Here is a 72,089-nt window from a genome sequence, read left to right as displayed (position 1 = left end):
GCCCAAAATACTCACCTGATACTCCACTAAAACTTATACTGGAGTATCAGGATGATACCGCACTTTCAATGGATTATCAGGATGATTCTTCTTTGTCAGCAGAATATCATGGCAGATACTCCTCTGTCAGTGGAGTACAGTCCTGATACTCCTTTCCCACTGGAGTATCTCTTTTAATTTTTTTAGAATTTTTTTTTAAAAAAATAAAAAATAAAATTTTAAATTTTTAGATGATACTCCAGTGATAAAGAAGTATCTCACATGTTACTCCACTGACAAAGGAGTATATGATTCGATACTCCACTAACAAAGAAGTATCAGGCCACTAAAAATAGAGTATCTGGTGGGTATTTTGGACATCTTAAAATCCTGGTGGGTATTTTGGGCGATTGTTATTTAAAAATTGTTATTTCGGTTTTTTACCCTATATTTAACTAGGTTTAACTAGTAAATAATTTGAAATAACTCGTAATAAGTAAATAGAATAAAGTAAAATGAATTATTTTTGAATTATATCTATTTATATATAGTTGATAAATTTATTTAATGACATTATATTTGAATTTTCCCTTGGTTTGCATTACCAGAGATTTCCGGGGATACTCGAGGGGTACAGTGATGCAAGTTGGATAGCTAAGAAATCTGGTTTCAATGGAGTGACCAGATATGTGTTTACCCTTGCACATGGAGCAGTGTGCTTGAAGTCTTTTAGACATACTTTGATTACTAAGTCTTCTTTTGAGGCTGAGTTGGGTGAACTTAATGCCATGGGGACGGAGGCTAAATGGTTACATAGACTGATGTCAATGTCACCTGTAGTAAGCTAACCATTTCCTTCCATTTTTGTTCATTGTGATAGCCGTACAACTATCGACAAGATCAGAAGTGTGAAATATAATGCTAAAACAAAGAGACACATTCAAGTTAGACTTAAGTCTATAAGGGGTCTTGTGTCTGATAGGATTATTGCTATAGAGTTCATAGGAACTCAGGATAATATAGCTGATCCTTTGACTAAGGGGATTGAGCATGCTGTAATATCTGGGATATATCTTGTAATTATTTTTGCTAATAAATAATTATTCTATGTGTTCAGTATTTATTCTGTGAATTAATTGTTAAGTGTTAAATGTGTTTGGATATTTAAAAATAATATTAATTGAGTATTTTAATTTTTATATATCTAAAATAAAATATAGATAATTGTCATGTCTTTCTAATTATTTTTATGTTGATTTATGAATTTATAGGAATTATATGGATTTTATAAAATCTTTTTCCGAGTATTTAAAAACTATTTTATACAAACGGGAACCAACCGACGTCATCCGTTGTTACGTGTTTATAACCCGAAACTCTTTCGAGAACTCCTTCCTAACCCAATTGCAATATTCCGAGCATTTTCCATGTTTCGAATTTTTCGATCCGGCGTATGGTTTGTCCTGCGCGGGTCCCGGCGCAACATTTTCGATACATTATTCGTTTCGGTAAATCGATAAAACTCATATTTTCGATAAACGAGAGCTTTTTATTAAACTATCATAATTATCACCTCGTAATACGTGTAACCAGGCGCTGAGACCAAGACCGCGGTACAAATTGTACTGATTTGGATAATTATCCCGAAAATAAGTACCGTTTGGATCAGTTTTTATAAATAAACGTACCATTTCATATCCGGAATGATCCAATGGTAAACTAATTTTTCGTAATTATAAATAGCCTTTTATCATATTTTATTCCGTATCAAAATCATTTGCAGTCAGTTAAATATATAATTTTCCAGAGAAAAACCCTAAATACATAAAACCTTCTGAGAATCAAACTACAATTTCAAGGTGTTACTGAAATCAGTTGGGAAAGTTGGAGTAACCAAATCGAAGGTCTCAAGGAGTACTATTAGATTCTGTGTTCCACATCACTGCAGAAATCAAGGTTTATTTTCTAAAAATATATTTATTTTCGAATTATTTTTATTAAAAATATGATTTTTTTTGTTCGGATGATTGTTTGAATGATTTGATGATTGCATGTTGTAGAGCTTGTTTTCCTGATAATTTTCATATGTCATACGTCTGATTTGGAGTTCAATAACATGCTCAAAATTGAGTTTAATTCTCGAATTTTGAAATTAGGGTTTATAACCCGTACGAATGTTTTCAATTGAAATTTGGGCCTTTTTGATTTAGGGGTTATTAGCTGTTGATTTATAGTGGGTTGTGTTCCTTATGAAATTTGCAATCGATTGGTATATAGCTCGTTAATAGAGGATGTCTGAATCGAAGGGAGTTGTATTTTGAAGTTTTTGTCGTTTCGCCGGAATCCGGCAATGTTCTTGGCCATTTTCCGGCCAGAACATGGATGATTGATATGTTTTGATTGCAAAAATATATTCTCGATGTTGTGTAGATGTGATCTTGAGCTGATGGTGAGGTGAGGGTACCGGAATCGTGTTCTCCGGCCACCCCTGTATTTTCCGGCGACTAGAACTGTAAAATTACAGTTTGGTACCTGGACTTTTGGGGACGATGAAGTTTGGTCCCTGAAGTTTCCAGAACTTGCAAATTTAAGATTCCTGTTTTAAAAATATTCAAAAATCATATTTCCTATTTATTTTTATTATAAAATTTATTTTTAATTTCTGAAAATTCCAAAAATTATTATTTCAATTCCAAAAATTATTTTTATTTTAGAAATAAATCTGAATTAGTTAGTTAATTAATTACAGTTAATTTTTAATTGATTAATTGGTCAATTAATTCAAAAATTAATTGATTATTTGATTTAATTAATTATTAATTGATTTTAATTAATTATTTAATTAGATTTAATTATTTAAAAATGATTTAAAAATTCCGAAAAATAGTTTCGAGCTTTAAAATATTATTTTAAAATATTTTCAAGGCTCGATAATTATTATAAAATTGTTTTGAAGCCAGATTTGGCCAACCGAACCATTTTATTTACTCCGAAATTGATTCAACGATCCGTTTTAGTTCCGAAAAATGTTTTAAAAATCATTTTAAATACCCGAAAGCCTATTTATGACCTGAGAGTTCTTTATAAATGGTATATCATTGATTATGTGATGTATTATGTGTTATATGTGACTTGTTGGTTGGTTGTCGATCTAAATATTCGATGTTTATTTGTTTATAGTATAGCTTTCAATCCGTTAATCGGATTTAGGTGAAACGAAGGGTAGATAGAAGTACGTTTCGAATAGAATCGTGTTGAATATTGATAGATACTTAGGATATGTGAGCAGAAGAGGCAAGGCGTAGGAAAGGGAAACAGGTAGTCGAGGAGTAAGACGGTCGTGATTGAAAGCCAGTGTAGTATAGTAAGCTAGTACCAGGCAAGTGTTCTGAACTTTCTCAAGATATATTATAGTTCATTGATAGATCTATTTTATATTGCAAGTACTTTGATGCACTGAACCCAAAACCCTGATTCCAGTTATTGATCTTGAGTCGTAAACCTGATTCTTTCTAGACCAATGATTATTGTCCACCCAAATACGAACCAAAAATATCTGATACTACTCCACAAATGCATACAAACTAAATATCAAATACTGAACCAGATTGCTTACACATTCCAGCCATTGTATCTTATGCTTTGACATACCAAATCCTTGAAACCCTGAAATATTGATTCATTTGTTATCCAATTCTTTTATTTCCTACCATCCAAGCTTTGAAAATGCCATATTGATCCTTATGTAGATTGAAACCATTTCATTATTGAACGTCTAATGTTTTTAATGATTCTGTTTATTGTTTATCACTGCTTATTCTGTTATTATGCTAGAATTGGATTGTTTTTATAAAATTGTGGACCAGATTCGTGGTCAGACCATATAATGGTCAAAGTTAGGCCAATGTGTGCCTTGGATCCAGTAGTTAGAGCAGTGTTGTGTGCTTTGCTCGGGGTTAGTGCGTGACTGATCAGCAGCCTAACCTTGGTTTTTAAAATGAAAACATAATATCCAATTCTAAATCATAATTCATTGTTCACTTGATATCATAACCCTTTTCACTTGATGATCATTATTCTCAGTTTTTTCATTGGGACTTGCTGAGCTAGTTAGCTCATTTGTGTGATATTATTTATGTTCTTTTCCAGTTAAGAAGGAACCAGTTGGTAGCGAGGATCCCCAGTCCACCGCGAGAGCTAGGGGTTCAGGTTGATCGAGTTGAGCTAGTTAGTTTCTTTTGGGATAATTTAAGTTTGTAAAAGTTTATAATAATGTTTAATACTCAGTTCTGAGTTTGGATAGTTGGGATTTGATCGGTTTGTAATATAATAGTGTGTTTGGCTTGTGTGCATACTATAACCTGTTGCGGTCCGTGGTAGTTGGTAAGTAGGGTCACTGCATATTATTATTATCTTTATTATTGTTATAAGCAGGTTATAAATAAGGTGTGTGTGTGTGTGGACCCCAAACTTCTGACCCGGGTTTGGAGGGTGCCACAGGTTTGGTATCAGAGCTACAGGTTATAAGTCACTGACATAAGCATAGGTTGACGGGAATGGGTAGAGGGTTAGGATTAGAAGTAAGGAATAGAAAGATAGAACGTCGAGAGGTTGAGTGCTACGGTATAACAGGTATTAGTATAATTTGCGTCGTGATTCGAGATTCTTATATTGCGATATGATTTCAGATAGCAGCGATGGCCGACTCTTTCATTGCCATACCAGCTGATCACTCAGAGCCTTCAGTTGGAAGACCATCTTCAGATCCACGTCCTGTTGTTCCACCAGTGTTGGCTATTCTACCTCCACCTGTGTTGCAGCCCGTACCATTGTAGGCTATTCCACCCCCAGGCATGAGGCCATCTATCAGAGGACCCCCACCTGCTGATTCAGGCTTTACTGGTCATTCAGTTACAGTAGTACCTTTCCAGTTCTCTCCCTATCTTGTCCCATATCATCAGTTTGAGGCTTGCCTTATGGAGCAGCGATTCCTACAGGGTCAGATTCAGGAGTTATTGCATATCATGTATATCAGAGAGATTGGGAGTGGTGAGATGCGACTTAGAGAGAGGCTCTAGGCGTTTCGTAGAATAGCTGCGGTGAGGATTGCTGAGGCTACACATGATGACATCACTCCTGATTTCCTAGTGGAGTGGGCTAAGTGGGTTCTGGAGGAGCTTGAGGAGATTGGAGGTCCAGACTTGCCATGAGTCCGAGATTCAGAGATGGAGATGCTGATCAGAGTTTTTATTATTGTGTAGTATGTACAGTAGTGTGTAGTGTGTATCAGTAGACTTTTGAGTTGTATTTATAGACTAGCTATGCTGACTAGTGAGTAGGTTGTTGTACCCTTTTGCTTTTACTTCTGAAGCGTCTTTACGCCTGTACTACCCAAAAATTTTGATCTATATATATCAGTACCTTTTCCTTTCCAGCATTGTCATTTACTTTACTGCACTTGTTTTACTTTACCTTATTTATTGCACCAGTTATACCCCTGTGATACCATGTACCCTGTTCCCTTAACTGTTTACATTCTGTAAAGAAGCATGCAATTTACTTAGTTCAACTGTTACAACTATTTTCAAAAAGAGATATTTTTGGTTAACAAAACTTTTCTTTTATGCAAAGGATTTGATTTAAAAGCTAAATAAGTTGTTTGATTCTTTACAGAAAATGCCTCCCAGAAGAAATACACGCACCAACACCCAGAATGAAGAAACCAACAACAACAATAATAACCAAGATGATACAAACCAGAATGTGAACCCAGGACCTATAGACCCAACAATAGCCCAGATTCTCCAAATCTTGGCCCAACAAACAGTTCACCTGGCACAACAACAACAAACACAGACCAACCCCCATGTAACTTTTAAAACTTTTCAGGCGATAAACCCACCAGAATTCAAGGGTTCCTTAGAGCCGATTGAAGCAAATATTTGGTTAAAGGAGATAGAGAATGCATTTGCCTTAGTAAAGGTGAAGGAGGATCAGAAGGTTGAGTTTGCAAGTTATTATTTGAAGAATGAGGCCACCTATTGGTGGGAGATGGTGAAGGCATTAGAAGGTACATATGTTATTACTTGGGAGAGGTTTAAGGAATTGTTTTTAGAAAAGTATTTTCCCTAGTTTGTTCAGGATCAGATGGAGTTGAAGTTTTTAGAGTTAAAGCAAGGAAATATATCGGTGGCAGATTATAAAAGTAAGTTTGAAGAATTGTCAAGGTATGTGCCGTCATATGTGGATACCGGCAGGAAGAAAGCTAGGAGATTCCAGCAAGGTTTAAAGCCATGGATCAGAGGGAAGGTAGCCATTTTTGAATTGGATACCTATGCAAGAGTTGTACAGAAAGCCATGATCGCAGAGACGGAGAGTGAGATGTCATAGAAGGAGAAAGAATGTAAGAAAAGGAAATTTGAGGGAAGTGAAGGTCAGTCACAACCAGGGAAGTTTCCAAATTCTAAGAAGGGCAAGTTTCAGCCAGGGAGAAATTTTAATTTCAAGAGACAAAATGCAGGCGACGAAAACCAGGACAACCGTCCAGTTAATGTGAATCAGCCGAATCAGTTGAGGTTAATCTTTCCAGATTGCCAGGTATGTGGAAAGAAGCATGGAGGAGTTTGTAATAAGTTGAATGTAGTTTGTTTTAAGTGTAACCAGAAAGGGCACTATTCAAGGGAGTGCCGAAATCAGCCAGCAAGAGAACCAACAAACAAGGATCAGCCTATCCGGAATCCAGCAGTTAAGGTTCCAGCTATTGGATTTACGTGCTTTAAATTGGAAAGCCAGGACATATGGCCAGGGATTGCAAGACACCAGTCCAAGTCCGTAATGCATTGAGGATCATGGGATCTACCCCAGCAGTGAATGAGACTCCAAGGGCTAGAGTTTTTGACATGTCTGTGAAGGATGCTATCCAGGATACTGATGTTGTGGCAGTTACGCTTAATGTGAATTCTTTATGCGCTAAAGTGTTAATAGATTCGGGAGCAACTCGATCGTTTGTTTCACAAGATTTTGTCAGCAAGTTAAATTGTCCAGTTGAGTATTTAAATGAAATAATGACTGTGGAATTAGCAAATCAAGAACGAGTATCTATTAACCAAGTTTGCGGGAATTGTGAGATTGAGATTTCTGGTAGTAAGTTTTGTGTAGATTTCATACCATTTAAGTTAGGAGAATTTGGCGTTATCTTAGGAATGGATTGGTTATCTAAGATTAATGCCCAGATAGATTGTCGAAATAAGAAAGTAATGGTGAAGATGCCAGATGAAAGGATAGTAACGTTCAAGGGCCAGAAGCAGGTAAATAAATTCTTAATGATGATTCAAGCCAAGAAGTTACTACGGCAAGGATGCAAACATTTTGTTGCATATGTGATTGATAGAAGTCAGGAGCCAGCGAAACTTGAAGATATTCCAGTCGTCAATGAATTTCCAGACGTGTTTCCTGATGAGTTACCAGGACTTCTTCCAGACAGAGAAATTGAATTTGCAATCGACTTAGCACCTGGAACAGAACCGGTACCCAAGGCCCCGTACAGAATGGCGCCCATTGAGATGAAGGAGCTAGCGAAGTAATTGCAAGAGTTATTAGAAAAAGGAGTAATCAGACCCAGTATCTCCCTGTGGGGTGCACCTGTACTATTTGTCAAAAAGAAGGATGGAAGCATGAGACTGTGCATCAACTATAGGGAGCTCAACAAGCTTACAATCAAGAACAAATATCCGTTACCCAGAATTAACGATCTGTTTGACCAATTAAAGGGAGCCAAGTACTTCTCCAAGATTGATTTAAGATCAGGATATCATCAACTGAAGATCAAGCCAGAAGATATACCAAAGATAACTTTCAGAACAAGGTATGTATATTATGAATTTTTAGTGATGTCTTTTGGGTTGACCAATGCCCCGGCAGTGTTTATGGACTTGATGAATAGAATTTTCAAAGAATACTTGGACAAGTTCGTTATTGTATTTATAGATGATATTTTGATTTATTCAAAGGTGGAAGAGGATCATGCGGAACATTTGAGAACAACTCTGGAGATTTTAAAGAAAAAGAAGTTATATGCTAAATTCTTGAAGTGTGAGTTTTGGTTACAGGAGGTTTAATTCTTAGGACACATAGTCAGTAATAAAGGGATCAAAGTGGACCCAACAAAGATTGAGGCAATTACAAACTGGGAAAGACCGAGAACGCCCACAGAGGTAATAAGTTTCTTGGGATTAGCGGGATATTATCGCCGATTCGTTCAAAATTTCTCAAGGATTGCAACACCATTGACAAAGCTTACACGGGAGAATGAAAAGTTTACATGGAACAATAAATGCGAAGAAAGTTATCAAGAATTGAAGTGAAGATTAATCACGGCACCTATTTTGTCGCTTCCAGACAATCAAGGGAATTTCGTAATCTATAGTGACGCTTCTCATAAAGGACTCGGATGTGTTCTGATGCAGCACGATAAGGTGATTGCAAATGCGTCGAGGTAATTGAAACCATACGAACAAAAATATCTAACTCATGATTTGGAGCTAGCAGCCATACTTTTCGCTTTGAAGATTTGGAAACATTATCTATATGGAGAAAAGTGCGAGATTTACACGGATCATAAAAGCTTGAAGTACATATTCACACAGAAGGAGCTTAATATGAGGAAAAGGAGATGGTTAGAATTAATCAAGGATTACGACAACTCGATTAATTATCATCCCGGTAAAGTGAATGTTGTAGCAGACGCGTTGAATCGGAAGGAAAAGTTAAATGTGTTATCAGTACCCGAAGAAATATATAAGGAATTTCAGAGATTGGAATTGGAAATTAGAGTTTGCAAACGTGATGACGCAAAAGTGTATAGTATGACTTTCCAGCCGGAGTTGTTAGAAAAGATAAAGAAGTGTCAGGAAGATGTAATGGATCAAGATATAAATCGTTTAGTAGGTGAAGAATTGTGCATGCAAAAGGACGATCAAGGTATTCTTAGGTTTTCTTCTAGAATTTGGATTCCATCAGTGAGAGAGCTGAAGAATGAAATTTTACAGGAAGCTCATAATTCGAGGTATTCAATCCATCCAGGGAGTACCAAAATGTACAGAGATTTAAAAGAAAATTATTGGTGGCCAGACATGAAGAGGGAAATTTTGGAATGGGTTAGCAGATACATGTCAGAGAGTTAAAGCAGAGCATCAAAGACAAAGTAGGTTGCTACAGCCATTGGAAATTCCAGAGTGGAAGTGGGAACATATCGCCATAGATTTCATAGCTGGATTACCAAGGACAAGGGCTAATCATGATGCCATTTGGGTTATAGTGGATAGACATACCAAGTCAGCTCATTTTCTGCCTATCAATGAAAGATTTTCGCTCGACAAGTTAGTCCATATGTACCTGAAGGAAATTATAGTTCGTCATGGAGTTCCTGTGTCTATTGTATCTGATCGAGCTCCAAGATTTAATTCAAGATTTTGGAAGAGTTTTCAAGAATGTTTGGGAACGAGACTGAATATGAGTACGTCTTACCACCCACAGATGGACGACCAAAGTGAAAGAATGATCCAGACAATCGAGGACATGTTACGTGTTTGTGCTATTGATTTCAAAGGAAGTTGGGACGATCAGCAGCCTAACCTTGGTTTTTAAAATGAAAATATAATATCCAATTCTAAATCATAATTCATTGTTCACTTGATATCATAACACTTTTCACTTGATGATCATTATTCTCAGTTTTGTCATTGGGACTTGCTGAGCTAGTTAGGTCATTTGTGCGATATTGTTTATGTTCTTTTCCAGTTAAGAGGGAACCAGTTGGTAGCGAGGATCCCCAGTCCAGCGCGAGAGCTAGGGGTTCAGGTTGATCGAGTTGAGCTAGTAGGTTTCTTTTGGGATAATTTAAGTTTGTAAAAGTTTGTAATAATGTTTAATACCCAGTTCCGAGTTTGGATAGTTGGGATTTGAACAGTTTGTAATATAATAGTGTGTTTGGCTTGTATGCATACTGTAACCTGTTGCGGTCCGTGGTAGTTGGTTAGTAGGGTCACTGCGTATTATTATTATCTTTATTATTGTTATAAGCAGGTAATAAATAATGTGTGTGTGTGTGTCTAGACCCCAAACTTCTGACCCGGGTTTGGAGGGCGCCACACATGCGGTGGTCCTTAAGTCGAGGTTGGGGATGAGACTGATAACCCATCATGGTTCATCTATAGCGGGAACCCAATACACCTGAGAGGAGATCCCTCGAAGTGTATTCAATGTGGTAATAACAAGTTGTAAGGATGAATCGGTAGTACCTTACTATATATAGATTGATACTTCGTATCTAAGTCTATGCCCTGGAAACCTCAAAAGGTACTGAAACTGCTAGTATAGCAAGAGTTTTTAGAACTCTGAATGGGGTCAAGTAGTAAGACGAGATGTTAGCAGTACATCTTTGGAGATGCCCAGCTAAGAAAATGTTATTGTGAGGTCGCAATTAGAGAAAAGGGTTATTCCTCGAAGCATTCAACGAACAGGATAGATACACGACCATAACGTCTCAAAGCCGTAGATCTGATCATAGCCTTTGACTTGTCGTCGTCTATGAAGTGTGATTAAAATACACGGATAAAGATTCAAGGTGAAATATTCTATCTATATCCGGTAGCCATCAAAGTAGAGGACTTAGGAGGGTTCAAATCCGGAAGGGTAACGACTCTGAAAAACAAGTCATGATAAATTAGATATATATTTATGTCTGAATTTGTGAGGGATTGTTAGAAAATGGAACCAACTTGAGATACAACAGAGATTTATGGGCGTGAATATAAATTCATGGCCATGAATTTTTCTGGGCTATAGCAGAAATTCATGGGCATGAATATAGATTCATGGACATGAATTTTTTCTTGGTTTTTTTAACAATGACTCATAGTTGGAAGTTTGTTCCTTTCTTAGATGACTCAAACTTTCATATTTGGATCTAAGACATTTTCTTAGTGGAATCCATAAATAAATGGAGTTGTAATGGCTAGCTTGAAATGGGTTTGTGGTTGATTAAGTTATAAAAACTTGAGTACCACATTGATATGGTAAAAGAGTCTTGGTGGCTTTATATTGTATAACATGCAAGTGTAGTGCACAACTACTAAGGCATGTGGGTATACATTGGTGTAGTATGGGCCTCGCACGCACACACGCGCGCCGCCGCCACCTCGCCTCGCCACACCACGACACGACTCGAGTCGGGTCAATGGGTGATTTGGGCGAATTTATTCGGCGTCTCGCGTACGAATTTACTATTGTTTTAATGAAATAAATAGTGACTTAATACAATATATTATTATAAATATTATGTGTTAGAATTTGTTAGTGGGCCTAGAATTTATGGGCCTGGGCTTGGTAAATAAGGTCTGCCTAACTGTTACAATTCTAAATAATATTCATATTAAAATATGTTTTAAGAAAAAATATTTATGTTAATTAAAACTGATCAGTTATGTATTTTTTTTGGATTAAAAAGAAGAAAAACATTTTTGATGAAAAGAGGGATATACATCTGGAAAACCATAGCAGCCTCCTCATCTCCCTTCTCTCTCTCTAGAAAATATACATACATACATACATAGGTTTTCCGGGCGACTGACGTCTGATCACCGTTGAACATCGTGCTGCTATGAGATCGGTAATTTGTTGCTGTTTTATCCTGGGAGGGTTATTGCAGGCTCTAGATACAGTAAGTGAGGGCAATAAAATTTTCTAGAACAGCCTCTTGCTCTTGAGGGATTGGTGACACAGCTGTGCTAAAAGCTTCATTACGATAAGCTTTCTTCCTCGTCTTGTTTTATTTAACAGTTTCTGATTATTTTATGTTTTCATCCTTCATGGCTTGTTTTCGTTATTGGTGATTTGCCTTGTTCTTGTTATTCGTTATATAACTACCTCGTTGTGTTAATTTAGTCGTTGTACTATTGTTTTTAACTATTAAAAGGGGATTTAACATGTTTTCAAGATCCATATATACAAACAATTCAACCAGAGCACTTTCAGTGTTTCCATATATAGTTGATCAAAACCCACAAATAATTGAATAAAATGTACTATTGTATATGCATTTAATACCTGAGTTTCGGTGCTGTGATTTAGGGCTTAATTAGAAAAATCGTGCTTCCACTGAAGTTTTTCATTCCACTGGAAAAAATTTGAAACTATTTTGTATGGTTAAAGAAAGGAACGTGACAAATGCTGGTGTTGTGTCTTCCCTACAAGCTTCCACGTCAACGGGATCGGGGTGCTGCTTCAAAATAAATATTACCCGGTCAAGCCTTTTTGTTATGGAGTATATTGAAGAAAAAATTGACCAAAATACCTTTTAGATCTCCTTTTGAAGCATTGTGAAAAAAGGTGCCATACCCACTAGATATTCCACTAATACTGGAGTATTAGGATGATACTCCTTTGTCAGAGTATCATGGAAGATATTTCTCTGTCAGTGGAGTATCAGTCCTGATACTCCTTTTCCAGTGGAATATAATTTTTAATTTTTTTAAAAAATATTTTAAAAAAATAGAAATAAAAATTTAAAATTTTAGATGATACTCCATTCACAAACGAGTATCTCACATGTTACTCCACTGACAAAGGAGTATATGGGTCGATACTTCACTGACAAACGAGTATCACGATACCTGATACTCCACTAAAAATGGAGTATCAAGTTGGTTATTTAGGTTTTTCACCCTATATTTAACTAGGTTTAACTAGTAAATAAAATGAAATAACTCTTAATAAGTAAATAGAATAAAATAAAATAAATAATATTTGAATTTTATCTATTTATATATAGATGAGAAATTTATTTAATAAAATTATATTTGAATTAATTTTGCCTTATTACTTCAGAATGTGGTCAAAATTTATTTTTTAATTAATTAAGGTCAGCAAATTTTGACTTCCCTTGAAAAATTACTTTTTACATGTTTATTTTTAATAAAATATATATTAATAAGAATTATTTATATTTTGTACAATTTTTAAAAAAATAAATTATATGATATATATAAAATTAATTAAAATTTGATTAGTTTGAAACTTGTCTAAGGAGAATAAGTATTTTGAAATACGACGGTGTATTAAAAAATAATTTATATTTTTTGTTGTTAAATACGTTAAAATAAATAAGTGATTGTGAACCTAGTTGAAAAGCAAACTAGAATTCTTATATAAAATATGTTAGTTTGATTTTTATATTAACTAGATTAAAACTGATGCAGACTTTATATAATTAAATATATTTTTTTGTAAGAAAATAATTTGAATTAAATGTTTAAATTTGTTCACTTAAATTTTTAAATAGTATGATTTAATGATATATGTATTAATACATGTATGTGTTAATAATTTCATTAATTAGAGATATTTTAAAAAGATTATATAAACTAAATAAAGGATGTAGTTTTATTCATATTTTTATTTGTGTTCACAAAAATATTAAAGTTTAATTAAAAGTAAGGTTTAGTTAAGATTAATAATATGCAAATTATGATTACTATTATATTAATTTTATTTTATTGGGGATCAAAAGTTTAAATTAATGTGTTTTAACTAAGTCCCCCGATTACATTATTGTGTTTTAATCAAAGCTAAGTAATTATTTTAAATTTCAATTAAAATTTTTTAAATCATGATTAATAGGATAATTTGTTTTAATCCCGATTAATATTATATATGGTGTTTTAGTTGGTCGAATTATATTTTAATTTTTTTCAGTTTGGATCAATTATTCAATATTTTTTAACAGGGATGAATAGATTATGTTATTTTGTTTAAACTCAGCTCAATGTAACATATCAAAAATATTTATTATTTTTGTGTTAGACCGATACATATTCATATTAACCAAATGCAATTAATTATATTTTTTTAAATTTTATTATATCCGAGATCAATAGTATACTTTTATTTTAATTTGAATGAAAAGTGCAAATTATTTTATTTTATCTTGCAGGGTAATTATTTTTAGATTATATATGTGTAAAAATTTATTATATCTAATAGATATTAATATCTATTTTATAATTTAAATAAAAATTAACTAAGTTGGTTGGTACAATAAAAATTGTTCAAGAAATAAATTAAATAAAAATTATAATTGGAGAGTAAGTTGACTTCAATATCAATAATATAATATAGAGCTTAATATAAATTAAAATTAAAATTGTTTATAAAAGATGACTTGAACATTAATTAAACTAATATAGAGTTCAATATGAATTAGAATTTAAATTAATAGAGGAAAATGTTAATATCTATTTTATAGTTTAACTAAATATTAACTAAATAGGTTGTTATAATAAAAGTTGTTTTAGAATTTAATTTAATAAAGAATATATTTGGAATGTAACTTGACTTCAATATCAATAAAATAATATAGAGCTTAATATTAACTAGAATTTAAATTGTTTATAAAAGTTGATATAAATATCAATTATAATAATATAAAATTCAATATGAACGAAAATTTTAATCGATAGAGAAAGTTAACATTAATATCAATTAGAATTAAAATTGACCGACCACCAACCAACCAAGTTTTTAATGTTTTGTTTATTATAATATAGTATAGATATGTATTTTGTCTTAGAGGACAAATGCAAATTAAAAAAATCTTAAATTATTTTATCGAGGTTAATGTTATTTTAAATTTTATTATTGATTATCTTAGATTTTTAAAATTTAAATCGTTTAAAATTTTAAGAGATTTATAAATTTCATAAAACATAGTATATTTAGTAAACTTATGTGTAAATTAAAGAAAATAAGTCTTTATTGTTATATTAGTTACGTGCAAAAAAATTCAAAATTTATAATATTAATACTTACTAGCTTGGAACCTCTACGATGCACGAATTATTTCTAATAACATATATTTTTGAATTTAATTTGAAGTGAATTTTTTAAGATTTAATTTATTTATTTTAAATTTTAAATATAAATGATTTGATAATAGTCATAAATATATATACATGTGTATAAGTTAGTGAATTATTTTTGTCAAAGTTATTGATAATATTAAAATAAGTAGTATTTTTAAAAAAATAATATTAATGAACAAAATGTATAGTTTTATTGATATTTATTGAGATTTAGAGGGGTTTCTAGAAAATATAATTATGTTTGAATTAAAAGATAAATTTTATTTAAGATCAATATTATACTGATAATTTTAGTTTGATTATTTTAGTCCATATCAATTATATACCTTATTTTTTATTAGCCTAAGATCATTATACCGACCAAATTCAACTAATGTTATTACGATTTATTTTATTTTGATCTTTTTAAAACCGAATCAATAATAAAACTTTTATGTTAGCCCGAATAAAAATACATATTACTGAGTTTTAGCTCATATGTTTTTTCCAGGAAGTTTTAGTTGATCTAACTTTTTATATTTTAATTTTGGTTTATCCTGAATCAATTATATATATTTTGTTACCACATGTCAATAATATATATTAATTTGTGTTAGTTTAATGTTATTACTCTGACTAACAAATAATCTCTAAATTTATTTTAATAAAATAGTATGAATATTATAGAATTTAGAAAAAACTTTAATTATTTTTCGGCTATTAGGGGCCGATCAGTGATCCCACTCATGTTTAAGCTTACATTATATTTTGACAACTAATCAAGTAGATTTTAATTTTATTTAAACACCGATCGAGATTATTTTTAATTTAATTTTTTTAATTTTAAGTCTAAAGTAATAAGACTTTTAAAGAAAATTAAAATAATGAAGGTCCAGATTAGTGTTTATTTCCTATTTTACGTCCAAATAATAAAATTTAATAAAATAGAATTTGGGTGCTTTGGTCCTTTATAACCTCTTGTTAGTGTATTGTTTTTGGATAATAGGTTTAGTGTATTGTTTTTCGATAATTGGTTTTTCGTATGTTGTATAGTGTGAAAGTACAGTATATACACTTGCCCCCTAATTAGTTTAATAAAAGAATTATAAATCGACTACTAACCGTTTTAATATTATATTATTTAATAAGGGTATGTAAGTAATTTCAGTAAATACTCACCGATTAATTATCAAACTTTTAATATTCGGTCAACTATAAAATAGTATAAATAAATTCATAAGTGCTGGTATTTTTGAATCAGAGAGTCCAAGAAGAAGAAGATGAAGGGGGAGACCGCACATGTGAGGTAATTGAGTTTGAGTGAGAAACTCTCAAGTGTGTTGATTAGAATTTGGTTTTTATTTATTTGTTAATTTAAAATATTTAATAATGTAATTATTAGATTATTAAAAAATGAAATCTTAAAAATAAGAAAGATTAAACCAAACTACCAACATTACTCTACCATTTTATTGTTTCCTTTACCTAAAGTGGTGTAAAGGTGATAATTGAGAAAAAAACTAATATCATGAGTTGAACAAATAGAACCTAACATTTTTTACCAAAAGACTCTTGATAAAAATCAAATGAGAGATTTTAAAGTTTTCATTTTATGGTAAGAGTTTAATCTTACTTAGCAATCATTTTTTACTTTCATAGTAAACTTTCTCCAAGATATTTCACAAGGACTACTGGATTTTTCTACTCTCTCCCTCTTAAAAAAAACTCCATAGGTGCAGTGAGTTTCAAATAGTTACAACTTACAAGTTTAAACGGCTTTGCTGAGTTCAATATCAAAGCCAGTCTAGAACAACGAAAACTTCTTCATGTCGCTTAAGATGGGTTAAGGTAAGAGACTGCAGGTTTAGTAACGAGAATGGGTCTCCTTTGCTTAATTCAAAGTAGAAATGTGAGAAAGGGAGCAACAACGAGTCAGAGTTGCAACCTGAATTTTGCTTCAAGTTTTCAGTTTTATTGTTAGGGTGCCGGTCCAATTCGCCTATCAGGGAGAGCTTATATAACACACTCTCCCCAACTATTAGATGTGTATTTTTAAGAGCATTTTCGAGGATGGGACCTTTTTTTCCACGTAAAGGAGATTTCCGATCCACCGAAAATTATTACGGATTGACAAAAAAATCCTACAACATGTGTAACTCCTTAGTTTTGATGATCACAACACAGCAAGCCATCATGTTGTTATTTGAGAATGTTTGCAGGATATAACAGCTTAATGTCATTGCTGTTTAAGTATCATGACAGCAAGCTATCATAAGACAATAATCTATTTCAGCAAACTATGATCAACTATGTCAGAATAACAGCAAGCCAAGATGCACAGTCCAGATTTAACAAGGAAGTCGAATTTCATGGAGATTTTATAAGATCTTCATATATATCAGTTGTAAGGACTTCTCTAATATAATATACGTGCATGATATATATAGAGCTCTTTTATAAAATGTTTTTAATCATTCAAATTGATTTCCTAAAGAATAGGAGTTTGTTTCTCTTTCAAACTCTTTCTTTTATCTTCTGATTAAAATATTTTATCCTCTACTAAATAGAAGAGATATTTTCTGAACGTTGGACTTCTGTGTTTCTCTTCAATCTAACGTACACATGAACGTTGGAAAACCATCCCAACGATCTTACACGGTAGAATTGGATTCTAGCCGTTGTAATTTGTTGAGGCTGTTTTCAAATGTTAATGTATTGTTATATATATATTGGTTTCTTGCAGTTTTTATGAATGAGAAAAATTTGCAAGCAAGAACACATACAACTCCTGATCTTTATTGTTTCTAAAATACTCTCGAGCTCTAATTATATACACGTGTTTTATCTTAGAGAGAGTTTATAGTTTGAGTTGTAATCTTTATCACTGATTTGTATTGTTCAAATTGTATTGATTAGTTGCTGGATAAGTTGGCTAGGGAAACAAGGGTTTAGTGGTACTTGCTAGAGGAGTTTGTACTACGGGGTAGTATAGTACTTAAAGAGCAGGTTCTTAAACAGGGTTTCAGCAAGCCATTATCAGCAGCTGGGATAAAAGGGAGATATATTGTTGTATCTTGTAGTTGTAACCTTCATTGATCAATAATATATTCTCTTACCAAGTTGGTAAGGGACCAGGACGTAGACCATAGGGGCTTAGGGGTCGAACCTGGCTAAAATTCTTGTGTGTTCTATTTACTTTCCTGCACATTATTTTCTGCATTGCATTTAGTCATATCAGCTTACTATCATTGTCAAATTATAGTTCTATTAGTAAAATCTCAGTAAGCTATTTTCGGGTAAAATTTAAAAGTAATCCTAGTTAGCCATAATCACCTATTCACCCCCCTCTAGGTGTAATTTCAGTTGGTATCAGAGCTTTGGTATACTAATCTTTCTGTAACAGGAATAGTATTCGATCGAAATGGCTGACAAATATCCCGAAGGAACCTCAGATTACCGAACACCTCTCTTGCTTGGTACAGAAAACTATAACTGGTGGAAAGGTCGCATGGAAGTGTATCTATCCAGGGAGCCACTAGCTTTGAGAGTTGTTCAGAAGGGTCCTTTTGAGTTTAAGGACAAAGAAGGCAAAGTGAAAGACGTTGATAATCTCACAGAGGCTGAACTAATCAAACATATCCCAGAAGAGGAAATCAACATGAAGATACTTAGTGCTGTGCCATTTATCTATGAACCAAAGGTAACAGCTCTAGAATCCTCTCCAACTATAGATACTATGGATCAATTGGCTGTTTTTGCAGAATTGGAACAATTTGAAAGCAAAATCAAGGAAAGCCAATCAAGTTCTATGCAAGCTCCAGTTGCTCAAATGAAGCAATTAGCTCTTCACACTAATGATAGCTTACTGGAATCTGAAGATGAGTCAGACGAAGAACTAGCTTTAATATCCAGGAAGATCAGAAAAATGATCGAGAAGAAGAACAAGCTGAAAAGAGATAAAGGCAGATTTTCTAACAACAAGAAGCCCAACAAGGATTCTAAAGATCAGACATGCTTTGAATGTGGAAAGCCAGGCCATTATAAGCGGGACTGCTACAAATTGAATTCAAAACATCAAACTGTCTTCAAGGATAAGAAGAAAGCTAAAGCTCTAATGACTTGGAGTGATGATGACTCGGTTTCCAGTGATGATTCAAGTGGAGACATGGTCAATCTTGCCCTAGTTGGACTTGATGATGATTCTGTTCGAGGAAATTCAGAAAGTGGATACCTAAAAAGTGATTCAGAAGAAGATCAGAGTGAGGTAAACTCTTGTAAATATAATTTATCTTCTGAAAATATTGTTTTGGAACCACTAACCATGCAGGAATGTAAGAATGTATCTATGGGTGAATCTTATTCTCTTAAAGCTGAAAATAGCAAGCTAAAAGAGAAGAATAATTATCTCAAGACTATGGTTCAAGATTTGATGAGCAAAGTAGATACTTGGATTGACAAGAAGGTACCTACACAAGCTGACAAAGAGGCTGAAATCAAGGATCTTCAAGCTAAAGTTAGTCATGTGGAAAACTTCAACAAAATTCTCCTCAAAAGAAACAAGACTCAATTAATGGAGATCACAGAGTTAAAGAAGGAGATTGAAGCAAGGGATGAATATTTGGAGCTGTTCAAACTCAGAGAATCAATAGATGCAACACCTTCAAATCAAGCAGAAGAACCATCTCAGCAAGCTGAAATCATAAGTCAGCAAGCTGAAAAGATTGATCTGCTAACAAAGGAAGTTGAGGATCTGAAAAAGGGCATGTGATCATTTGTTCAAGGAGAAGAAAGTCTCAAATCTATGATGAACAAGACAAATATTCCATTGGTCAGAGAAGGAATTGGAATGAATGCAAACAAGAAGGACAAAGCTCTAAGATATGAAGGAAAACATGGCATACCCTATGATTATGCTATGCCTTGGAAGATATGCAACAGATGTGGAAAGAAAGGGCATCTTGAAAAACATTGCAAAGTTCAGAATGGACAAAAATCATACCATGGAGGAAACAAACAGAAAACAGCTTACCATGATCAGAATGGCAGAACAAAGACAGCTTACCATCATCAGGCTGGCAGAGTTAAATCACCTAGATTTATCCAAAAATGGATAAAGAAATCTGATTTACATGTTCTATATGTTTTATCTGCTAACTATGTCGGACCCAACAAAATTTGGGTACCAAAAGGTTGAGTTGTTTTATTTGTTTTGTAGATGTGTCTTGCCGCTCTAGTCAAATCAACTCAATGGATTTTAGATAGCGGATGTACTAGACATATGAGTGGAGACAAAGCACAATTCTTGAGTCTTCAGATGAAAAAGGGTGGAAGAGTGACTATTGGTGATAGCAAAACTCTTCAAATCCTTGGAAAAGGTAAAATAGGTAATAAACACATTTCAATTGATAAAGTTCAATATGTTAAAGGCCTTAAATATAATCTGCTTAGCATAAGTCAGTTATATGATGAGGGTCATATTGTTAACTTTGGTATTGATAAGTGTATTATTACTATTGGTACTAACAAACTCCCCCTAGTTGCTAGAAGGGAAGGAAATATATATATTTTGGACTTTGAGTTGCAGAAAATAGCTTGCTGTCTTGCTGCAATAGACACTAATCCTTATGTTTGGCATAGAAGATTGGGTCATGCTCACATGGACTTACTTAACAAGCTTTCAAAGAAGAAGCTAGTCAGAGGTTTACCCAAAATCAAGTATGTCAAGACTGAGGTGTGTTCGGCATGCCAATTAGGCAAGCAAATTAGAAGTACTCACAAAGCAAAGAAAATGGTATCTACTTCTAAACCCTTAGAACTTTTACATTTAGACTTATTTGGTCCAGAAGCTTATAAAAGTATAGGAGGTAAGCAATATGGTTTTGTAATTGTTGATGATTATTCTCGTTTTATATGGGTATTGTTTCTTAGAACTAAAGATGCTGCTTTTAATGAGTTTGAGAAACTAATTAAATTACTTGAGAATAAGCTCAATACAAAGCTTGTAGGAATAAGGAGTGATCGAGGTGGTGAATTCCAAAAAAACTTTGTTACTTATTGTAAAGAAAGAGGAATATCACATAAATTCTCGGCTCCAAGGACTCCACAATAAAATGGTGTGGTGGAACGCAAGAATAGGTCACTGCAAGAGACATCAAGGACTTTGTTGTAAGAAAGCAAGTTACCTAGAAGTTTTTGGGCAGAAGTAGTCAACACAGCATACTATGTTCTGAATAGAGTACTGATAAGACCTATTTTGGACAAGACTCCATATGAATTGCTCAAGAAAAAGAGGCCCAACATCAGTTACTTCAGAATCTTTGGCTCAAAGTGTTTTGTGCTCAAGATAATTGGTAATGATGGTAAATTTGATGCTAAATTTTATGAAGCTATTTTTCTTGGTTATTCTATGAATAGTAAAACCTATAGAGTTTATAATTTGTCTAAGCATATTGTTGAGGAATCTATAGATGTTACTTTTCAAGAACCTAACAATGATCTTCCAAGAGATGAGGAAGATGATGCAGGTGAAGCTGGACAACGGCAAGCTGAAACAGAGAAGGCTACTCCAAAACAGCAAGCTGAAACAGAGACTGATTTTGGAAAACAGCAAGCTGAAATTGAAACTGCCTCAGGAAATCAGCAAGCAGAACCTTCTACTCCAGTTGATGATGCAATTGTAAAGATGGCAAAGATGACTCTTGATGGTCCTAGAGGAAATAGAGCAAAGGATAAAATGCCAATCTATGATGGTGAAGACTTAGTTCCTCCATCTAAGATAAGGAAGACTTCACATGAAGATAATGCAAAGCATTCATTGCCAAAAGCTACACGGACAGTGAAGAATCACCCTCCAGAACAGGTTATTGGTGATATTTCTGATGGTCTCAAGACAAGAAAAGGCACTACAAACTTTTGTGCTTATGATGCATTTTTAGCTCAAGAGGAACCCAAAAATGTCAAAGAAGCACTTGAAGATGAAAATTGGATCACGGCTATGCAAGAAGAACTCAATCAATTCGAACGATGTGATGTTTGGGAACTGGTCAAGCCACCAAAGGATGCTTCAATCATTGGTACAAAATGGATTTTCAAGAATAAAGTGGATGAATTTGGTACTGTTACTCAAAATAAAGCAAGGCTCGTAGCACAAGGGTACAACCAAAAAGAAGGCATTGACTTTGATCAAACTTATGCTCCAGTAGCTAGATTGGAATCAATTAGGATGCTTCTTGCTTATGCATGCTACAAGAAGATCAAGCTACATCAAATGGACGTCAAAAGTGCTTTTCTTAATGGATTTCTGGAAGAGGAAGTTTATGTCAAGCAACCCCCTGGTTTTGAACATGGACAACATCCGGACTATGTCTACAAGCTTAAGAAGGCATTATATGGCTTAAAGCAAGCACCAAGGGCTTGGTACAAGAGGCTTAGTAAGTTTTTGATCAAAAATGGCTTCATTCGAGGTAAAATTGATCCTACTTTATTTACTAAGCAAAATGGCAATGATATTTTGATTGTCCAGATATATGTAGATGATATAATCTTTGGATCCACTAATGATTCTATGTGTGAGTTGTTTTCTAAGTATATGAGCAGTGAATTTGACATGAGCATGATGGGTGAGCTCAATTATTTCTTGGGGCTCCAAATTAAACAATCTAAAGATGGAATTTATATGCATCAATCAAAATATGTCAAGAATTTGCTGACCAGATTTGGTTTTGACAATGTCAAGCCGAAATCTACTCCAATGAATCAAAATAGCAAGCTGACATCGGATGAAAAAGGTAAAGATGTTGATATCAAGAAGTATAGAGGTATGATTGGTAGTCTTTTATATCTTACTGCTTCTCGGCCAGATATTATGTATAGTGTATGTGTTTGTGCTCGTTTTCAAGCTAAACCTAAGGAATCACACTTAAATGCAGTTAAAAGAATATTTCGATATTTAAGTGGGACTATTAATCTTGGGTTATTTTATCCTATTACAAGCACATTTGATCTTGTGGGGTATAGTGATGCTGACTATGCAGGTTGTCAAACTGATAGAAAGAGTACAAGTGGTGTTTGTACATATTTATGACAAAGTCTCGTATCTTGGCAAAGTAAGAAATAAACTTCAGTTGCATTATCCACAGCAAAAGGTGAGTATTTGGCAGCTGGTAGCTGTTGCTCTCAAATTTTATGGATGATTCAGACTCTACGAGATTTTGGAATCAAGTGTGGCAAAGTTCCAATCTATTGTGACAACACTAGCACCATCAACATATCAAAGAATCCAGTTAATCACTCAAGAACAAAGCATATTGAAGTTCGTCATCATTTCTTGAGAGATAATGCTGCCAAAGGTAATATTGAATTAGTTTTTGTACCTACTGAATATCAATTGGCAGATATCTTTACAAAACCCCTTGGCGAAGCAAGATTTTCTACCATTCGAAGGGAACTTGGCATGTGCAGTGTATAATGGCAAGCTATCTTTGGAAATTTGGTAATGTTAGCTTACTATCATTTTTCATGTTAGCTTACTATGATTGGTTATTTAAATGATATTTTTGTGATTAATTTTGTTTTATATGTCACTATCTGTTAATTATGTTTAAATATTTGCATGATTTGCTGATTTAATTATTAAATGATAAAAATGCTAAATGTGGTGTTTTAGATAGATTTAAACTGTTTTAATGATAAGTGTTAGATTTTAGGATATGTATAATTTGTTTTTAATTTTTTATCCTAAACTCTCCCCTAAATATCATTAAAAGAGCACGGGTTAGGGTTTTATTTCACCGCGACTCCACTTTCTCTATCTATCACCGCTTCGATCATTCAAGATCACCAGTTCAGTTCCACTCAACATGGTTCATGCTACTAGAAATTCTGGTATTCTGGGCAAGCGTACTTCCTCGAAGATGGATACTGCAGTGGTCGATTTGGGTCACGAGAGCGATGAAGAAGTCTCTCACACCCCTGATTCGAAGAAACTCAAGCAATCTTTGGCATTTGATTCTCCTGATCTCCAACAACGATTCACTGAAAATGCTTTGGATGTTCGTTCTATTATACCTGGTATCCCGATTGTTGGTAAGCTTTTTCAAAACTCCGGAGCCTTACTTTTGTTTCAGAATTTGGGTATGGATTCTTTTATCATCGAAATGCCTAAGGTCTACTATCCTGATTTAATTCATGAATTTTATGCAAATTTTATTGAAGATAAGTATGGGAACTGTATTACCACTGTGCATGACAAGAAAATTAGGCTTAATCCTCCCATTTTAAGTTCTATTATCAAGTTTGAGAATCCCTCTGAGATTGATATTTTTACTGGAAAAGGATATGTGTCATTCCCTGATTTCTCTGTGATGGATCAGTTTAAGTTGTTATTAGGATCTGTTGATAATATTGAAGAAAACCCTCAGCCCCCTTCCACTACTCAAGTATCTCCTATGGCACATTTGTTGTTTAAAATCTGTAGGGCTAATGTTTGTCCTAGGGGTGGGAATAAATCAACCTTTAGTTGTCAAGATGTTACTCTGGTTTCTATGCTTCTAGCTGGAAGGGCTTTTGATCTATCAAATCTGGTTTTAAAGAATATGATTGCTGCTGTTAATCATAAAAAGATTGGACTTCCTTATGGTTTAATGCTTACCAAGGTATTTGAATTCTTTAAGATTGAACTTAAGAGTGCTGTTAAGGTGAGTGTTAAAGAAGTTTTGGATGCTAAAGTGTTAGCTCAGTCAAATTTACAAATTGACAATGGAGAGTTAGTTAGGATTTTGCCTACCATTGTTCCTGAGTCTAATGCTGTAGCTGAGCCTTCATCTTTTACTTCAACTGTTGAGATGATGCAGCTGCTTAAAGGTATTCAAGATGATAATACCTTGTTGTTTGGTCATGTTGCTGCCACATCTGAGCAAATCAACCAGCTCAAGACAGAGGTTAAGGGTTTAAAGGATATTTTGCTAAACTTCATGTCTGTTCAGAAACATTCAGCTTCTCAGTCAAATGCAGATTTAGACACTGGCTTGGATGATCTTGTGGATGCTGCTGAAGACTTGGAACAATAGGAGAAGCAAGATGAGTTTCTTTCACCAAAAGAGGATGCAGCTGTCAATTCTGCTCAGGAAGACTAATCTGTTTTTGATGATATAAGGGGGAGAACTTAGGAGAATTTAATTTCTTTTAAGTACTTAGTCTCTGAAGAACTTGATTTAGTTTCTGAACTTGATTTAGTTTTTGTTGAAGTATCTGTGTTTTTTAAGACTTGTTGCATCTGGTACTTGATTTGATTTTTATCTGTTTATTTGGTGTGGTAAAACTTGTTGATGGATGTTTTGGTTTAAGACTTGGTTATGCTGATGCTTCTAATATTTGAAATATGTTTAATTGTTCTTACATTTAGAAGCTTATTATGCTAATTGTGATATCTTTAGTTTTATTTTATATTTTGAGATATGCATAGATTTAGGGGGAGTTTTTATAATTCTCCTAAATATGTGTAATCATCAAAAAGGGGGAGATTGTAACTCCTTAGTTTTGATGATCACAACACAGCAAGCCATCATGTTGTTATTTGAGAATGTTTGCAGGATATAACAGCTTAATGTCATTACTGTTTAAGTATCATGATAGCAAGCTATCATAAGACAATAATCTATTTTAGCAAGCTATGATCAACTATGTAAGAATAACAGCAAGCCAATATGCACATTCCAGATTCAACAAGGAAGTCGAATTTCATGGAGATTTTATAGGATCTTCATATATATCAGTTGTAAGGACTTCTCTAATATAATATACGTGCATGATATATATAGAGCTCTTTTATAAAATGTTTTTAATCATTCAAATTGATTTCCTAAAGAATAGGAGTTTGTTTCTCTTTCAAACTCTTTCTTTTATCTTCTGATTAAAACGTTTTATCCTCTACTAAATATAAGAGATATTTTCTGAACGTTGGACTTCTGTGTTTCTCTTCAATCTAACGTACACTTAAACGTTGGAAAACCATCCCAATGATCTTACACGGTAGAATTGGATTCTAGCCGTTGTAATTTGTTGAGGCTGTTTTCAAATGTTAATGTATTGTTATATATATATTGGTTTCTTGCAGTTTTTATGACAGAGAAAAATTTGCAAGCAAGAACACATACAACTCCTGATCTTTATTATTTCTAAAATACTCTCGAGCTCTAATTATATACACGTGTTTTATCTTAGAGAGAGTTTATAGTTTGAGTTGTAATCTTTATCACTGATTTGTATTGTTCAAATTGTATTGATTAGTTGCTGGATAAGTTGGCTAGGGAAACAAGGGTTTAGTGGTACTTGCTAGAGGAGTTTGTACTACGGGGTAGTATAGTACTTAGAGATCAGGTTCATAAACAGGGTTTCAGCAAGCCATTATCAGCAGCTGGGATAAAGGGAGATATATCGTTGTATCTTGTAGTTGTAACCTTCATTGATCAATAATATATTCTCTTACCAAGTTGGTAAGGGACCAGGACGTAGACCATAGGGGCTTAGGGGTCGAACCTGGCTAAAATTCTTGTGTGTTCTATTTACTTTCCTGCACATTATTTTCTGCATTGCATTTAGTCATATCAGCTTACTATCATTGTCAAATTATAGTTCTGTTGGTAAAATCTCAGTAAGCTATTTTCGGGTAAAATTTAAAAGTAATCCTAGTTAGCCATAATCACCTATTCACCCCCCTCTAGGTATAATTTCAACATGGACCCTTAAAATATAGATACCACGACATGGAGTAGCGTGTTAGATAAAGTAAAAACAAATATAACAGAAGAGTTTTAACATAGAGTAATACTAGGTGTAGAGAATTTTGTACAAAAAATTTGTACATAATGACATGACAATTGATGTGGGGTTTTTTAATTGGTTTAGTTGATGTAAATACAGGATGCCCATTCCAATTAAAACACACCACATGTTATTATGTACAAAACTTTGTACACAATTATGTACACCAAGCATTTTCCTTTAAGATAAGCCAAAATACAGCTCTTCTCCACAACATACACAACATACATTTATTTGAAGTTTACAAGCTTCAAACAATTGCTTCCAAGACATGTCTGCCCTGCCACTAGACCAGCTATTACATCCACTGGATCTGTGCAGATTTAGATGCTCTAGGGATCTGCTCCACCTCTTGTGAAATCCTGAACACATCTGTAGGATCCTTCATTGTGAGTGTCTTAAGCTTAATCCTTTTAAGCGACGGGGACGACACAAGCAAAAGTTCTATCAACTGAAACTCCGTGAGGGAACCAACCAAGTCAAATATCATAATGGTTTCAAGTCGGCTTAGAATCATGGGGTCTGATAACACCATGAAGTCTGATAAGTCTACTCCATCATCGCTATGTACTCCATGAAGCTATATAAAATGTTTTTTTGTTGACAGGTATATAAAATGTTAATACTGAAGTTATTCAGTTAGTTCTGAATGAATAAATATATATCCTTTCTTGCAGTAGAAAAGATACTGTAAATATCTATAGAGGGAAAGTGGCTATGTATCTATGAGAAAGGGAACTTTCAAATTTTTAGGAGTGAAAACACAAAATCAAGGGGAACAAAATATTTCCAAATTTAGACCGTGTAAACCTACTTTATGATGTATATTACCAAAGGGATAGATACCAAAATATCAAGCATTTCTTTTCTTTTTTTTGATAAAAAAAAAAAGAATTGAGATGCCTACTATCATACATTTGGAAGGAAAACAGATGTTCACCATAATATTTAGTAATATTTAGTAATACTTCCAATGTGTTGTGAAGGATCTATGAGGGCCTTGCATGTGAGCATATTCCTTTCATAAATTCTCCTTATTTTATAACTAAACAACTGCACACTAATGCATACCAGTGTTCTAAAAAGCAAACTCAGCAGCTTCCTAAGCAGATGCTTATACGGAATCGGACCATAAAGGGTTTTCATTTTGAAACGCCGATTACATACTGTAATCAAGAGAGGGTTATCATTTAATGCATTATTAAGCATTTTTAAAAATTATGCGTCATATTCAGCCCATCAAGCAGTCAAAGAGATGTCAACTTGCTGAATATTTAATTTTAACATATTATATTTATTTTAATACAACTATAAGAATATATACATTTGAAAATAATTTGTCAGTTAGGTAGGGACAATCAATCTGTAGTGACAAATTTTATTAAGAACATTTATGTTTTGATTCCTGTTATTTTATTATAAAATAATTTTAAGTTTACATATAGTAATAGACAATAAATAATTAATTTAAATATATATTGCTAATTTGCTTAAAACTCCATTTCAGTGTCCACTTAACCCGTAGAAGGTACTCCATTTCAGTGTCCACTTAACCACTAGAAGGCCCAACTATTCAGAACCGGAGACTGTCCATAAACCGAACTCTGATATCATGTAATAACCAACTCCTCTCAAAATCTTAACGTGCCACATGAAGATCCCAACAGGATTTTATGATATTCAACAAACTAAAAAAGCAGTCAAGCACTCAAAGCACTCAAGGGAAGTGTGTTTTTCTCTTTACTGCACCTCCATTTTCATACATATATCTCTTTACTTTGAGGGGAATTCTTTTCCGGTTAGGTAATTACAAGAACTTTGGATTCTTATACACATATTTCCTAGGAATATCTTCTAAATTAATCCTTGTGGGGGGTGGAGGGCTGGGGGTGGGTTTAGGGTGTTCTTTCTTTTCGCTTCTTTAGGCCTGTTGGGCTATATCTTCTTTCAGATTATATCGGTCCTATATATTCTGAATACTGTTAGGTTACGGGTCCAACACTCGGTTTTCTAATTTTAGTATTTTAGGTTTATGTGCAAAATTAAAGCATACCTATAGTTATAGATATAAGGCATTTATATTGAATACAATTCATTCCGTTCTTACATATGTTGTTTCTAAATAATAGAGAAAAAAACATCTAGTGTATGCTTTACAAATTATACTTGAATAGAGATATATTCCATGTCTCTCTTTAAATTATGAGTTCTGGAGTCCCCAGCAGAAACCTTAAAAAGTATGTAAAATTTTATTATAACAAGATTGCGGAAAAATTTCTCACCAGATCGATTTTAAGAAGTTGCAGATTAGGTGAACTTCTGACCAGACAAAGAACATGTTGACTCTGATCCAATTCATACAATTCAATACAGTGCAGGTACAGATATTTCAAGTTCTCCATAGTTCTTGAAAGCCTCATGAAAGTAGCTGCACCTGGTTTCAGAATCTACATACAAAAACAAATATATCTAAGTACATGGAAAAATAAATTAAACTGTGAGACATTTAGTTGGATCAGCTAATTATAGTAGTTAATAACAATTAAATTTAGTTGGATCAACTAATCATAGTAGTTAATAACAATTAAGTTAAAGATTACCTTGAGAAAGAAGCCATCAAGAAAAAGAGAACTGAGTCTAGGCATATTGTGGACTAGCTTATCCAAAGTTATCACCTGCTTACCGCTACTTGGCAATTCATTCATCCCAAGCTCAAGAACTTGCAATTTTTGGATGCATTCAAACCATTGGTAATAAATTGCTTCACAGTCAACGATTCTCAATGAAGTGAGCTTATTTTCACAGTTAAACTGGCATCCCAAATGTTCAATCCCAGTGCAAACTTCCATATCCAATTCCTTCAGTTGAGTGCCTAATGACATGTCAGCATATATTCCGACATACTTAAGTTCAACACTAATCAGGTTACAAAATCCTCCAAATCCAAAGGGTGGATTTAGTTCGCAGTTCACGAGGGTCAAATGAGTTAATTGCGAACAGGAAAAGAAATGAGAAGGCACAATGAAGGGGTTATAGAGTGATTCATTAAGAAGCTTCAGTTTCCTAACACCACTGTCTGATATGTTTCTAATCCATATAGCCATATCTAGAGTTTGATGAATAGGCAGGTTTTCAGGAATGAAAAGAAGGAAATCCAAAACTGGGCCTCTATGAGCTGAAAATATATCAGTAATTGTTCGTGAAAGTTCAAATAATTGAGTATGTTCATCTAACTCAGAAAACTTCTCAAAAACCAATTCTGAGATTAAATTTTCATCCAAATGTATCCGGGGGTGCATTCGCCACACATCCCTCCATGTTTTAGAGATAACACTTGTCCTTGCCGCATCATCAGTCGGTAAGCCTTCTAGGATTGAGTCCATTAAGCTTGTGGGCAAGCTGCTGATCCTATCAACTGCTGCGCCTCCATATTCAAATTGCCTAGTTTTCGCATCACTAGCCATGAGTCTGAACTCGAAAATAGGCAGGGACACAAAAATTTAAAAGGATGTTACAGACTAGTAGTAATTAAATTGCTCGCAGTACAAAGTCACGACATCTAAAATCATAAAATTTTGCTACATATATCTAAACATACAAACGAATGAATAAAACATACATCAATAAATAGAAATCATATATGGATTTGATACGTGAGTTTCGGTGATAGACTTGTAGTAGCTATGATTTAGGGCTTAATCAGAAAAGTCGTGCTTTGATCTTAATTTGTGATGTCGCTACATGAATTTTGAAACTATTTTCCTCGTCAAAGAAACTGACGCGACAAATGCTGGAGACTAAATCTAGTAATTTATCAATTTAGTAGTTTAACATGTATATAACACTATTTATTTTTATTTTTAATAACTAAAATATGGAATAACCGTTGAAATAAAATATAATTCATTCCGATTATTATACTATATTGTATAGATAGTATAGATTATTATAGTCAAGTATAGCTCATGACATATAGTTTTCGAGTTGGATCAAATTACAAATTTGTTCTAATTGTTCTAATTCCACGTTGCAGCAGTCATCTACTTTATCGTCTAACTTAAAATTAGTTGGCAATTACCACGGACTATAGGATGATGGCTACGTGAGAATGGTTTAAGGTTCATGAGTGATTTAATTTTATAACATAGTTTCCTTGTGGTTGTAACTAAAGTAAGGAAAATAACATAAGAAGTTGATTTTAATAAATTAATTAAATTAGGTATTTACTCAAGGATAATTAAGTAAATTTAACAAGTACCGACCGACCGACTACAAACTTTTAATGTTTCGTCTATTATAATATAGTATAGATTAGATACATATTTAATATATTTATAATTGAATTTTAAAACCTCTTGTTTCAAATTTATTTTGATATTTTGATATTTTTCACTACTACAGATTTTAACTTGCATAGCGTTTAATTTTGAGGTTACATAGCGCTTTCAAGTGCTATGTAAGTCAATGCTATGCAAGTTCAATACACTTGCATACATTACTTACATAACGGTTTCAAAAGTGTTATGTGTAAAACCCCTTCTTTAAAATAAAATGGAGATATTAATTAAAATCCAAAAACCTGCAAACAGAGCACTAATATATTTCTAATAATAATTTTATAGTCTAAAATCTCCAAAATAATATTAAATCTCCAAAATGTCTAAACCAATAATATAAATGTAGAAATCTATAATTAAATAATTAAGTCTAGATAATGATAAAGTCCGAAATCCAAATCAATAAATGCGGTAACTCTCCATCACACGGTCCCAGATCCCCCTATAATTATTTATTCTAATTCTAATTTTTTAATTCAAATTTAATTACTATTATTATTATTATTATTAAAATTCACATATATTACATATATACCCCTTAAAAGGATTCCGTCCCCAGAATCAAGCGAAACTAAATACTCATACCTGAATCGAATAAATGCGGATATTCCTCACAAATAGATTCTTTAAAGTCCCATGTAGCCTCTCTCCGAATGATTTTTCCACAAAACTTTCAAAAACGGAATGATATTTTTCCTCAAAACTCGCTCCTCTCAAGCTAAGATAGCCTCAGCTTCTTCCTCACAGGAAAGGTCCTCTCTAATCTTATGCAATGGATACTGAACTACGTGTAATGGATGATATTTATAGCCCCTAAAAATAGACACATGAAACACACATTATGCACCTGAGGTAGTTGTGGCGGCAATGCAACTCTATAAGACACATCCCCCACTTTCTCCATAACATGAAAAGGTCCAACATACCTTGGACTAAGATTCCCCTTTATACCAAAGCGCTTCACACCCTTACAAGGCGATAACTTCAAAACACATGATCACCTGGCTTAAATCCACCAAACTTTTGATGTTGATCAGCATAACTCTTTTGACGAGGTCGAGTTTCCTTCAAACTTTCATTAACTTTCTCCACCTTCTCATTAGTAATTCTAACCAACTCTGGCCCTTCAATGACTCTTTCACCAATCTCATCCTAACAAGATGGTGCCCTACACCTCCTAACATACAAAGCCTTTAATGGTGGCATACCAATACTCGCGTGCCAACTGTTATTATACGCAAACTCAACAAGATAAAAATACTTATCCCCGTCACCTGTCCACTCTAAAGAACATTCCCTTAACATATCTTCCAACGTCTGGATCTTCCTTTTTGACTGTCTATCGGTGTGCGGATGATAAACTGTACTAAAATTAAGCCTCTTACCCCAAGCATGTTGGAATCCCTTCCAAAAATGCGATATGAATCTCGTATCCCTATCAGAAACCAACCTGGATAATATATATATATATATACATATATATATATATATCAACATACATTTGACCCCCTATAACTATCATGGATCGATCTCATGTTATGGCATGAAATAAGAATAAAAAACATAACAATTATTATAACCCAACTTAAATTCTCAACACAACTCTGATAATAAGCATACTACAACCAAACATCTAGTTAAGTTTTACAACTAGTTCAGTTTTAACACACACACTACTACATAATTTACACCTGGCTCATATCGCCTCGTCCGCCTCCTATCTATAAATAAAAGATTACTCGTCTAAACCTTATTGTCAAACTATACGATAACAAATAACTCACAAAACAAATAAAGATGACAATTAGGACTCAACTATGCACATAAATCACATAGCACATAAGTCAAATCATCACACAGGTTCGTAAAATATTTTTAAAATCGAAATGAGATCAATATTCGTATTTTTGAAAATTATGTAATCCCTCTTTCAAAATAATTTGGATCTAAAATTAAAAATATCAAAAGCTGACTTGTTTCCGAAAAATTGAGATTTTAAATTTTTTTTGTCGAAAATAGATCATTTTTTTATTTTTAGAAACATTCATTTCATTTAAAATGAATAAACAGTTCAATTAATATTTAATTAAAGAGTATAATCAAATTAATTTTCAAAATAATTGATAATTAAAATAATTAATTATTAATCATGTTTTTAAATAATTATTTAAGAAAAATCAAAATTTAAAATAATTTTTCTTAATTTTTGGAAATTAATTAATGGTAAATCAAATTATTATTTAAAGAACATGATTAATCACTAAAAAATTTAATCGATTAAAATGAATAAATAAATAAATAAATTCTAGATTTTGGAAAATAAAATAAATCAAATTTATTTATTAAATAAATCAATTTATTAATTAATCAATTTATTTAAATAAATAAAAAGATTTTAAAATTTGTTTTTAAAATAAAACTCAGAATCATGTTTTTAAGAAAATAATTATATATTTTCGGATCAAAACCGTGTCAAAACCCGGGTTAGAATTCGGGTTAACGGGTCACCGGACCATGAAGAACACGTCGAAATTAATGGAGTTGTCAGTGAGCTTTTCATTATCCGACGAGCTCGATTGCTGCCCAAATCATCACGGGTTCGACCAATTTTGTCTCCGTTTTCGTTCACCAAAAATGCCGCAACACCGATTCAGCCTCAACGAGAACTACCAACCTGAACCACGTCATTTCTGGTGAAACAACAGAATGAAGCCAGCGACCTTTACCGAGTTCTGGCGATGTCAACCCAAAATAGACATAAAACTTCAATTAAACTATATCAACCGATCCATGCAATTGATACACAATCTAAAATCCGGTTTAAATCAACCAAAACACAAAAACCAAGTCAGAAAAACCAAGGACCGCAAAAGCGGCTCCGGATTTTCGGTGGCCTCAAATCGGAAAATAGACATAATACATATTCAGTAAACAGTTTGGGCGAAACGTATCACCGATCAACATTTTTTAACAGTTGGAGTTGGAAGGTAGTATAATTTGGGGATTTTTCCTCTTTTCACATGTTCTGATTGAAGAATAAAATTAAAAGAATTTGAAGAAAAAATAAAAGAATTCGAAGACAGGATCGTTAATTAAGATATCCCCGTCTCAATTCACAATTATTATTTAAAAAATTGTATCTTTATATGTATATTAAATAGATTAGTAAAATATATATTTTTTATAAAATATCATGGTTCTGAATTTTTAATCTATTTCACAAATCATAATTTTTTATATCAAAGAAAATTTTATTGTCAAATGTATCTTTTATATTTTAATATAAATAAATGTAATTCACACTGTTATTTAAAAAATGATGAAAATTTAAAACACAGATTACATAATATGATTTACCAAATTAAATTTTTAAAAAAGTGTATTAAAAATATTTAATTTTTATATTTGATTGTTAAAATATGTTGTAGTTTAAAATAATAATAAAAATTTTATTGTTAAACAATTTTTAATTATATAATTCCATTTTATCATATTTACGAATTCATAATTATATTAGAGTTTCAATTTAGATCTTATGAAATTGAAAATTCATGTTATATATCCACAACCGCCACTGTACAAATTATATAAAGTAATAAGGTAGAAAATTGATAATGATTGTTTTCATTAGAATAAAATTAGAATAAATAAAGTATAAATAAATTAGAATGAATTACTATGTATTTATTAGTGTAAAATACTAAAGTAGCTTGTTATTTATGCAAAGCTAGGGTTATTTTTATCTTTTTTTTTTCAAAATTATTTATATTAGATTTTTTACTATTTTTTATAATATTAGTTTAAAACTCGGGACTTTAGAATTTGTTAGTAGAATTGACATGAACACTAACTAAAAAAGAATTTAGCTGGAAATATAATAAATTATAATGCTAAATAAAAATATAAAAGCAAAGAACAAAACAATCTTTCATGTCTGAAAGTTAAGCTACTTCATATGGTAATTGGCGTTCCAACTATCTCTCTGTCTATATGACAGTTTTTCTTTCTGTCAATGACTATATGAGAGTTTTTTAAACACCCATTATTTTTAGTATGTTCATCAACATAAAATCAATGTCTTCATCATTAAATTACTAAAACCTACGTGGGTATTTATGGCACGTTCTGAAGCATGGTTAGAAGATATGTATGCAAATCTGGTAATCGAAGAAGAAGAGGAGGATGAAATAGTGGTGGCCAATACTGAGGTGGTTGAACATAAACCAACATATATGCTGGTGGTGAAGTTTATAACAGAGAAAAATATCAACTTTCTAGATCTGCAGAATTTAATGGCGTTATTGTCGCGACCCAAAGAAGGAATGGAAGTGTATGAGATGGGAGATCGGAAATACTCGTTCATATTCTATCATAAACTAGATGTGGCAAAGGTTATGGAAGAAGAGCCTTAGTCTTTTTAAACAATCGATGCTTGTGCTTCATCAAGTGGAAATGGGGGAAGATCTAACTATGGTTCAGATGTAAGATATGGAAATGTGGATACAAATACATGATATGCCAAGGGGATTTATCTCCAAGAATATTTTAAAAAACATAGGTGTATATAGTAACGGGAAAGTATGTTAGATCAGGAACATTTGAAAAAGGTTGGAAACCATATATAAGAATTCAGGTTGCAGTGAACGTATAGAAAGGCCACTAAAACGAAGGTTGAAGATAAAGTGAGAAGGAAACAACTGGAGTTGGCTTAATTTTAAATACGAAAAACTTGGCACATTTTGCTTTGTTTGCTATGTCATAGGACATTCTTGAAAGGGAGTGTGATGTTGTTTATGCATATCCTGAGAAGATGATAGACAAGGCATATGGAAATTGGTTAAGTGGTGCGAAAAATAATATAGGATCGTAGTGGATTCGAAATGCAGGTGGTGGAAAGGATGCATGAGGTGCCCAGAAGCAGTAAGGGAAAGCATCAAGCGCCCATGGTGGAAATCAGGGAGATGCGAGATTCATGGTGGATGTTGATGGTAGGATTCACGAGATTGGCGAGGAGGTTGGAGAGATCCTAGTCAAATCACTTGATTTGAGGGAACAAAAGATATGGGATTAAATTAAATTAAATGGACAATAAGTAATAGAAGATATCAACTAGGGATACAAGGAATTTAATGTTGAGAATTTAGTGATTGACCCCAAAAAAGGGGATTGACAATGGGAAACATGGAGAAAATAACGGGCCAGATATATTAAAAATAGATGAGAATCAACAGAAAGATGTGTCAAAAAACTTGCTGATGGCGGGTACTAGGGTCCATGACCGCCAAATATTATGAGTATCTTAGCATGGAACTGTCGTGGGCTGGCCAACGCATGAACAGTTAGACTTCTGTTGGATATAAATCAACAGTATAGGCCCAATATTATTTTTCTTAAAAAGGGGATTAAATATTATGAGTATCTTAGCATGGAACTGTCATGGGCTGGCCAACCCATGAACAGTTAGACTTCTGTTGGATATAAATCAACAGTATAGGCCCAATATTATTTTTCTTAGGCTCTGTTTGGGAGTGCTGTTGAAAACTGCTGTGAGAAAGTGCTGGCGAAAAAAGTGTTGTTAGGAAAATCAGATGACTCTTTGGTAATATTTTTAAATTTATGCATATTTTGAGATATAATATATAAACTAGCATAATAACCCATGCGAGGCACGGGTCATTTTCTAGACCATTTTTATACATCATGTAATTATAATATTTGTAGAGCAACTCCAACAATATCCAACTCCAACAATATCTGTATATAGGCTCTTGATTCAAATTTTGAAGAAATAGAGATAAAATTTCTCTCCAACAAGCTCCATGTCCCCCTCTATAATATTATAACATTAGGAGTTTCGAATGCTTCCTCACTTTTAGAAGTGAATATCCCCTCAACTATTATTATATTATATTTTTCTTACCCGTTATTTTATATTTAATGAATGAATATAAACAGGGTAGTAAGTGTACGTTTAAAATGAAACGATTAAACTTAATTTGTAGAATGTCGGTAGTATGTTTACAAATAAAAAGCTACAAATTAACATATATGTTGAATACAGAGTTGACAAAAATCTTGAATTTTATTTAAATAAACTATATATGTTGCTATATATTATTACCGAGTTAACTACTAACTTACAATCAATTTGCTCAATTTAAAAAGATAACAAATACATAATTGAAGTCAGAATGATTTGCAATCATAATATACAATAATGCAAAATTTACATTATTGTTAATATTAAAGTTGATTTTAATGAGAAATATTAGTTTTTGAAATTCAACGAATGTATATATGGGAAAATGTTAACTTTTTATTTACAGTACTGTTAACAAAATAAGATTAAGTTATATATATGTAAGTATGTTAGCATGTAAATTATTGTATATTACATCTCTTAGTAAATTATGATGGCTTCAATTATTTATATGCTAAATATCTGATTTTTATACATGTATAATCATTATTAACATCTAGTGAGATAATTGATTACTTAAATAACATGCATTTATAATTATTCAAAAATTAAAATTATGTAAGAAATAGATTCTTATAATTTATATATGGTATTCACATTATCACGGATAAACAATCCATATCTATTTTTTACGCAACCGGGTATCAATCATGGTTGTAACATAAAAATAAATTATTTATTTTTAAGACTTATTATTCATATTCATGATTTTTAAGAATTTGAATGAAAAATTATATTTATATCGGTATTTAAACCATTTTTAAGTTTCTTTCATTACGACTCTAATATTTCTTAATATAATAATTTGATAACATTTTATACTATTCTTCTAAAACTAAAAAATTTCAGTTCGATAAAGTTTTATAAGTATCAGTTGAACTGGTTAATTGCTTCAAATTATTGAACAATATATGTTTTTTTCCTTAAATAATATAAAATGAATTGAATCAAATGCTACAATATAGTATAGATATAACTTTTATTTGAATAATTCAAAATATTAAAATAATTTAAAATATTAAAATAATTTAAAATATTTGTACAATATTATCTTGATCAATGAATATTGTTGATCTAAAAGAATTCTTTTTAAAAAGTTAGTTTTTTAAGTGAAAAATAAAAAATAAACCAATTTAATATATAATTGTAGTTTTAACAAATCTAGTGAGATCTCATTTCAAATTTCAATTTTTTTTAAAATTGGGATAAATCCCAAAAGTAATAATGTGTTACAAGTGAAGTTAGTAATTTTAATATAAATAATCAATTGACTTGATCCTATAAAGACCTCAAACACATCAATTTATATTAACATAAGATATTAAAAAATTTCACATTATTGGTAAGATATTCTCACCGAAGTTGTAATTTAATTTTACTAAACGTAGAATGTGACGATATTTTTCGGCCGGGTCATGTAATCAAATTTTGAGTATTTTTTGAACTATGATCCACGTTCTAAAATGCATTGACTCATTATCATTCGAACTTATCTAAATATGTAATACCAATATAGATTATTTATATATAAGCGATTCTATATTCAATATTTTTTAAAAAATTATATATGTACATTTTAATTACTTTTTATAATAAAAAATACGTTAAAAATATATGAGATATATTTCCAAACTAAAAAATGATTAATAAATAAGATAATAATCCATTTATGCATTATACCTAATATTATATCTGTAATTTTAATTCTTTAAAATTAACTGTATAAATATTCAACTAACTATCCTTTTTTTTATGGAATTCAAGTAAATATCTTTAAAGTTAAATAAAATATTCATTTAGCACACTTACATATTATGTGTATGATAAAAAGCACATGTGACAATATGGTGTAATGGTAAGAGGTTGTATAGTTGAATGAAATAACATGAGTTTGATTCCCACCAACCACATCTTTTATATAGATATTAAAAACATGGGTAATTTAGTCTTTTCAATGAGACTTGTTAATCTTATGAAATTATACTCTTGTTCTCCTATTATATATAGAAGAGAAATAATATTTTTTAGAAGGTTTGATGGTGAAACTGATAGTTACTACCTGCAAAAGCTCAAAACAGCTTTTTCCAAAAGTATGGGAGGACATGCTTTTGCTAATAGGAGCTTTTAGACCAAAATCGTTTTTCCAGACAGCAGCTTTTAGAATTTACCAAATAATTTTCTGACAGATTTTCAGCAAAAAGTTGTTGTAACTTTCTGCAACAACAATACCAAACGGAGCTTTAGTGAGACTCTGGTTAAAAGCAATAACGTAGAGAAAGTTAGTAAGAAATTAAGTTTTTCATGGTGTTTTGCTATGGGTGAAAAACCAAAATACCCACCATTTGGGGAGATTTGCCCAAAATACCCACCGGCGGGAAAAGTGCCCAAAATACCCACTGAATACGCATTACCATCATGGGTATTCAAATTTTTTTGAAAAATAAAAAGAATACGCATGTGAGACATGCGTATTCACCGTATTCTTTGTATTATTTTAAAAAAATTGAATACGCATCTTTAACATGCGTATTCAGTGGGTATTTTGGGCACTTTTCCCGCATGTGGGTATTTTGGGCACTTGAAGCTGGATAGTGGTGTATTTTGGGCATTCTTTCTTTTGCTATCGACGTACAAGGTCATGGAGGAGGTGTTGCTTTGATGTGGAAGAATGAGGGAGCACTGCAGATTACAAATAGCTGAAATAACTTTATAGATTTTGAGGTCAATAATAAGCAAATTGGAAGGTGGAGATATACCGGTACTGTGGCATTCCTGATAGAGCTACATGGGTTGAATCATAGAATATGCTTCATGATCTATCAGTAGCCTCAACGTTACCGTGGTGTATAATAGGAGACTTTAATGATATTATTTTGATGGATGAGAAAAGCGGGGGGCAAAGGCAACCTAGAAGATTGATGAAGGGATTTTCAGAGGCAATAATGTATTGGGGCTTGCACGACTTGGGTTTTTCTGGAGACATATTTACATGGGAGAGATCAAGAGGAAAGGAAACGTGGGTTCAAGAGAGACTGAATAGATGAATGGCAACAAACCAATGGACTGGGATGTTTCCGGTAGCAGAAGTAAAAATTCTTGAGGTAACGACATCGGACCATATGCCCTTACTGCTGCTATTGAATATGCAAGTATTTATGCAACGAGGTTGAAGATTTAAGTCTGAAAATATGTGGATCAAGGATAGGGAATGTAGAAACATAGTGCAGGCATGCTGGGAAGAGGAAGATAGGGGGATTTGATGGGAAAGATAATGAGATGTTGTTCGAAATTGATAAAATGGGGTGGGGGTTTAGTTCGTGAGATGAAATTAAAGACGGGGAAGTACAGAAAGGAAATGTAATGATACCGCTTCAGGAGAGATATAACTGGGATTCATAAATATGATACCGCATGTTGGCATTACATGAAACTGTTAAAAAAGTAAGAGATATTTTGACATCAAAGAGCCAAACTATTTTGGCTACGTGATGGTGAGAAAAATATCCGGTTGTTTCATAAATTCACTTCTACAAGAAAAGAGCATTACAAAATTAAAAAAATTAAAAAATGAGAATGGGGATTGGAAGGAAACGGATGCTGAAATTCAAGAGGTTATGACGAATTATTTCAATAATATGTTATTCAGTACAAGTACAGGAATAAGTCTTCCGGCAAGAATCGAACTTCTAGTTGTTTCAGAAGTCCAGAGCCAGTTGCTTGTCACGCCTATAGTGAAGGAGGAAGTTAAACGTGTTGTGTTTACTATGCACTCAGATAAATCGCCTGTGATCGATGGATTAAATCCGGGATTTTATCGAGCTTCTTGGGAGATAGTAGGGGAAGATGTGACTAAGTTTTGTAGAACATTTTTTGAAAATAGAGAGCTACCAGCTGAATTGAATCGCACTCTAGTATGTCTAATTCCCAAAGTGAATCAGCCAAAGAAAGTGGCTGATTTTAGGCCTATCTCGTTGTGCAATGTGTTGAGGTGAATTTTGTTTAAGGTAATGGCGAACATGTTAAAACCAACACTAAATGCTCTTAATTCTGAAAAGCAAAGTGCATTTATTGAAGGTCGTTTGCTAACTAATAATGCTTTGATAGCATATGAGATCAACCATTACATTCATAGGAAAACACAAGGGAATGTTAGAGTAGCTGGATTGAAGGTGGACATCTCTAAAGTATATGACCGATTGGAGTGGTCATTTATTGAAATGATGCTTGAAAGGTTTGCGTTTCCTGCTATTTGAATAAAAAAAGTAATGCAATGTATTAAAACAATTTCCTATAGTTTTCTAAGAAATGGTGAAATTTTTGGGGAGGTTGTACCTCAAGGAGGAGTACGGCAAGAAGATCCAATCTCTCCGTATCTGTATATCCTTTGTGTAGAAGGTTTGAGTGTAATGATTCGAAAGCATGAAGAATGTGGTCTATTGCATGGGTGTAGATTGCAAATAATGCACCAGTTATCTCTCACTTACTATTTGAAGATGACTGCTACTTCTTTCTTAAAGAAACAAAGTAAGAAGCACACATATTAAAGAGTGTGTTACAGAGGTATGAAGCATTGCCGTCAGATTATAATTTATAATAAATTTGAGATTGTATTTAGTCCTAATACATCTGACGAGGATCGGGAGGAGGTATGTGATAGTTTGGAATTGAGGCAAGTCTAAAAGCCTAACAAGTACCTTGGTATGCCTATGCGTGTTGACAGAAATAAAATAGAGGTCTTTGGATTTTTTATTGGTCGAGTGCAGCAAAGACTGAAGGGTCGGTACAACAAAGAATTATCACGCCCTAGGAAGGTAACTCTACTGTCCTCTTCAGCTCAAACACTACCAACTTTTTTCTGGATGAGCTTATTTTTAATTCCACGTACCATGTGTGAGGAGAATGAAAGAAAAATGAATGCATTCTAATGGGGGAATGGGGTAAATAGTAAGGGAGTGAAGTGGATGTCATAGTGTAAACTGTTTATGCCTAAGAATTGTGGTGGGTTTGGACTTCGGGAGTTAAGAAAGTTTAATTTATCTATATTAGCTAAAAAGGGAGGGCGATTACTTAAGGGATCTAACCCTTAGTTTCTGCAGGAATGAAGCCAAAAGATGATCCTAATTCGAGTTTCGTAGATGCTGAAGTAGGAACAAATCCAAGTTACATTTGGAGAAGTATCTTGGCGTCTATAGAGGTGGTCAAGGCAGGGGCTCGAAAAAGAATAGGGAATGGAAGAGATATATCTGTTTGGAGTGTTCCTAAGCTATCAGAGGTGAATATTGGATATGTAATGACTCCAATGCATGTGCAGCTACACGATAACACAATATATAGCTTAATGCAGGATGACGAGCGGAGATGGGATTATGATGTCATTAATGACATTTTCCAAAGTCGAGATGTTAAGCTAATTAAGCAAATCCCGTTACCGATGAAGGATACCAAAGATTAATGATTTTGGATATTAGAGGAGAAATGGGAGTTTACAGTAAAGAATGGGTATCGATGGATGTCTGAAGATGCGTTTAAGCTGTATTGGACTAAGCTATGGTAGTTAAAATTACCATGAAAGGTTTTCAATTTCTTATGGAGAGTTCGTAAGTCATGTCTGCCTACAGCTCACGCACTGGCAACGAAGCAGGTTAACATCAATATATTGTGTCCCTGGTGTCGTTCTGAAACTGAAACAGATACTCATGTCTTGTTTATATATGAGTTTGTAAAAACAGTATGGTCTATGGCAGGAATGTCTTTGATGGTGCAACATTCGCCTCACGACTTAGCTTTTATGGTGATTCGAAGGATATTTGACGAGTGTTTAAGAGAGCAATGTGTGCAGATGGGAATGTTGTGTTGGGGTCTGTGGAACAGAAGAAATAAATGGGTTTAGGATAGGTCAAATGGATCTGCCTTTGGAGTTATGGCTGCAGCTAACAACATGCTGAGAGATTGGAGAGAAGCTTAGCTATCGACTATACAAATGGTTGACAGGAAGTTGAAGCAAGAGAGTGGGGAGAAAGCGAGTGCAAGATGTATTAAAGTTATCGTAGACACTGCAGTGTTCATGGGAGCTGTGTGTAAGAAGATAGAGGGGGCTTGGAGACCAAAAGAAGCAGAAGCTATTGCACTAAAGGAAGCACTGTCTTGGATCATTGAGAGATATAGTATGAAATGTGTGTTTTTGAAACTGATTCAAAGACAGTATAGTGCAGGAATGTAAGAGTGCTCCAGATGAATCATTTTTCGGAACCATAGTCGATGATTGTGTCCATTTAATAAAGCACATAAATCAAGTGCTAATTTAGTTTGTGTTTTGATCTGCGAATAGGGTGTCACATGAGTTTGCTAGAGCTGCCTATTCTATGTTAGATACACTACAAGAAAACAGGGTAAAACCGACCGGACATAACCGACCGACGTCGATTTGGTCACCTTAAAACCGACCGACGTTAGTGGTCGGTTATATGCCAACTAAATGACACCGTATCGATGACGTGGCACACATAAAACCGATCATCAACTGGTGTTCGGTATTATAGAAAAAAACGACACCTTTTTGCTGATGTGTAACTTTTAAAACCGACCGACTACAAGTGGTCGGTTATATACACAAATTATGCAGGGTAAAACCGACCTTATATGGTGGTCGGTTTTGTAGAATAATAAAAAATTAATTTAAAGTACAAAAAAGTACCCGTTATAGAAAAAACGGTGTCATTTTATGCTTCTGACTAAAACCGACCGCCCTGACGGTTGGTTTTAACCTATTTTTTTTAATTTTTTTGTTTATATCCCTCATTTCTTGATTTTGGCCAAAAAATTAAAAAAACAGAGGATTGAAGTGGAGGAGTTTCAGAAAATTGTAAGTTATTTCCATATCTTGTAATAATGTTTGTGTGTGTGTTTATGTTGGTGGTGTATGTATTAAATGTTATTGTATGTATTTAATGTTTTTATTTTTTTATATAATGTTTGTTTTGAGAATTGAAGTTTGGTAGTAGATAATTTGTAAGTTAGTTTCATTTATTGTAATTATAGTGTGTGTGTTTGTGTGTTTTATGAAATATGTTAATTTCATTTATTAATGTTTATTGTAGATAATTTTTGTATGAGATTAATGATAAATTATTTATTAAATATATATTTTTTTTAATTTTAAAAAATATAATTGTAGATGGTAACCATTGATCGAAGTTGGAATGGTAATCAATTGCAAAGCGATAAAATTTCATTGACCCCAGAATATAAAATTGGTGTAGAATTTTTTTTAAAATTTGTTAGCGAAAATGGAATGGAAGATGGTACAATGAAGTGTCCGTGTAAACGTTGTAAAAATTTGAATTGGTTAAAGATTGATGATGTTAGATTTCATTTGCTCGCTAAAGGGATGCTTGAGGGTTATACCGTGTGGACGTCACACGATAAAAAAATAGAAAGAAAACATTGTCGAACATAACATCACCGTTATTGTGTTCGGGCACCTTCGAGAGTAGAAGAACCGGTAGATTTGAATGCGATGTTACATGATTTAGTCGGTAAAAATTATCAATTTTATGAAACTACGGATACGGGAACTATGAATGTAGAAGAAGCTCCAAATGATAGTGCTAAAAAATTGTACGAGGTTATTGTTGAAAATAGAGCACCTATTTATCCTGGCAATACAAAGTACACAAGATTAAGTTTTACCACCAAATTATTGGAATTCAAAAATAACTCGCATTGTAGTAATAAAGCTTTTGATAGTTTGCTTAAACTACTTACGGATGTGTTATCAAATCTTACTTTAAAAAATTGAAGTTTGCTTAAATCTTACTCACATTGGAAAGGAAGGAACTCGATACATGAGTGATGATGAACGAGAGTTAGCGGAAGAATATGTTCTTTTAAACTCTCCCGAAGTTCAACCTTATATAAGGTACCAAATTTTACTTTAAAAAATATGCGTAATAATTTTTGTTAATGACACATGCATGATCTTACTTTATATTTTAGGAAGTACCAAGATCGTGTTATGCGACAGCGCCCGGAAACAACACCTCAAGATTTAGATCGTATTGTGAAAAGTCGATTTAAAACTTGGTTTAAACAAAAGGTATTTATCTATTTTTAATTTGCATGATTTTTTTTAAAAATTCTTATAATTACAACGTCTCATCGATTTGAATTATTTTTAGGTTGATAAAGATGAGGTGGAAGGACCTCGTTTTAGGGACTTACTTGAAGGGCCGGTATTAAAAGTTATGACTTTTGAGACTTGTCAAGTTAATGGATATAAATTTTCAACAAAATCTGCATCCGGTTCTGGTATTGTTGTTAAAGGAAATTTGCACGGAAATAATCTTGATTATTATGGTCAACTACAATAAATTATTAGACTAATTTATCAAGGATGCAATCATGTATATTTGTTCAAATGTATATGGTTTGATAGTGTTGGTAATGATTTGAGGATTGATAAGAATCGTGTGATTACAATCGATATGACTTCAAGATTGAAGTCAAATGAGATTTTTATTTTAGCTAGTCAAGCCTAACAAGTATATTATGCTCCTAGTGTATTGGATCCAAAAGCAAAAATATATACGGTGGTCAAATCTAAAAGTCGCCCAATTGATGAATCTATCGTTGCGCAAAATGATATAGAGGACGCTTTTCAGGATGATAGATCTAATGCATCGACCTCGTTTTCGCTCTTTGTCGATTTTGCACAATATGGAAAAATACCGTTTATTCGGCGTGAAGAAGAAGAAGAAGAAGAAGATGATGAAGAAGACGAAGAAGATGATTTGAAGGATGACGAAGATGAAAATGAAGGAGAAGAAGAAATAAGTGAAGGTGACAATGAGAATGATGATGATGACGAAGATGATGATGGTTTTGACGATTTTGAATAATGTCATTTGTATTTTAAAGATGATTTTTACTAAATTTTATAATGATTAAGATACTTTATTTATAATCATAATATTTGAACGTAATATTTCCCAGAAAACCGACCGTCTCCTGGACTAGAACCGACAACCTTCTTGATAAAACCGACTGACTCCTTAAAGGGGTGGTCGGTTTTAAGGTGGTCGGTTATAATAATTAAATTGGCCTCTGAAATAAAACCGACCACTTTACACAATTGACCTCGGTCGGTTTTAGCAGTCTTGGTCAAAGTACATTTTTAATACTTATTTTCAACGATCGAACCGTACGGATGTTAATTTCATGTCAAAATATGCTTATGCACAAAAAATTAGCACTTTTGAACGAGTACCATTACGTTTTTATAAAAGTAAATTAAAAAATTTAATTAAAAATTAAAAAAATGAATTTGATCTGAAAAGTATAATTTTAAAAGGTATATTTAATGATCGAACCGTACAGATGTTAATTTCATGTCAAAATATGTTATGCACAAAAAATTAGCACTTTTGAACGAGTACAATTACGTTTTTATAAAAGTAAATTAAAAAATTTAATTAAAAATTAAAAAAATGAATTCGATCTAAAAAGTATAATTTTAAAAGGTATATTTGACGATCCAACCGTACGGATGTTAAATTCATGTCAAAATATGCTTATGCACAAAAAAATAGCACATTTTAACGAGTCCGATTACATTTTTATAAGTAAATTAGCAAATTTAATTAAAAATTAAAAAATGAAAAATATAAAATACACATGATCGAATCGTATGGATGGACTAACGCGGTGAAAATGAACAAATGTACCAAAAATTAGGCTATTTTAAAAATAGTATAATCAAAATCATATGGAATATAATTATTTCAATAAATATGTCGGCATTATGTAGACATTATGTGATGGCCTCAACCCCGGGGTTAGGAGTTGACGTCACTAAACACAATTACCCAAAAATTATAACAACATAGTTATTATTATTAGAATATACTAATTTGACCCCAAACCAAGATCCGATCCAGGTTCAAGTATAATTCAGGTTTCTCATTACTACAAACTCTTTATTCACTATCTACGATACACTAACTTTATTCAGCAACTCTTCAGAGCTCATGGTCTGATACAAACTATCTCAGAGGAGCCGGGTCCAGAAGGGGCGGGAACACGGGTCGGTCTGACAGATCTTCGAGGCATCTACGAAATATACGTAACAGTTTACAAGGGTGAGCATAATCGCTCAGCAGTACCAAATATGAATAACGGATTAAACAATAATGCAACAATAATGGAAACAGAGCTTTAATCATGATATCAATATTTCATAATGATAATCAAGGTAACTGGATAACACTAATTAACATGCTTTGTGAAAACAACATTATAGTGTGCTGCGTAATACCAGAGTCCAATTTTAGCATGCTAATCATTTTATAAAAACTGCTGTATCAATAAATCATGCTTTCATATAATTCACAAATCCCAATCAGATACATAGCGGATATGTGAAGACAGCTGATCAGGATATCAACACCAGACGGCTCTAACTGCCATCCCATTTACCTGTTCCGGAACTCAGAGACTAGCTAGGTCTCTGACCTGCTGGACTAATCGGTTTTTTAATGCGCGCAACCGAATTAGCCTCTTACGCCACCTCAATAGGCCTACTCTGGCCCCAATATATCCCATATCTGACCGTTTTATCCAGTTTTCAAAAAAAAACACTTGTACCTATCTCATTTTTAAAATCATTTATCTAACCAGCACACATATAAAATCCGTTTCGCAAATCATTTCATTTGAGACAGGTACCTTTCGAAGTTACTTTTCCCCAAAACAATTCGAAAACAATGATTTTTTATACATACAGGGGATACGTAACTTAAAACATTTATGTTCCATTACTAGAATAAACATTTAGCTATTCATATACACTGAACCATAAAAGAATGGTCAGGGGTACTTGCCTTGCAACGCTTTACAGACCCTAATAGCTTTCACGTTGACTTCGATCCTGGAATGACTCGATTGGGATCTACAATTACAGAATACCTTAATTACTTATACCGACATGCTTGATATCCTCAAATCCTAATAACCCAAATCTGACAACCCGACTCGTATTATTATTATACAGACAAACCTGTAATCACATAGTCACATAGTCGGAAATATTGCTAAGATAACACATAAATATATATTTTCGAACATATTTTTAGGAAATTTTGGCAGCATCTTATTTATTTATAAGACTACCTGTCGATTGCAATCGACATCAACAATCATAGAATTCACAATATTACTTCGTCCTTTTATACAACTTACATCACAACACCAATCACAATTAATTATTTAAATCCGGAAATATTTTATGAAAAATCATTTTATTTATTTATAAAATTTAGGACTCAGAGCATCGTCATCACCGTCCACCGTCCACTCGTAAAGAGTCATCGCGGACGGCGGCAAAATTTCGCGGGTACCCGATAAATTCTCGGGTTTCCAACGCAAAAATTTCACCGATTAATCCTTAAAATTACTCCGCACAAATAATTAATATCATGAATATTAATCAAAACCCTGCAGAAATTAGGAAATAAGAATTAAAAGTTATAATCATCAAGCCCAACTGCAGAATTTGGCCCAACAGTAAAGGCCCAAAATAAGGCCAATCTGCAAGCCCAACAACACAGGGAGCCCAACAACAAAGAACAAAGCCGCACCGAAGCAGCACAGCCACCACTCCCCATCGCACGCACGGCCTCACGGCCGCCACACATACACACACACACCCGACACCAACACACACGGACGCACACACATCACAACACATAAGCACACACAGATATATACATGCAAGCCAATCAATTACAACAGAACCGAAGCAAGCAAGCCGGGAGTATTACCGGAATTAGCACCACCGGAGGTAACGCCGGAGATGAAGGGAAGAAACGGAAGAAAGAAAGAAAAAGAAACAGAGAAACTGAAAGAAGAATGAACAGAGAGAGAGAGAGACGAGGCGCGTGCAGCCAAAGCCGGGGGGGTTTGGTTTTTATTTATTTTTTTTAACAGAGATTGCAACTAAACACCAGCAACAAACACGTGTACTCTTCTAATTATAGAATTGACACGTAGTTTATAGGATAATCACGGAGGTTCTGAGTCTCGATTTGTCCCAAAATTTAAAATTAACGGACTGAGATGCACGCAAAACAATTTCCGAAAATTACGAAAACAGCGCTAAAATATTATAAATATCCCGAAATAAATAAAAATATAAATTTCCAAAAATTTTAAACAATTTTTAAGGTACGCTTTATACCCGCTTTTTAACAAATAACGAAACGACGCGCGGGTAAAACGATTCCCGAAAATTTCCAAAATAATTTTAAAATTCTCAGAATAATACGAACTTAATGAATTATAAGTTTCATAATTTTTAAAGATTCCCATAATTAAATATGGATTTTAGTATTTAACACACTGAGGAAATTATTTAAAAATGAATAATTAACAAAATATTGATTTCTCAATTTTATAAAGTCCTAAAAATAATTATTAAAATTATAAAATTAGAAAACCAATTTTAAAGACAACCCAAATATTTATGGAATTAAAATTACCATAAAATCACTTTTACAAGCAAAATAAATTCATGTAACTCACTAGTAAATCACACAATTCAATTCCACATAGCAACAAATCATAATTAATTAAATAACAATCAATAACCGCTGCCAAAATCAATACACATCTTTTATTTATTTACTTAAACTTTTATTACACTTCCAAATATTAGAAATAAAATAAAAATACACGAGTCGTTATATTCCTTCCCCCTTAAAAAGATTCTGTCCCCAGAATCTGACTCAGCTAAACAAATGAGGATATTTACCAAGAATGTCCGACTCCAATTCCCAAGTAGACTCTTCTACTCGTGGATTTCTCCACAAAACTTTTACTATTGGAATTGATTTATTCCTAAAGACTCGTTCTTTACGGTCTAAAATTTGGACCGATTGTTCCACATAAGACAAATCTGGTTGAAGCTCAATCGGTTCGTATTCTATGACTTGATTCGAATTAGGGACATAGGGCTTCAACATAGACACGTGGAACACATTATGAATGTGCTGCCACTGCGGTGGTAACGCTACCTCATAAGCGACCTTTCCTACTTTCTTCAAAACCTCAAAGGGTCCTATGAATCTAGGGCTAAGTTTACCCTTCTAACCAAATCGTACTAACCCTTTCCAAGGAGATACCTTTAGTAACACCAACGCTCCTATTTCAAAGTCCATGTCTTTCCTATGCATATCTGCGTATTTTCTTTGTCTATCTTGAGCTGCTCCCAATCTTTTCCGAATCAACACTATAGCATCTCTAGTCTGCTGAATTAACTCAGGGCCTAACACTTTCTTTTCTCCTACCTCATCCCAGTACAATGGTGACCTACATTTTCGTCCATACAAAGCTTCATAAGGTGGCATCCCTATACTGGTATGATAGTTGTTATTATATGAGAACTCAATCAAAGGTAGGTGCTCATCCCAATTACCCTTAAAATCTAAAATACAGACTCTCAACATATCCTCTATGGTCTGAATTATCCTCTCACTTTGGCCATCCATCTGAGGATGATAAGCAGTGCTCATATTCAATTTCGTTCCTAGGCACTCTTGGAATTTAGTCCAGAACCTGGAATTAAATTTCGGGTCTCGATCCGACACTATAGAAACAGGAACTCCATGTTTGGTAACTATCTCATCCAAGTATAACTTAACTAACTTTTCCAATGAATACCTTTCATTAATCGGAAGAAAATGCGCCGACTTAGTCAATCTATCAATGATTACCCAAATAACATCATGATTCACTCTCGTCTTTGGCAATCCTACTACAAAGTCCATAGCAATGTCTTCCCATTTCCATTGGGGAATCTCCAAAGATTGTAACAATCCACTTGGTCGTTGATGCTCTGCTTTCACCGTCTAACACACGTGACATTTACTTACCCAATTGGCAATATCTTTCTTCATTCCTGGCCACCAAAAATTTCTCTTCAAATCCTGGTACATCTTGGTACTACCAGGGTGGATAGAAAACCTAGAGTTATGTGCTTCCTGCAATACTTCGTTCTTCAACTCTGTTACAGCAGGAATCCATACTTTGGACGAAAACCTATATAAACCTTGACTATCTTTTTGAGTACACAACTCTTCTCCTGTCAAAGTATCCAACTCTTGCTCCATAACTCCTTCTTGACATCTTCTAATCTTTTCCATTAATGCTGGCTGGAAAGTAACTTCATATAGCTGCTCCTGAATTTCATTTGGTACTTGAACTTCAATTTCCATTCTTTCTAAATCTTGCGCCAACTCTTCCGCAATCTTAATCAGATTCAGCCTTTCCTTTCTACTCAAGGCATCAGCCACTACATTGGCTTTACCTGGGTGATAGTTAATTGAACAATCATAGTCCTTAATCAACTCCAACCACCTTCTCTGTCTCATATTCAGATCTTTCTGCGTGAATATGTACTTTAGGCTCTTATGATCGGTGTAAATATCACATTTCTCTCCATACAAGTAGTGATGCCATAACTTTAAAGCAAATACTATAGCCGCCAATTCAAGGTCATGAACTGGATATTTTTGTTCGTGAGGCTTTAGTTGTCTGGAGGCATACGTGTAATAACCCCAATTTTTGGAGATTTTTGAAACCCGGATGAATAGTAACTTTTGCTGACAATGCTGATTAAGAAAAATTATCAGACCACGATATATAGGAGTACTGTTATGGAAATTCTAAGATCGTATTAGTATTCCATAAAGAAAATAAGTGTATATAAAAGCTGTCGGATTTTGAAAACGAGGACTTTTATTTTTCCCCGAGATTTCCACCAGACATTAAGGGATTTAAGGAATTAATATTAAGATGAAGGATTTTAAATCAAGGATTATAAAGGAGAATTAATTTAGGTATTAAAAATACCAAGAAGATTTTATCAATAAAACCATTAAGGTATTTAACCAAACGATCAACGAGATTGAGTGATAACCGGACAAAGAAATGAATAACGACTCTTGTAAATACCTTTGCAAGTGGCAAGGCAAGTGGATGGTTGATCAAATAAGAAACCAAGTGATAGTTAGGAAGGAATGGCTAGTTAATTATATAGTTAACTAGGGATGATCTCATCTCACCACAAATCACCAACACATGGAAAATGGTGAGATCATCTTCCACTAACTCCTTTGTTTATTATTAACCTAGCAAAATATCAAGACAACCCATCATTATCCACCACATTATTCCACCAACACAAGAAAGCAAAAGCATTTCCTCCCTCATTTCCATTGCTCTCGGCCAAAACAGAACCAGCACACTAAAACTGATGTATCTCCTTCATTTCTCACTCAAATATTGTGTTCTATTGGTCATTGGAAAGGTATTGAGATGTCCTACAACTCTTGTTCACAAGTCGCGTCCAAATAATCATGGTAAGACCCTCATTTTTACAGTTCTTTAAATCGGACTTTTAGAAACTTCAAAGCCTAACTTTGTGTTCTTGATTTCTTTGGAAAGATCAAGCTTGTAGGAGGCCCCCTAAGGCTTCCTAGCAACTTAACACCTCCCAAGGAAGGCATAAAATTCAAACCCTAGTTTTTACTTTATTTTTTAGTAAGTTTAATGGTTGGTTTTGTGAAATGAGAAGCATGGATTGTGATTATTAGTAGTTTGGTTTGATTTGGAAGTGTTTTGGTAATTGAAGCTTGATTATAGTTCATAGGTCTTGATTGTGGTTGTTTGAGTTGAAAACCTTGGAGATTATGGACTGATGTGGTATGGTTTAGGTGAAGTTTTGTTGTATTGATGGTTATGAGTTGGTTGGTGGTTAATTGGAGTAGTTTAAACATTGGTAATCCCGTAAACATAGCCGTCGTAATGTCCGATTTACTTTAGACTGCTTTTGTTCATAACATTAGGACCCCAGAACTCCCTGCTAGGTTTTGACCATTGCCATGTTTAGATAGTTCATTTTACGAGCTTCATTTTGATATGTGGTTCGTTTGATTCCGATGTACGGTTTAGGAGAAACGGCCGTTTTAAGTAACGACGTTTCGCGAACGAAACATTACCCCTCGCCTTACTTTGAAACATAGGTTAAAGACCTTAAAGGACTAATTGGAGTATGAAACATTTATGTAAAGTTTAATAGGCAGTTGGTAAGAGACTCGCGAAGGAATCGCCTTAAAACTCGTAATGGTTAATTTATTAAAAATGGTGGAGCTGAGGGTACTCGAGCGACTTAAGAGAATCAGTAAGCGCAAAGCGAGCGTTAGAGTCTAATTTGGTTAAAGTATAGATTTACAAGTGACTTCGGTTTAATTCCAACTTATATGTTTTTTATAGGTTACCAGACTCGTCGCGAGCCATTTGTAACCCCCAGTCGCTCAGGCAAGTTTTCTACCCGTTATACTGTTGTTGTGATGTATATGTGTATATGCATGATCTTGTGATAAATGCATATTTGTTATTAGCAAATTATTGCGATATATTGTAGAATGTGATATGGTATATATGCTTGCCTATTTCGTATTCTTTATTTATATATCTGTTGGTTCAAATGCTTATTCGTTGCATAATACCTATGCTAGAGATAAGCGGTATTTGCGTATACCCTTAGTATAGGGGATCAAAAGGTGAACTTTTTCTAAAACCGGGAGGCGAGGCTCCCGAGTATAATATATATTTATATATATATATATTGATATAGTTTTTAAAACTATTAATCGAATAAGGTTTATTCGATAAATTTATTTTATTTAATGAATATTATTACGAATATTCATTCGAGGGTTATGACTCCTTTATTTTATTTAATGAATATTATTACGAATATTCATTCGAGGGCTTATGACTTCTTTATTTTATTAAATGAATATTATTTTGAATATTCATTCGAGGGCTTATGACTTCTTTATTTTATTAAATGAATATTATTTTGAAAATTCATTCGAGGACTTATGACTCGTTTTATTTTATTATTTGAATATTATTTGAATATTCATTCGAGGGCTTATGACTCCTTTATATTATTTATTGAATATTATTTGAATATTTATTCGAGGGCTTATGACTCAGTTTATATTATTTAATGAATATTATTTGAATATTCATTTGAGGATCTATGACTCCGATTATTTGCTGAGATATATTCTTTATTTTATTAAAGAATAAGGTGTCGATAATCAAACTTATCTTTGATTATTCAAATAAAGATAGTACTTTCGTATAAGTATATCTTTGGTTATTTAATTCTCATTTCAAGTATAAGTTTTAAAACTTCTACTTCAATTATTTTTATAAAGATTATTCTTTATGGGAATATTATTTAAATAATAATATTCTGATATTTTCTAATATATTGGGTCTGATTTATTTCATTAAATCAGCATTACTCCAAACACTCTTTAAAGTATTTTCGAGTCTTCAAAATGATTTTTAAAAGTTAGAGCGGATCCCAAAACTCATTTTTATATTTAAGATCTTCCTTTTAAAGGGGATTTAAATACTCGTTCAAAACTTGAGGGATCCGGCTCGGTGGTGTATTTTACATTCACAACGAGTTTGCTGTTTTGAGAAAACATCTTGATTATTTGCCCATCATTCGGGAAGTAAGTTCATCTATTTGAGTCGGCATAAGCAACATGGGCTCAGTGGGCGTCCATGAAAGTGTAAGTGGCTCAGTGGGAGTCCATCAAATGCGTAAGTGGCTGAGTGGCAGTCCAGCATAAGGTCCTATTGCGGCCAGGGTGATGACCAGTGGGGAATTCGTCCATCTACTAGTAGAAAAATTTACTTATTGGTATCTTTTCCTGATCAGCAAGATATCAGGTTTATGCAAAGGTTTTCTCCTTTCCAAATTTATTGGATATTGCAACTCTGTTTATAATTTTCATAACAGAGGTTTTCAAGGAGTGTATGAAATGTATATATATAGGTGTATATATATATCGGGATTTAATGAAGTATCTCGTAACTTCATTATTTATAATGATATTCAAAGATTGAATCTATTCAAATCTTGTCTTGTAGTGTCATCTATGTGATGAACTTTTGAACTGATTATAACTTGAACGGTGGTAGTTCAAGTAATATTTGGAAAAGATATAAGTATATTGGGGTATCTTGTAACTTCATATTTTCAACTTATATCTAGTTAATGATTATCTTATGCATATCAAAGATTTTCAGAAAAATGTTGAGACAAGGGTAGATATATGAGATCACCTTGCAATGATATTTTTATACAGTTATAAACTGGAACTCTGTGTATATTATGCATGGAAGAGGACTTCCAAGATTTTGAAATATATATATGTATATATACTGAATATTTTGCGACTTCATCGCATTAAGATATCAAACTTGGTTCATTTCTTTTGACCAAGACTTTCATGAGTACTATGAGAAGGCTCATATATTGTTAATCATTATACATATTATTTTGGTGGGCTTGCTGCTCACCCTTGCTTTCTTCTTTCATCACACAACAACAGATAGAAAAGATGAACAGGACCAAGCTCTCGATTCGCAAGCGGTTAGAAAACGTTCTGCAGTCTTCTGGAAGCGTTGATGCCGCCGTAGCTGAGGTAGGAGCTACCAATAGGCTAGATTTTCAACTATTGATAAACCAGACTTATGTATAATATGAATTGTAATAATGGCAAGGAATATGTAAATTTATTCAGAACCTTTTTAAGGTGTAATGGTTTATAATTGTGGAATATAAGGACTTGTGTTATTTTTGAGTGTTCATCTCTAAGACTATAACTTGTGGTGTGTGTGTTTATTAAGGGGTCACAGTACAGAGTAGTTGATTATTTATTAAGATTGGGTGTTATTAAGGGAAATGGAACTCGTGACAACCCGGATCCCCGACCCCGGATTTGGGGGTGTTACAGAAGTGGTATCAGAGCTAAGCGTTATAAACCTCAGAGATGATGTGACGTTAAGATAATAACTAAGATAATAAGAACTCTTGCCAAGTTCATAGTCGGGCTACCTAACGTAGTACTGACAGTTAAAACCCTTATGGGAACCCTTATAAATATCGTGATAGAAGAGTAGTTCGTTATCGTATATGGTAGCGGGACTCCGAACCCTGAGGTTGAGGAGCAACAACGCGATGATGTTTTATTACTAATTGGAGATCGGATTGTGGATCCGATAGAGCGTCCTAACGCAGGAACGGATGATGTTCATATTGAGGATGTAGCGGTTGAGGATGTTGTCCTAGAAGGGATTGTTGCTGAGGAGGATCCCGTGGAGGATCCTGACAAGAATGAATAAAGGACCACTGAGGAATTGATGACCATGGTTAGGGAAACTACCAGAGGTAGGATTGGCCGGTCACTATCGGAGGTTCGTTCAAGTTTGTAAAGATAGTAGCCCCTTTAACGCGGCTTACTCGTAAGACTGAGAAGTTCGAATGGACAGAGAAATGCGAGAACAACTTTTAAGAACCGAAGCAAAGGTTGGTGACGTTCCCTATGTTGGCGTTGCCGGATAGAAAATGAGATTTTGTGATGTGTAGTGACGCTTCGCATAAGGAACTAGGGTGCTTCATATACTGCACAGCAAGGTAATCGCGTACGCGTCAAGACAATTAAGGGAATATAAAATTCGATATCCCCACCCATGAGCTTGGGCTCGTGTCAATATTTTTTCCCTAAAGATTGGAGGCACTACTTGTATGGAGAGAAGTGCAAGATTTACACAAACCATAGGAGCTCTAGTACATTTTTACGTAGAAAGAGCTCAACATACGCCAGAGGAGGCGGTTAGAGCTAATCAAGAATTATGATTGGGAGATTCTTTATCATTCGGGGAAAGCCAATGTGGTGGCTGATGCCCTTAGTAAAAAGGAGAGACCCAAGATGATAATGTCTTTGGGATAGTTTATAAGAGATTTTGAGAAAATGGAAATAGAAGTGAAGGTAACCGGAGCCGGTACCGAAAAGCTGTTTGAGATTGCAATACAAACCGAATTTTTGGAAAAGAACATATTGTGCTAGAAAAAGTGATGAATGAAGGCAGAGAGTCAATGACTGGAGAAGAGATCCACACCGAGAAAGATGATAAGGGGATAGTGAGGTGTTCCTACAGAAATTGGGTTCCAAAAGTTCAAGAGCTTAAGGATGAGACTTAGATGAGAGCCATAGTTTGAGGAATAAGATTTAGGGCAAACCCTGAATGTGATAGTCAGGGAGGTTGCCATCAAGAAAGAAAGAACCCATAACATAATAGAGTGGAAAACAAGGTTTTTAATGTATAAGATAACCCCGATTATGGGAGAAGGTTGAAACATTTCATACTAAGGAAACAGAAAGTCGAGTAAGGAAAGGAGACCCGAGATGGTACTCCTATACGATAATTTATGGACCAGTCTAGACAGAACTTAGACTATTATCCCCAACCACCACCCTGAGGAAACAATGCGGTGAGAAATTCTTTCAGGACCTTTAAATCGCTAAGCTCTCAGAGTTCCAAGGAACAAGCTGACCCAGTCGAGGCAAGAGCCTGGCTAAAGGAAATACAGGAATCATTTGAGATTCTAAATGATTGACGAATCACAAAAGACTATTTTTGTCACTTACCCTCCTAAGAGAGAGGCCACCCGCTGGTGAAAGGCCAAGGAAGGCACGGAGCAAGAGATTATAATAAACTGATTTAAGTTCAGATAATTATTTTCGGGAAAGTACTTCCCAAGGTTATGGAGGTAGTGTAAAAGATTTGGAGCTAGAACAAAAGCGGATGAGTATGATGAATTATGAATCTAAGTTGTAAAAGTTATCAAGATTCGTTCTGAGGACACGAATCCAGAATGACGGGATATTTGAAATCAATGCTTATGTTATGTTGGTTCATGAAATAATGATAAGAGAAAGGAAAATAAAAAGAAACTGAAGTGGAAAGGAATATAAAGGCAATAGAGTTTGAGGAATGATAAGGAAGTTGGGTATGAGGAAACCCTAAATACTCGTAGCAATAGAAATAGAAAAGTATGTAATCGTCAGGATGAGGGTGATTCACCATGAGTTAAATTGATGGTTGAAGGCATAAGAGATAAATATATTTTATCCCCTGTAAGTTGGGAGGATTTGAGAAAACCTTGAGATAGTTCGAAGGATAAATATTGAGACGCGGATAGACTGAGGAGACAAGGAAGTAAGAAATTAGGAAAATTGGATGAAAGAAGTGACCTTCAAGAATGTGAAGTGTAAGACCGGTGGCTTGATACCCAGGAAGGGAGATGCCAGGTATGAAAGATATCCCAACATTGAGATGACTGTTGAGATAAACAACAAAAGTAAATAAGGATTTATTAAGAAGAAGTTCACGTTGAACAGGACCAATATCTTCCAGATCATCCATGTGATCATTACCAAATCAGGAAAGAAAAGCGGATAACCATTTTTATCTTTTGGAGGCCATGTGGATTGACCTTAACTTGAATAAGGATGCTATTGTGAAATTTGGTATAGACTATCGAGGTGGAAATGATTGAATAAGATACCCTTATCAGGGATATATGACTTTATTTATCCATGGAAGGATGCTTGTACCTTTTAAAAGGTGGAATTAAGGATAGAACATCGGTAACTTAAAACGAATCCTAGGGGAATGCATAAAGGTTGGCATTTCACCCTTAATAGGGATAGTATGAGTTTTGACAGTATGAATTGGAAAGGATTAAGGTAATAATAACCTTTAAGGATCAGTGGAGAAATTTTTCAGAAGTATATAGACAATGGTTCTAGTATTAGTAAATGGTATTTTGATATGCCCTGTATATAGGGAATACAGGAGTAACGATTAAAGGATAACCTTAGAGGTTTTACAAGGAGAAAGGAAATATTCGAAATTCTCAAGAATAAAAATATTGATAAAGGAAATATGACATAATTATAATGATGCCAAGTGGGGCACGTGTTAAACCACGAGAAAGTATGGATCGAACCAGTAAAGGTCGAAATTGTTCAGGGCAATTAGGACCTAAGATAAAAGATGTTCTAAGTATGATTGAGAGTCAGTCGTGAAAGTGATTAACCTCTAAAGATTGAGGCAATAACTTATGGAAAAATGGTGATATTTTTTTTTATTTACTCATCAGATATTAAAGAAAAGCATTTTCACATAAGCTGTGATTGAAATAAGGTAGAAAATTTATTTGGAGGTGGTTAAAATGACATTGACTGTAAGGAAATTTTACTATCAGGAAAGGCCAAAGAGGTGGCCGACACTTTAAAGGTAAGAGGATAATTATAGGTGCTTGTGCCAAAGGAATACAGTGATGATGGTTAAAGCTATGAAGGTTGTATTATGGTTTGGAAGATTGACATTCCTTCTGATGACTGTGCAATACCCAACCATAATAGTAGTTGGTAAAGGTTTAATTCGTGTAATCGCCATGAGCGGGCTATCTATCTCAGGAGATACTATCTTGAGAATGAGCCTGGACCATGTTTCAAAAAAAAGGACTAAACAAACCTTTGAGTTAAGTCTTCTATTGAAGGCATATGATTAAGAATGGTATTAACCTGCTATCATTGCTTTCATTGAAACTCTTCTGCAATTTTATCTGCTTTACATCATGAATGTACGTCAGGATCAGGAGTGTTCTTCATGAATCAAGAACGGTGATCATGTTACCTCCTTAGAAGAATTCGATATGATATGAATGGACTCCGTATGGTTAGCTATTAAAACTTCATGGAAAACGAATAACTATAGTAGGTCAACGATGGGCCATAGTAAGGCAGGAATGATTCTGAGAGTAATGAGCTGATTACTTACAACCGTGAGAGTTGTATTGGAATGGATGTTGAGAGTAAGTACCACTAATCGGGTCGTGGTGGTGTATAAGTTATCATTGATAGACTAATTAAGTCGATTATCTACCTATGATATATTTATTCTTTCTTATCGATAGAGAGTCGTATTACTATACGAGGAAGGTTGCAGTGCAAGCATAGAATTCTAGTAACGGTGATATCTAGAATGAAAACCCAGATTCAATTTTCGATGTCGAGGGAGTTTCAAAGGTGATTGTGTATAAGCTCGAGGAAGAGCATGGGTCCATAGAATGATGGACGGAATGGCGAAAATATTTAGGCATGTGAAATGCGATGCTATAATACTTGATGTTGATATAAATACATATATGTTTTGTTCTCCTATGACAAACCTCTATAGTTCAGAGGTAGGTTCCAAGCCAGATATTTTGTGGCAGTATATTTTTTCATATATACAATTCTCTTTAATTCGTTCTTTTCTCTTCTTTTCATTTTATGTAAGCTGAGAAGAACAACCCTTCCAGAAAGGGGAGGTATTGCCGAATGACTATCTATCTGTGTGATAGAAGCCTAGTAGGATACCATCTATTGTTTAATTGCTTGCCAAGTACTAAAGGCTGGCCACCTTCTGTACTAACTATGCGATATAACAAGTGTTCATGATCATAGTGATCGCTCAATAAATTCTTTTACTTCTATATGAAGGATTAAGCTTTCAAAAATAGAAACAGCTGAAAAAGGAGTAATAAAGTTGTGGTAGTATTCGGAATGGAAACACATTCGTGATACTAAGGTTGGCATGGTTATTAAAAGGTTATAGAATGCTAACGAGCAAAAGTATAACCAGTATAATATTAGGAACGGAAGGTAGTAGCGATTACGAACTGGAAAAGAATGGGTATTGAGAAGCAAAAGCTCTAATGTTAAAAGCTATAATGAGAGTCTGTGCAATAGACTTGAAAGAATTTGGAATGATCACTTAACACGGATTGAGTTTTCTTACGATAATAGATCATATGTCAGTATTGAGATATCGCCTTATGAGATACTTGAGGGAAGACAATGTCGATCTCCCTTATGTTAGGATGAAGTTGTAGAGCGCAAGATGCTCGGACCCGCAGTAGTCCAAAGGATCAAGGATATAATAGATTTTAATCAGAGGACGGCTGGTAGTAGCCCAAGATGGGAACACGAAGTATGTTGATTTGACACGAAAGGACAAGGAATAGGAAGTGGGGGACCTAGTGTTGTTATAGGTATTCCCTTGGAAAGGAAGGATGAGGTTCGGAAAGAAAGGGAAGCTAAGTCCACGAATTATTGGACCCTTGGATATATTAAGACATATTGGGAAGATAGCATATGAGCTAGCCCTACCCCCGAATATGTAGCAAGTTCATAACGTGTTCCACGTATCAATGTTAAGAAAATGTAATTCGGATGCCAGATAAATAGGGGCATATGAGCGCATAGACGTGCAACCAGACGTAACCTATATGGAGCAACCAGGAAGGGTTATAGATCGAAAAGGGACAAGTACATAGGAGAAGGGTTATCAAACTAGTCAGAGTTTGGTGGTAGAACCATAATGTGGAAAATTGACTAGAGAGTTAGAAGGCACAATGCTAGAAAAGCATCCCCAACTGTTTTCTATCTGATTCCGGGACGGAATCCTTTTAAGGAGGGGAGACTGTAATAACCCCAATTTTTGGAGATTTTTGAAACCCGGATGAATAGTAACTTTTGCTGACAATGCTGATTAAGAAAAATTATCAGACCACGATATATAGGAGTACTTTTATGGAAATTCTAAGATCGTATTAGTATTCCATAAAGAAAATAAGTGTATGTAAAAGCTGTCGGATTTTGAAAACGAGCACTTTTATTTTTCCCCGAGATTTCCACCAGACATTAAGGGATTTAAGGAATTAATATTAAGATGAAGGATTTTAAATTCAAGGATTATAAAGGAGAATTAATTTAGGTATTAAAAATACCAAGAAGATTTTATCAATAAAACCATTAAGGTATTTAACCAAACGATCAACGAGATTGAGTGATAACCGGACAAAGAAATGAATAACGACTCTTGTAAATACCTTTGCAAGTGGCAAGGCAAGTGGATGGTTGATCAAACAAGAAACCAAGTGATAGTTAGGAAGGAATGGCTAGTTAATTATATAGTTAACTAGGGATGATCTCATCTCACCACAAATCACCAACACATGGCAAATGGTGAGATCATCTTCCACTAACTCCTTTGTTTATTATTAACCTAGCAAAATATCAAGACAACCCATCATTATCCACCACATTATTCCACCAACACAAGAAAGCAAAAGCATTTCCTCCCTCATTTCCATTGCTCTCGGCCAAAACAGAACCAGCACACTAAAACTGCTGTATCTCCTTCATTTCTCACTCAAATATTGTGTTCTATAGCTCATTAGAAAGGTATTGAGATGTCCTACAACTCTTGTTCACAAGTCTCGTCCAAATAATCATGGTAAAACCCTCATTTTTACAGTTATTTAAATCGGACTTTTAGAAATTTCAAAGCCTAACTTTGTGTTCTTGATTTCTTTGGAAAGATCAAGCTTGTAGGAGGCTCCCTAAGGCTTCCTAGCAACTTAACACCTCCCAAGGAAGGCATAAAATTCAAACCCTAGTTTTTACTTTATTTGTTAATAAGTTTAATGGTTGGTTTTGTTAAATGAGAAGCATGGATTGTGATTATTAGTAGTTTGGTTTGATTTGGAAGTGTTTTGGTAATTGAAGCTTGATTATAGTTTCTAGGTCTTGATTGTGGTTGTTTGAGTTGAAAACCTTGGAGATTATGGACTGATGTGGTATGGTTTAGGTGAAGTTTTGTTGTATTGATGGTTATGAGTTGGTTGGTGGTTAATTGGAGTAGTTTAAACATTGGTAATCGCGTAAACATAGCCGTCGTAATATCCGATTTACTTTAGACTGCTTTTGTTCATAACATTAGGACCCCAGAACTCCCTGCTAGGTTTTGAACATTGCAATGTTTAGATATTTCATTTTACGAGCTTCATTTTGATATGTGGTTCGTTTGATTCCGATGTACGGTTTAGGAGAAACGGCCGTTTTAAGTAACGACGTTTCGCGAACGAAACATTACCCGTCGCCTTACTTTGAAACATAGCTTAAAGACCTTAAAGGACTAATTGGAGTATGAAACATTTATGTAAAGTTTAATAGGCAGTTGGTAAGAGACTCGCGAAGGAATCGCCTTAAAACTCGTAATGGTTAATTTATTAAAAATGGTGGAGCTGAGGGTACTCGAGCGACTTAAGAGAATCAGTAAGCGCAAAGTGAGCGTTAGAGTCTAATTTGGTTAAAGTATAGATTTACAAGTGACTTCGGTTTAATTCCAACTTATATGTTGTTTATATGTTACCAGACTCGTCCCGAGCCATTTGTAACCCCCAGTCGCTCAGGCAAGTTTTCTACCCGTTATACTGTTGTTGTGATGTATATGTGTATATGCATGATCTTGTGATAAATGCATATTTGTTATTAGCAAATTCTTGCGATATATTGTAGAATGTGATATGGTATATATGCTTGCCTGTTTCGTATTCTTTATTTATATATCTGTTGGTTCAAATGCTTATTCGTTGCATAATACCTATGCTAGAGATAAGCGGTATTTGCGTATACCCTTAGTATAGGGGATCAAAAGGTGAACTTTTTCTAAAACCGGGAGGCGAGGCTCCCGAGTATAATATATATTTATATATATATATTGATATAGTTTTTAAAACTATTAATCGAATAAGGTTTATTCGATAACTTTATTTTATTTAATGAATATTATTACGAATATTCATTCGAGGGCTTATGACTCCTTTATTTTATTTAATGAATATTATTACGAATATTCATTCGAGGGCTTATGACTTCTTTATTTTATTAAATGAATATTATTTTGAATATTCATTCGAGGGCTTATGACTTCTTTATTTTATTAAATGAATATTATTTTGAAAATTCATTCGAGGACTTATGACTCCTTTTATTTTATTATTTGAATATTATTTGAATATTCATTCGAGGGCTTATGACTCCTTTATATTATTTATTGAATATTATTTGAATATTCATTCGAGGGCTTATGACTCAGGTTATATTATTTAATGAATATTATTTGAATATTCATTTGAGGATCTATGACTCCGATTATTTTCTGAGATATATTCTTTATTTTATTGAAGAATAAGGTGTCGATAATCAAACTTATCTTTGATTATTCAAATAAAGATAGTACTTTCGTATAAGTATATCTTTGGTTATTTAATTCTCATTTCAAGTATAAGTTTTAAAACTTCTACTTCAACTATTTTTATAAAGATTATTCTTTATGGGAATATTATTTAAATAATAATATTCTGATATTTTCTAATATATTGGGTCTGATTTATTTCATTAAATCAGCATTACTCCAAACACTCTTTAAAGTATTTTCGAGTCTTCAAAATGATTTTTAAAAGTTAGAGCGGATCCCAAAACTCATTTTTATATTTAAGATCTTTCTTTTAAAGGGGATTTAAATACTCGTTCAAAACTTGAGGGATCCGGCTCGGTGGTGTATTTTACATTCGCAACGAGTTTGCTGTTTTGAGAAAACATCTTGACTACTTGCCCATCGTTCGGGAAGTAAGTTCATCTATTTGAGTCGGCATAAGCAACATGGGCTCAGTGGGCGTCCATGAAAGTGTAAGTGGCTCAGTGGGAGTCCATCAAATGCGTAAGTGGCTGAGTGGCAGTCCAGCATAAGGTCCTATTGCGGCCAGGGTGATGAGCAGTGGGGAATTCGTCCATCTACTAGTAGAAAAGGTTACTTATTGGTATCTTTGCCTGATCAGCAAGATATCAGGTTTATGCCAAGGTTTTCTCCTTTCCAAATTCATTGGATATTGCAACTCTGTTTATAATTTTCATAACAGAGGTTTTCAAGGAGTGTATGAAATGTATATATATAGGTGTATATATATATATCGGGATTTAATGAAGTATCTCGTAACTTCATTATTTATAATGATATTCAAAGATTGAATCTATTCAAATCTTGTCTTGTAGTCTCATCTATGTGATGAACTTTTGAACTGATTATAACTTGAACGGTGGTAGTTCAAGTAATATTTGGAAAAGATATAAGTATATTGGGGTATCTTGTAACTTCATATTTTCAACTTATATCTAGTTAATGATTATCTTATGCATATCAAAGATTTTCAGAAAAACGTTGAGACAAGGGTAGATATATGAGATCACCTTGCAATGATATTTTTATACAGTTATAAACTGGAACTCTGTGTATTTTATGAATGGAAGAGGACTTCCAAGATTTTGAAAAGTATATATGTATATATACTGAATATTTTGCGACTTCATCGCATTAAGATATCAAACTTGGTTCATTTCTTTTGACCAAGACTTTCATGAGTACTATGAGAAGGCTCATATATTGTTAATCATTATACATATTATTTTGGTGGGCTTGCTGCTCACCCTTGCTTTCTTCTTTCATCACACAACAACAGATAGAAAAGATGAACAGGACCAAGCTACCGATTCGCAAGCGGTTAGAAAACATTCTGCAGTTTTCTGGAAGCGTTGATGCCGCTGTAGCTGAGGTAGGGGCTACCAATAGGCTAGATTTTCAACTATTGATGAACCAGACTTATGTATAATATGAATTGTAATAATGGCAAGGAATATGTAAATTTATTCAGAACCTTTTTAAGGTGTAACGGTTTATAATTGTGGAATATAAGTACTTGTGTTATTTTTGAGTGTTCATCTCTGAGACTATAACTTGTGGTGTGTGTGTTTATTTTGGGGTCACAGTACAGAGTAGTTGATTATTTATTAAGATTGGGTGTTATTAAGGGAAATGGAACTCGTGACAACCCGGATCCCCGACCCCGGATTTGGGGGTGTTACAATATGCAATCGCTTTGTCATGCTGCATTAACACACATCCCAATCCTTTCAGAGAAGCATCACTATAAATTACAAATTTTCCCGTCTCATCTGGCAATGCTAATACTGGAGCCGTTACCAATCTTCGCTTTAACTCCTTGAAACTCTCTTCACACTTTTCCGTCCAAACGAACTTCTCATTCTTCCTGGTCAACTTATTTAGTGGGGATGCAATCTTTGAGAAATCTTTCACAAACCTTCGATAGTATCCCGCTAATCCAAGAAAACTTCGTATTTCCGTGGGTGTCTTCGGTTGCTCCCATTTTGATACGGCTTCAATCTTTACCGGGTCTACTTTGATACCTTCCTTACTCACCACATGTCCAAGAAACTATACCTCCGTCAACCAAAACTCACACTTAGAAAATTTAGCATACAATTGCTTTTCTCTTAACTTTTGAAGGGCAATCTGCAGATGCACCGCGTGATCTTCTGGATTCTTCGAAAATATGAGGATGTCATCAATAAATACAATAATAAACTTATCCAGATACTCCTTATATACCCTATTCATCAAATCCATGAAAGCTGCTGGCGCATTCGTCAATCCAAACGATATTACTAGAAACTCGTAATGGCCATACCTTGTTCGAAATGCAGTCTTGGGGATATCCTCAGGCTTTAACTTCAATTGGTGGTAGCCGGACCTTAAATCAATCTTTGAAAAGTAACATGCTCCCTTAAGCTGGTCAAACAAATCATCGATCCGCGGCAAGGGATATTTATTCTTTATAGTCAACTTATTCAGCTCTCTGTAATCAATACACAATCTCATACTTCCATCCTTTTTCTTCACAAATAATATTGGAGCATTCCACGGGGAAACACTAGGTCGAATAACTCCTTTATCCAATAACTCCTGAAGTTGCTTAGCCAATTCTTTCATTTCCATCGGGGCCATTCTGTATGGAGCCTTAGAAACTGGTTCAGCTCCCGGTATCAAATCAATGGAAAACTCTATCTCACGATCAGGTGGCAATCCTGGTAATTCTTCTGGAAAAACATCAGGGAATTTTCTTACTACAGAGATGTCATCCAAAATAGGGGTCTCTTTCTTCGTATCCACTACATGAGCTAAGTACGCTTCACATCCTTGTCTCAGCAATTTTCTTGCTTGCATCACTAAGAGAAACTTCCTATCTTGCCTCTGCCCTTGGTAACTGATCCTTCTATTATTTGAGGTGTACAGAACAACTCTCTTTTTCTTACAATCAATATTTGCCTTATATCGAGATAACCAATCCATACCTAAAATAACATCAAAGTCTCCCAACTCGAAAGGTATTAAGTCAACAGGGAACATATACCCCAGAATCTCTAGGGAACAACTAGGACAAAATTGATTTATAGGTATTTTATCTTTATTAGCCACTTCTATAGTTAAGGGTTCATCTAAGTCTTCTAGCGTCAATTGCATCTTATTCGCATAATTGACAGATATAAAAGATTTGGACACTCCCGAATCAAACAAAACGTTAACAGGTACGGAATTAAGAATAAGCGTACCTGCAACCACATCAGAATCATGAACTGGAGATTTCTGGGTCATCTTAAAAGTCCTAGCTCTCGCAGTACTGGTTGCTGGTCCTTGAGAGATACTCCTTCCCGCATTACCTTGGGTCACTGACTTGCAATTCCTAGCTATGTGTCCCACTTTGCCGCAACTAAAACAAGTAACTCCTTGAATCTCAGACTTACATTCCGTGGAATAGTGACCTTTCTGTCCACACTTAAAACAATTAACATTCTCTTGACACTGTCCACTGTGCTTTTTCCCACACGTCTTACAATCAACCACTGGCTTACTCATTCTCGTCGGGGAAGAATTAACTGATGTGGTACCGGGCTTAACTTGGGGAAAGTTTTGCCCTTTAAACTTTTTATTCTTATTTCTACCGAACCAACGCTGAAACTTCCGACTCGCTATTCCTGATCCTGATCTAGCGGGTCCACTTTTAAATTTTCTCTTCTTCTCACCCTGCTCCTTTGTAGCTAACTTCTGATCACTCTCTATCACCAGGGTAGCCTGAACTACCGAAGTATATGTCTTGAGTTGTAAGGCTACAACTCCACTTCTTATTTCTGGCTTCAACCCTTGTTGAAACCGCTTCGCTCGTTGGGCTTCTGAACTCACATATTCCGGTGCTATACGGGCCAACTCCGTAAACTTCGCTTCATATTCCGTAACACTCCTATTTCCTTGTTTCAACTCCAAAAATTCCATCTCCATTTGACTTTGGAGACAGGCTGGAAAGTATTTTTCCAAAAACAATTCTGTGAATCTGGCCCAGGGAACTGGACCTTCTCCTTCTAGGGCTCACGTAGATTCCCACCAATAATTTGAATCATTCCTCAGAAAATAACTAGCATAATCAGTTTTTAAATCCTCACTCACCTTTGTGAGCGCAAACGCCTTTTCCATTTCCTTTAACCATATCCTGGCAGCAACAGGATCTACCTCTCCTTTAAACTCTGGAGGCTTCACTGCTTGAAAAGACTTAAAACTAACACCTTGATTTGCCCCTCTCATCTCATGCTGCTGTTGGATTTGTAGTTGCTGCTATTGGATTTGCTGTTGTTGTTGCTGTATGAGCTGCTATTGCTGTTGTTGTTGCTGTTGCAATTGTTGCTGCTATTGCTGGAATTGTTGTTGCTGTTGGGCCAGCTGTACAGTCTGCTGACGCAACAAATTCATCAAATCACTCATGGAAGGATCCCCAGCAGATCCGTTATTGGGCTGAGAATTTTTCTTTGGTGGCATCTCCTGAAACATAATAGTCATATATAAGAAAATGGATTGCTCCAGCAGTTTATATTTATGCATCAGGAGAGCGTTGCCACTAAGACAATATTCTCATCCCCCATTATAATTGGATCCATCCTGAGTGAATGATTATAATCTAAAAAAATGCCAGCAACAGAAATAACAATAATAATAGCAACAATAATAGCAACACACGATATATATATAAAAAAAACTGAACAATAATATAAAGCAGCTGAACTACAGTAACCAACAGAATCCAAATAGTACAACTTAAAATCCAAATACAAAGAACCATCCGAATACACACCAAAATTGGCTGTCAAAACAGCCTCGCCTACTACAAACTATCACAACATAATATACATATACAAAGTAAACAACCACAAGGCTCCTAAAAGCCAACTCTGAGCTCTGCATCCCTCTACTGCAACTCTGTCTAATCTCTACCACTGCCTCCAATGGAACCTAGCTCAAACACTAGCCAGTTCACTAGGTCCTGATACTGCACAGCTCTGAACTCTGAACTAATAAAATGGTCAACAGACCTACCCCTCTCTACAGGCATCTGGGCCAGTGCTCTCACACGGGCTCGCACCTTAGGGGAAGGGGCAGAAATACCCTGAAATGGTGCAATAGGTACCTAGTCCAACTGGGCAGCAAACTCTGGACTCTAGTCTCTGATAAAGGAAGTATTCACCGCCCTATGCACATGATAAGGAATCGGTGAAGAAATATTACTAGGGGCCACAGGAGGTGCTGGAGGTCTCATCATAAAAGAACTGGGACCGAAGCCAGGAGGAAAATCCCTGACAGCAGACACCGACCTACGTACCCAACGGGGACGAGGACCAGATCCAGGAATGTCTCGAGGTACATAAGAAGGAACTGGTGGAGGAGGCATAGGGGTCTCCTTGGCAATAGCATCATGGGGTTTCTCCGTATCTGAGCTATCCGAATCAGAAGCCCGAGATGGAGAACTCGAAATTGCAATAGGCCACTTTCAACATAATATTAAACAGACAAGACACAACCAGGTCAAGCCAATTCTATCAAAACATTTTATAGATGCCAGGGTAACGCCGTCGGAACCCTCGACTGACTCTAAAGGTTTGCTCCTCTATATGACTTGCTGACTCACACTTAAAGACTCACGTTATCACCTACTTGACATAATTCCTAACCTGAATCAGGGACTTGAACCTGTAGCTCTGATACCAATTGTGACGGCCTCAACCCCGGGGTCAGGAGTTGACGTCACTAAACACAATTACCCAAAAATTATAACAACAGAGTTATTATTATTAGAATATACTAAGTTGACCCCAAACCAAGATCCGATCCAGGTTCAAGTATAATTCAGGTTTCTCATTACTACAAACTCTTTATTCACTATCTACGACACACTAACTTTATTCAGCAACTCTTCAGACCTCATGGTCTGATACAAACTACCTCAGAAGAGCCGGGTCCAGAAGGGGCGGGAACACGGGTCGGTCTGACAGATCTTCTAGGCATCTGTGAAATATACATAACAGTTTGCAAGGGTGAGCATAATCACTCAGCAGTACCAAATATGAATAACGGATTAAACAATAATGCAACAATAATGGAAACAGAGCTTTAATCATGATATCAACATTTCATAATGATAATCAAGGTAACTGGATAACACTAATTAACATGCTTTATGAAAATAACATTATAGTGTGCTGCGTAATACCAGAGTCCAATTTTAGCATGCTAATCATTTTATAAAAACCGTTGTGTCAATAAATCATGCTTTCATATAATTCACAAATCCCAATCAGATACATAGCGGATATGTGAAGACAGCTGATCAGGCTATCAACACCAGACGGCTCTAACTGCCATCCCATTTACCTGTTCCGGAACTCAGAGACTAGCTAGATCTCTGACCTGCTGGACTAATCGGTTTTATAATACGCGCAACCGAATTAGTCTCTTACGCCACCTCAATAGGCCTACTCTGGCCCCAATGTATCCCATATCTGACCGTTTTATCCAGTTTTCAAAAAAAAACACTTGTACCTATCTCATTTTCAAAATCATTTATCTAACCAGCACACATATAAAATTAGTTTCGCAAATCATTTCATTTGAGACAGGTACCTTTCGAAGTTACTTTTCTCCAAAACAATTCGAAAACAATGATTTTTTATACATACAGGGGATACGTAACTTAAAACATTTATGTTCCATTACTAGAATAAACATTTAGCTATTCATATAAACTGAACCATAAAAGAATGGTCAGGGGTACTTGCCTTGCAACGCTTTACAGACCCTAATAGCTTTCACGTTGACTTTGATCCTGGAACGACTCGATTGGGATCTACAATTACAGAATACCCTAATTAGTTATACTGACATGCTTGATATCCTCAAATCCTAATAACCCAAATCCGACAACCCGACTGGTATTATTATTATACACACAAACCTGTAATCACATAGTCACATAGTCAGAAATATTACTAAGATAACACATAAATATATATATTTTCAAACATATTTTTAGGAAATTTTGGCAGCATCTTATTTATTTATAAGACTACCTATCAATTGCAATCGACATCAACAATCACACAATTCACAATATTACTTCATCCTTTCATACAACTTACATACCAACACCAATCACAATTAATTATTTAAATCCGGAAATATTTTATGAAAAATCATTTTATTTATTTATAAAATTTAGGACTCAGAGCATCGTCATCACCGTCCACTCGTAAAGAGTCATCGCGGACGGCGGCAAAATTTCGCGGGTACCCGATAAATTCTCGGGTTTCCAACGCAAAAATTTCACCGATTAATCCTTAAAATTACTCCGCACAAATAATTAATATCATGAATATTAATCAAAACCCTGCAGAAATTAGGAAATAAGAATTAAAAGTTATAATCATCATGCCCAACTGCAGAATTTGGCCCAACAGTAAAGGCCCAAAATAAGGCCAATCTGCAAGCCCAACAACACAGGGAGCCCAACAACAAAGAACACAACCGCACCACAACAGCACAACCACCACTCCCCATCGCACGCACGGCCTCACGGCCGCCACACACATGCACATACACACCCGACACCAACACACACGGACGCACACACATCACAACACAGAAGCACACACAGATATATACATACAGGTATATATACATGCAAGCCAATCAATTACAACAGAACTGAAGCAAGCAAGCCGGGAGTATTACCGGAATTAGCACCACCGGAGGTAACGCCGGAGATGAAGGGAAGAAACGGAAGAAAGAAAGAAAAAGAAACAGAGAAACTGAAAGAAGAATGAACAGAGAGAGAGACGAGGCGCGTGCAGCCAAAGCCGGGGGGTTTGGTTTTTATTTAATTTTTTTTAACAGAGATTGCAACTAAACACCAGCAACAAACACGTGTACTCTTCTATTATAGAATTGACACGTAGCTTATAGGATAATGACGGAGGTTCTGAGTCTCCATTTGTCCCAAAATTTAAAATTAACGGACTG

General features: G+C 34.2%; 1 protein-coding gene across 1 annotated transcript; it reads right to left on the bottom strand.

Annotated features, from left to right (window-relative positions):
- Positions 1 to 26,994: 26,994 nt before the first annotated feature.
- LOC141664652 (F-box/FBD/LRR-repeat protein At1g13570-like) lies at positions 26,995 to 30,160 on the bottom strand. The gene is made up of 3 exons (XM_074470605.1): positions 29,297 to 30,160; positions 28,979 to 29,143; positions 26,995 to 27,276 (listed from the first exon to the last, which is right to left on the bottom strand). The coding sequence occupies exons 1-3, from the start codon at positions 30,158 to 30,160 to the stop codon at positions 26,995 to 26,997; spliced, it is 1,311 nt and encodes a 436-aa protein (XP_074326706.1).
- Between the last annotated feature and the right edge of the window lie 41,929 nt (positions 30,161 to 72,089).

This window comes from Apium graveolens, chromosome 6 (assembly GCF_009905375.1).
Source record: "Apium graveolens cultivar Ventura chromosome 6, ASM990537v1, whole genome shotgun sequence".
Taxonomy (NCBI): domain Eukaryota; kingdom Viridiplantae; phylum Streptophyta; class Magnoliopsida; order Apiales; family Apiaceae; genus Apium; species Apium graveolens.
Note: the sequence above shows the minus strand (reverse complement) of the source record. Positions and strands in the feature narration are given on the sequence as shown.

Coding starts and splice junctions, on each gene's coding strand:
- LOC141664652 (XM_074470605.1), bottom strand. CDS start 30,160: ATGGCTAGTGATGCGAAAACTAGGCAATTTGAATATGGAGGCGCAGCA. Junction 29,144..29,296: donor TTGATGGCTTCTTTCTCAAG/GTAATCTTTAAC, acceptor TTTTGTATGTAG/ATTCTGAAACCAGGTGCAGC. Junction 27,277..28,978: donor AACTTCTTAAAATCGATCTG/GTGAGAAATTTT, acceptor CATTTTATATAG/CTTCATGGAGTACATAGCGA.